Genomic DNA, 72,089 nt, shown 5'->3' with positions numbered 1-72,089 from the left:
ATATCCTGAAATTATAAGGTAATGTTATGCACAATTTCAAATTTAATACAAAATACTCATTTATTTACTTATTTTCTTTTTAATCGAATTAAGTAGCAAATCGCCGAATCCTGTACTTTAATTAACTGATTTAATTGATTTTTCAACTGAACTGAATGATATACTAAAATTGATTTGATTTCTGACTGAACCGAGTTGAATTGGCCGATTCAAACTGATTTCGATCTTAATTTTACAGTTGCATGTATCGATTGACAGAAAGATCATGAGTTAGATGAGATCAAATGAAAGGAGTTTAGCGACGAACTTAATCGGATCATCTAGGGAATTTAATTGGATGTATTTTTTTCCTCTCATTTTCCAATCTTTTCCTCTCTTCCAAACATAACCGTTTATTCAAAGAAATTCAAAATAAGTAGCAGAAATAATTAAAAAATGATAGTCCTTAACTTGAATCAATCGAGATATGTACTTCAACAATATCAATTAGGTTCTCCATTTTATGTATATGACTTATATTAATTATTATACCGGTGCAACCTAGTGGTTAAAAGGAGATTAAGCTGCAGACTCAGACATCTTGAGTTCTTAGGAATTGGGGCGTACGTAGAATTCCTAAAAAACTTTTATACCTAGAAATACTTTTATACCTTGTGACATGCCGTTTCAAGAGGAGAAGATTCAGGCTGCGGTTTTTTGAAGACTTAGTCAAATGGGAAAGACGGAAGGCTTAAGTAGAAAGAGTTACGGGTCAATGTATGTGGGCTTGGCCTAATGCAGATCGTTGGGCCTTAAGAAGGAAGATGGAATCAATGGACAGCAAAACGGGCCCAAGGCCTGGTCCAAGGATATTATTACGTTTTACTAATTTCTTTTTAATAGTTGCTCTAAAGGACACTTTAGTATTTTCTCATTTCTAGTATATCTAGCCTGGTAACAACCTAGAGAAGCATCTGGAACCTTGAATAATTTTTACTGTTTGATTGCTTGGAGGAGCTCCCTCGAAGAGAGCCTTTGCTATCATTCTACTAAATGAAATTTGCCACTGATTTGTTTGTTTCATTCCTTAGATCTCATCTTTCTTAGCTTACTCTATTACAAGTGGTATCCAGAGCCCCCTTCTTGTCCTAAATATGGTTGAAGGTACTCGTTTGAATGATTTACATGAAGGACTTACATCTCTTCAAAAAAATACAGAAAATCATATAAAAAACATTGAAAGTCAGTTCAGAACCATCGAGATGGAGATGTTGACCGTGCGATGCTAGATGGAAACGATGATGCAGCAGTTTTCCACCATGGCAATGGATCTGCACAATGTTAACAAAGTTCTGTCAGGAGGATCCTCGCATCAAGGTGACAATAACAGACAGCAAGTCATACCTCACAATGGAGAGATCCAACCAAGATCCATCATATTGTAGTTTCCTGTTTTCCAAAGGGATAATCCCCATGGGTGGCTTTACAAGGCAAGTTTTTCACATTTCATAATACTCTACCACAACACAGACTCCGTTTAATATCATTTTACATGGAAGGAAAGTCATTAGTGTGGTTTCAAGACCTAGATGTGTTTGGGGGTGTCTTAGGTTGGGAGGAATTTGTTAAAGCCTTACTAGTAAGATTTTGTCCTAATAACTATGATGATCCAATGAAACAACTGACTAAATTAATATAGTTGGGCAGTGAGGAATATAAAGCTAATTTTGAAGCCTTGTCCAATAGGCTGCGTGGGTTATCTGAGACTCACAAGCTCTCCTGTTTTCTCAGTGGCCTTAGGGATGATATAAGGTTGACAGTCAGAATGTTCAATCCACCAAATCTAATTACAACTTATGGGCTTGCAAAAATCCAAGAAGAAAATGTATCCCTCCACAAAAAACTACCATACAGACACCCATCTTCCCCTCACCCTGAACCTACATATCTAAAATTTTCCCAACTATCTCATACCATAGAAAACCAGAAAAACGATCCCAAAGCTATAATACCAGTCCAAAAAATTTCCCAAAGCCAAATGAAATAACGCAGAGATAAAGGTCTTTGCTATCACTGTGACTCCAAATGGGCCCCTGGCTGAGTACCAGGGTGTAGGGGAATATGGATCCACAGTGAATTTACAAGTGACAGTCCAGGAAACTAAATTCACTACGGATATGTATTTGTTGGTGTTGGCTGGTTGTGATGTAGTGCTTGGGGTGCAATGGTTACAAGGGCTAGGGTCTATTTTATGGAATTTTCACAAACTCACTATGCAGTTTACTTACAACCATAATGTTGTCATTCTAAGGGGGTTGAGAGGTAGAACATTAATGGGAGATGGGGCAATCAACAGAGCCAACCAACTGGAAAATAAAGGGGTCCTGCTTCAACTTATAGAACATAACCCTACACCCAATCCACAAGCCATTAACTCTAAATCCATACAAAACCTCCTTGATAAATACCCTGACATTTTTGCCATAACTTCTGGCCTTCCTCCAACCAAATCCCATGACCACCATATTCCCCTACACCCTGGTACTCAACCAGTTTCTGCTAGACCCTATCGTTACCCCTATTTATAAAAAGATGAAATAGAAAAAATTATAAAAGAGTTGCTGGAATCTAGTGTCATTAGGCCTAGTCAAAGCCCTTATTCCTCACTTGTTTTGTTGGTGAGAAAGGTTGATGGTATATGTCATTTATGTGTTGACTATCATGCCTTAAACAATGTCACAGTGAAAGACAAATATCTTATCCCTATGGTATAGGAGTTAATGGATGAGTTCCATGGAGCCAAGGTGTTTTCTAAACTCGACCTAAGGTCGGGATATCATCAAATTCAAGTCAAACCTAAAGATATCCCAAGACTGCGTTCAGAACACACGAGGGGTATATGAATTTTTGGTTATGCCTTTCGGCCTCACCAATGCCCCTTCAACATTTCAGAGTTTGATGAACCAGGTTTTTAAACCTCACTTAAGGAAATTTATTTTGGTTTTTTTTTAATGACATTTTAATTTATAGTAGGGATGAGGAGACACATGTGTTCAATCATACTATAAGACATCTTATCATTCATATTTCATCATAATCATACTTGCATATTTGTCATATTATAGATTTCAAAAGAAATCGCATGCATACTTGTTATATCTTCTCCTATCATATTATAGATTTCAAATGAAATCGCATTCTTTCATAAATTTCCGTGATACATGTTTCCTTACATAAAATCATGATTTTTTATAAATATTTTGATGCATAAATCTTCACATAAAATCGTGCATGACTTTTCATAAATATTTTAATGCATAACTCTCAATACAATCATGTCTTTTTATAAATCTTTTGATGCATAAATCCTTTATAAAATCCTGAATTTTCATAAACAATTTAATGCATAATTATTTACGAAAAATCATGGATTTTCATAATTTTATCATGACTTGAGTATGTAAAAAGGGGCTTCCAATGGAAGGCGTACATGCATAATATTTTTATAAAAAGCATGTCGTTTATCGTACATAAATGTAAGGGTATGATCATGCTACTTACCTTGCAGTACTAATCCACTATTTTCGACTCGTAATTGGTCACATATACAATGAGCGTGTAATTTCCGTAAAATTTTCAATCAAACACGTGTTTAACTATTTAACCCTAAAATGCTAAAATTAACCTATTTTAATTCATCAATACTTAAAATTCTCCTAATCCCTAAAATACCATCATTTTCCTAATTTCATTGGCATCCAACTGATATTTAGTAACCCTAATTTTAATTCAATACAAGTCTATTTAAGAAACAAGCTTATCCCACTTAAGTAACATAACTGTTGCTATAATAAAATATTACGAAGCCCAAAATGATTTATAACCCGAATACAGCCTAATAACATACGTGTTTATCCTCATGATAATTTAAAAATAACCCAACTATAATTAAGATCCTAATACACTTTCTTAGGCTCATTACATTACAAGCTAAACTAAAAGGGCAAAATTGTCATATTGTTACAAACTAGAATCTAATATTTACGCAGCTTGAAACTTCTTTCGTTTGAAACCGTGCAACTATGTGGAGGGACAACAGAGGCTTACCAAGAGTTAGGCAGTGCAACGTGAGACTGGACTGCACTAGTCTGTGGCAAGCACGGTGGCAACTCAGCCGAGCTGAGCGACTATGCAACGGAGAGTGATGAGATAGAGAGGCAATATGATGAGAGAGAGAGATTGCGGGAGGGAAGAAGTATGGCGTGAGGGAGAGAGAGGACCCACCGTGAAAACATGAGAGGCTTGCGACGGACTGGGGGTGTCGAACAGCCCTTGGCGGTGGTTTTTGTGGGGTCTCAACGTGGAGGAACTCTAGGTGAGGGTGGTGTGCAATGGCTCACGTTGGGGAGATACGTGCTCTGTTTTTGGTGTGAAGAACATGGCTTGTTCGTGTATCACGACTGGGCTTTGTCTCTGTGGTTCTCGGTGCAGTTGCGCAGCCGTGGTGTGGAAGAGGTGGCTAAAACAGAGGCTCTTGATGATGGCGACGTGGGTGCAGGAACTAGGTGCGTGGATATGGTTTATGTGGTGATTCACGATAGAGGGAGGAGCGGTTTGGACGTTTGTTAGTTTGAGGGGAGGAGGCGGTAGCAGCTGAGTGGGGGCCGTGAGCTGTGAGGGAGGAAGGGATGGTGGGTGGTTTCCAGCGTGCTATTGGGCTGAGTGGAGGTGGTTTGTGAAAGGGGTGCTGTGCGTGAGTGACTTGTTGTGCGTGCGTGAGTGAGGAGTTTAGGGAATTAAAGTGGACTTGAAGAAGAATGTGATGCACGTACTGTGCATGGAGTTCAGTATATATAGGGAATCGGTTTAGGAAATCTAGCGTGAAGAGATTTGTTAAGTTGCAACTCTGTTGGGGTAGACTTTTATTGGGGCTGAATTTTTGTAGAAAGAGGAGACTTGCGTGGTTTAGAATTATAGAGAAACCAATATTCTAACGGGTTTGGATTTGTTTTATTGGTTAAAATTCAGTAATTTCAATTAGATTTCTACATTATCAGTCTCTTAATTTCTTCTAAAATTCTCAAATTTTAAAACAAAAATTTTGGATCTTTGGGCCTAACTAAATCCCAAGAATTAATCATTCGCAGCTAATCCAGTCTGGCCCAAAAAAAAAATTCCAATGACTTACAAAAAAATCTTAATAGCCCGTGGGCTATTCCAAATTGGCCCATTAAACCTAATTTAAGCCCAATGAAATTATCCATAATTTATCCCTAATAATATTGGATCTGGTCGTTACACCCCTAGCATTTTTCAGTCAAGCCTTGAAGGAAAGGACCTTAAGACTTTCTACTTATGAAAAAGAATTTTTGGCCCTTGTGTTTGCAGTCCAAAAGTGGCGCCATTACTTCTTGGGCCAACCTTTTGTTATCAAAACAGATCACCAGAGCCTCAAGTTCTTACTAGACTAGAGGTCAGAAATTGTTATGCAACAAAAATGGATCTCCAAACTCATGGGCTATGACTTCATAGTCAAGTATAAAAGGGTAAAGAGAACCTAGTGGCTGATGCCCTATCTAGACCATGGTTGAATCTGAAGTGATGGTGTCTTTAATTTCTGTTCCAAGTTGGGATTGGATAACAGAAATCAAGGCATTGTATGACACAGATGACAAGATCAAGGAACTTTGGGAGAAGCACAAACAGGGACAATTACAGTCACCCTATGCTGTTAAGAGTGGGATACTCTTTTACAAAGTGAGAGTTTACATTTCTGCCAATCCTCCCTTCATTCAGAAATTGCGGGAATTACTGCATGGTAGTCCCCTAGGGAGCCACTTGGGTTTTGATAAGACCTTATATCGAATTAAAAGAGACTTTTATTGGCCTGACTAGAAGTCTGATGTGAGACATTTTCTTAAAGGATGTGACATTTATCAGATTGTTAAGGTGGATAACATCCTTCCTAGTTAGCTGCTCCAACCATTTCCAGTACCCTCAACACCATGGACTGACATAACCACGGACTTTGTTAAGGGCTTACCTAACTCTGGTGACTTTAATGCCTTGTGGGTAGTTGTGGGCAAGGTTACCAAATACTCCCACTTCATCCCTATAACTCACCCATACACTGCTAAAACCATGACCTAACTCTTCCTCAAACACATCTTTAAACTTCATGGCATGCCAAACTCCATCATATCTGACAGAGACCCCTACATTCACCAGCAAATTTTGGCAGGAACTCCTAACCCTACAAAGAGTCAAGCTAGCCTTCAATACAACCTACCATCCCTAGACAGATGGCCAAATCGAGGCTGTTAACAAATGGGTGTGGAACTATTTGAGATCTTGTGTCAGTGATAGGCCGAAGGAATGGTCTAAGTGAGTGGCCCTAGCTGAGTGGTGTTACAACTCAAGTCAACATGCCTCTAGTAAAATTACACCCTTTCAAGCTCTCTATGGCTACATGCCCCCTAAACTTTCTAGCTACACAGCAAGCACAACCATAATTGAGGAAGTAAAAAATACCTTGCGCGACAGAGATCATCTTTGGGCCCTATTGAAATACAACTTAGTCAGATCTCAAGAACGAATGAAATGTTATGCTGACAAAGGGAGAAAAGGAACAACAGTTTCAAGTGGGTGATTGAGCTTACCTAAAGCTCCAACCTTACAGACAGTCTTCACTCCGACACCACCAGAACATGAAGCGCTCACCACGATTTTAAGAACCTTTTCAAGTGGTCCAAAAAATTGGCGAGGTGGCATATCGCCTTCAATTGCTTGCAGCCACCCAGATTCATGACTTCTTCCACGTCTCATAGCTGAAAAAAAAGTTAGGACAAAACATCAGTACCATCCTTACACTCCCACTCATTGATAAAAATGGAATCTTGAAGCTTGAACTAGAGGAAATTCTTACCCGTCGACTGAGGAAAGTGAAGAACTTGCTTGTCATCGATCTTCTGGTTTGCTGGTCAGGGTAGGGTCCCGAGGAAGCCTCATGGGAGCCTTACACGCAACTTTGCCTACCCACACCTTATAAGCAAGGTGTTTTGATGGGGGGAGGGAGAGTTGTGACACGCCGTTTCAAGAGGAGAAGATTCAGGCGGCGGCATGGGAGAAGGAAGGAACACGACAACTCTTAAGGCATTCGGTTCTTTGAAGACTTAGTCAAATGGGGAAGACAAAAGGCTTAAGGAGAAAAAGTTACAGGGTCAATGCATGTGGGCTTGGCCTAATGCAAATCGTTGGGCCTTAAGAAGGAAGATGGAAGCAACGGACAACAAAACAGGCCCAAGGCTTGGTCCAAGGATATTATTATGCTTTACTAGTTTCTTTGTAATAGTTACTCTAAAGGACACTTTAGTCTTTCTCATTTCTAGCATATCTAGCCTGGTAACAACCTAGACCAGCATTTGAAACCTTGAATAATTTGAATAATTTTTACTGTTTGATTGTTTGGAGGAGCTCCCCTCGAAAAGAGCCTTTGCTATTGTTCTACTGAATGAAATTTGCCACTGGTTAGTCTATTTCATTCCTTAGATCTCATCTTTCTTAGCTTAGTCTATTACAAACTATGCCAAAGCAATTGCCTAATTCACATGCCTCCAACACCAGAAGAGGAGTTGCTGTTTTTTTACTAGGGGAGCACATGAGCGAGTAGGAATCCAACATCAGCTCATGGCCAACGATTGTTATTTTTCTATATATGTAATATATAAGTGGTGTAAAGATATAATATGTTGAGAATAATTATACAAAATATAGATATCTATTTTACAATCCTTTTTACAACCAGCCAATGTGTAGTGCCATTACATAAGAAGTACTAACCCTTTCTGAGTTTTCCATCTGATTTGAATATCAAATTTTCTCCATCAAAATAAAGTTGTAAAAAGAGTTGTATGTGTATCACAACTCATACGCGGAAGTCAAGCAATTTACAAGTGATCTTACTAAACAAAGCTAGTTTCAATAAAATCATGGGTTATTGAACATTTGCAACTCATTACTTGCTTGCTAACTAAACGCTTGCTGGCTACTTAAAAACATCTCCATGCTTTATGGAAAGAGAGGTTTACCTACGCTGGAAGTTCAGCCGTCCTACAAAATATGCAAACAAAGAAGCAAAAACAAGGGGGAAGGCAACGAGAACAACCGCCACAAGAGGCAAGTGATCATGGTGAAACCCATAGTAATCTTTTAGGAAGGCAGCCACTGTTTTGGTTTCACCAAATACCATGATTTCCTTATTTATATCTCCATATTGTGAAGTAAGCAAACCTTTCAGCGACCAAGATGTAGGAGTCAGATAATACAACCAGATCCACCACTTTGGGATTTTCTGCAAAAGATTAATATAATCCAGTCAGTTTAACTATATTGGTCACATCACAACTTCCATTTGAGGCCTTTAGCAGCTTACCTGTTCAGGCATCAGAAAACCAGAAAATAAGACGAACATTGAGAAAAACGATGAGCACAAAATTGCAGCTACGGGGAAGTTTGGTGTCAATGATACGAGTAGCATCCCCAGATAATTGAAGTACATCAATGAACAAAATATTGCATAGAAGTACCAGAAAACCTTATAAGCTGACCCATAATATCCAATCATCGGATATGTGATGATCACAAATATCATAGTTTGGAACAACAGATAAGGGACTTCCACAAGCACCTACAAAACCAAGATCCACAACTATATAAGCCGAATATGCGTGCCACATAGAGAACCCTAATCAAAACCTTAAGGTCCTATTTTGTTCTCTCTTTTTTATAGATCAAATAATAATAATAATTTTTTTTTTTTTTTTTTATATGAGTAAGAAGTAATTTTATTAGAAATGAATGTATAGGCGAAGCCCATGTACTATATAGATCAAATAATGACAGTGAAACAATCAAACCAAACAGGTAGAGAATTATACCTGTGCAAGTGAAAAAGCCCATGAAGAGTACATCCCTGCAAATCTTTCCCTGTACATAACAGTTCGCTCTGCTGCTACAGATGGTAGAACTTTCGTGCAGTTACTTATGCCCAAGTAGATCACGGCAGCATACATTGAACCAAATATGTTAAATAAGTTCTGTTGGTTATTCCTAGCAAACCAAAAAATAAAAAATAAAAGCAGAGGTTAGTTCTTTGCATTGCCTTGAATTAAGCATAGGATGGATCTACAGCTTTGAGAATTATGCTTATTGAACATGTACTTTTGTACTCTTTAACAAACAATGCATAGTAAAGTTAGCCAATTTATTCAAGCCTTGTAATTTCTCTGGTAATAAATATTCATTCAGCCAAAAGAGAGGGAAAAAAATGAAACTTAAGAAGCAGTAAAACTCACAAATTTTGTCCTTGGTTCCAATATAGTGCTCCAAAAATTAAACCAGATAAAAATGAGTAGATTATACGGAACAGGTTGTATCCAGGGTTCCTCCAATAAGCTAAATGCTGTTTCCATAGGCAAGCTTGGACTTGTGCCAAACCATTTTGTGAAAAGCAGGCATCAAAATGCAGATCTGTTGAACCAGGGGGTGGACTGCTCAACCGCCTTACAAGTTCTTTCTGGTTCCTGAAACACAGTTCATATGAAGATAATTAATTCTAGGGACCATAATTTTATTCCACACTATAGAGGCCTAAAAACAGATTAGAAAAACCTTAATACCTCATGACCAGCACGCACGCACACGCACAGAGAGAGAGAGAGAGAGCATGAGGGTCTTAGATGGGTGCTAATGTGATTTTTTTCCGAGTTACTCCAAGTATATTGAGATGTGGTAGTCTATTAATCAGTCCTGATAGGGACCTTGGCAAAATCTGGAACTAGTAATCCAATTAAAGACTTAATTGGTATAACATGCATTGATTGGAAATAAATATGTCAACTGAGGTTGTACTTGGACTTCAGAGAGAGGTTTGCTGGAATAGTTTAGCCAAATTAAAGCAGAGTTTCTGCACTGAGCAGCAAATTGTCATGATGGAGATAAAGCATTTCTCATACTAAAACCCCTGTAATTGATTGCAAATTTGGGTGCCCCTAGGTTTTGGAAACAAATAAATTTTCAAGATGCAAATACAACACTTCTCTTATACTTCCTGATCAATATTAAAAGCAAATTTTTGTTTTTTATGCTCTGTACTTGTAGGTCTCATATATAGAGTGCGTTTTTCTAATGACCCAGTAGAATCACTCATCAGTTTAATGAATTTGCCACCTTTTAAGTGCCCCTTGTGAGTTCCTTCCAAGGTCACCTAAACGTTAAACTGACCTAAAGGCAAACATGATACTAGTCCCTTCCCCCATTGTCTCCAGAAAAGTTCCCGAGCAAATGGTTCTTCTCTCTTGATTATACTAGTTAACCCCCATAATAAGCCAGTGCAGAGACTTCACTGCATCGACATCACTTTTTCCAAGTAGTAACACATTATTTGACATTTTAACATTACTTCCAATTACAGCTGTAATTGTGCAGAACAACTCACTCATATAAAGTAGATTCTTTGTATTTTTGGGCAAAGTTGACACCAAGTTCAGCTTCTGCTGATGTAGAAGTGACCTCTAACACCCATGTTGATGGATTATAATTATCCTTAATCTTTGGAACTCCAGGAATACCCTGTCAGAATGAAATTTAATCGTCAAGGATGAATTCCTAAAGCAAATGGTATTGCTAGTAACAAACGACGGCAGAAAGATGTCATGGATACGTGCATTGTAACAGAAACTGACCTCTAAATAATCAATAACACTACTTGAATGCTGTCCTACTGGTCCAGAGTATACCATTTGTCCACCAGTTTTTAGAAGGATTAGCTGCAACAGCAAAAGTGGTAAAATAAATAACTAGTTCTGATACCAAAAGTGGCAAAAGTGGGGGGGGGGGGGGGGGGGGGGGGGGGGGGGGGGGGGGGGGGGGGGGGGGTTGTTGGGGGGGAGGTGCTGGTGCCAAATATGTAATCTGCTTGCAACACAACAGAGTAACTTGTTTTGTCCATTGCAGCCAACATTCAAACCTTTACACTTCTGCTTTTTTCATCACTCGTCATGCATGTACAATTTGTTTTAAAATTAAAAATTGTTTTATACCTCGTTGAATGTCTCAAATATGTGAATACTAGGTTGATGGATGGTACAAACAATTGCTCTTCCCGTATCAGCAACATTCTTCACTGCTCGCATGACAATTGCAGCTGCTCTGGCATCCAAACTGGTTGTTGGCTCATCCATGAAGATAATAGAGGGATTAGCAACAAGCTCCACAGCTATTGTAAGCCGCTTACGCTGCTCCGTTGATAGACCAGTAGCACCAGGTATACCTACTAAGGCATCCTTTATCTCATCAAGCTCAATTGTCTCCAGGACTTCGTCCACAAATTCCTGTAAGACATAACAAAAATATTTTATTATCTTAACTAAAAATATAAAACCACCGCTTTTGACTTATTGTCAGGAGATTGTGATCTTACAGCTTTAATTCTTGGGTCTATATCAGGAGACAAACGCAACCAAGCAGAAAAGATGACTGATTCTTCTACAGTTATTTGAGGAGAATGTATATCAGTTTGCTCACAATAACCAGATATCCTAGCAAACGTTTCTTGAACCTTGGGATACCCTCCAATCTTTATTTCCCCTTCAATATAACCACTGGTCTTTCTTCCAGCTAGAACATCCAGAAGAGTTGTTTTCCCAGCTCCACTGACACCCATCAATGCTGTTAGAACACCAGGTCTCAATGCACCGGTAATATCAGAAAGAAGTTGAAGTTTCTTGCAATCGAATCCCCGCTCTCTCATTTCCTTGTAGCCGAAAAGAAAATAGAAAAAAAAATTACACGAATGAATATAATGTTATGATAATGGATACAATTAGGCAACCACAAGAACCATACATCAAGTTAAATAGTTATTACCAATGGGGTATCAACATAGTATTGCAGATCTTGAAACACTACTGTTAAGGGTGTAAAAGGCAAGACCATCCTAACTGAAAATTGAGGCAACTCATTAAAAGCTGGAAAATGTATGAAAGTAAATATAGAGAGGTTGATATGAAGACCAATCATAGAGCAAGAAAATTCATCTAACCTTTTTCTTGTTCTATATTAGCCTGTAGAGGAGACTTTCTAGAGTTTTCCTTCGCATGGGCACCATCATGTGAATCTTCACTCCCCAGTACTTTGGAGAGCTTTCCATGGGAAATAACAACGCGAGATGATCCAGGAGCTGAATGTTAATCAAATGAGGATTAATCAACATCTATTGATGCATTGCTGTTTATGTTCAAATATGATACCGGCAAAGAACTTACACTTTAAGAATCTTAGGGCCAAGATATATCCAATGTTGAAAACTATTGCAAACCCAAATAAAGCACCAAGTGATACCCAATAAAGATATTCATCAAAGTTTAGTCCACGGCTTTCAAGTGTTTGTCGCCCTATTGTAGTATTTGTGGGTAACATCTACATATAAGAAAGGAAGACAAAATTGTATGATAAGAACATCTATATAGTTTGGAATTAATGTCATATTTAATGAAAGAAATAGCATGACATTGTCAAGTTTATACCAGGAGTAGTGGAGTATGGGTCATACATCCAGAATTTAGAGTGTAGTAGCTACTTAAGCATGTAATTATTTAAACTAATAGTGTGATTGGAGAATTTAATACTTTAGTGCGTGATGTATAAAGCAAGATTTATTAAGCTGGAACATTGGCTATCAAAAGCAACAGATTGATCTGAGGTGACTACCAAGGAGCAAAAATAACAGGATACTTTACTGAAGTTCCAGTGCAAAAGAAGCAATATGGGACATCAAGAAATGCAGTAATTTAATGGTAGTAGTTTAGGAAATGGCAATGAAGCACCGGACATTAAACTTACTGGCTAAAACTCTTAACAGATTAGAAAGGCATAGGTAGATGACAGAGTAAGGAAGGGTTTGAAGTTGTATCATTTAGCAAAAACCTTTTTCTAAGATTGTGAAAGAAGAAGAAGAAGTTTGATGGAGATAGTAATAAGAGGATCTGAACTGCATCCTCTAAGGAAGATTTGGCCAGACAAGTTGATATTTTGTGACATAAACTGGATTCCCATTAAGATAACAAGAGGCGGAGATCCAAGAAAATAAGTTACATAGATGAAAAAAAAATAACAAGGGAACTTACTGAGAGTTACTTTGATTGAATTCAGTGTCAATCATATTTGAGGGGTCATCTATCAGTAGGTATGCCCCTTATTAGTGAGTAGTTGTCTCACCACTCGATAGATTTTTTTTTATCATCCCTATGGAAGCTACTTTAATTCGCATTAATTACAGGAACTAACAATTCATGCCATGAGAAAATCACCTTTTGCCATCTTGGGGCAAGAAACTCATTTAAAGAAAGGCCTATCGCTCCATATGTCAGGGGAGAAACCCAAAAGCCCCACTTCAACCAGACAGGCATAGAAGCTGCAACCAACAGAACAGTTCAGCTCCTCCTTTCAAATCGATTATCCTAGAATGATATTGAAGAAAAGAGTTCTTGAAACCTTACATTCAGAGATAATGAAGCCACCAAATAACATAATAAATATGATTGCAAAAGTAGCAGCTGCCAAAGAAGCATTATTTGTCCGAAAGACTGAGGCCAGGAAACAGAACATGGACAGTGAAGAAAAGTGTACTGCAAAAAGCAGAATGAACTGGCGAAAGAACCTAAACCCACAGCAGATGATCAAAGAGTCACAACTAAACAGAATTTGACACTGCTAGCACTTAACATTCTTGACATACTTAAAGTAAATTACGAATAATATAAAAAGGTGTTTGAGCAAAAGAAGGTGCCTTGTCGAGGCTCTAGCATATGAAAGGTTTTGGATATTAATTTTAAAAATTGACAGACCAAAAATAGGAGGGAATTTACTAATAAATACACATTATAATGTCAAACTCACCTCTGGGCCTCAGGACTATATCCTATAACATAGTATGTAAAAGAAGTCCAAATCAAAGATTTCAAAAATGAGTAAGGAATCTTTAATATACTAGCTGGAACTGCATAAGCCCAAGCTGGGTAAAAATATAATGCTTTCTGTTTGTAGAATACTTCAAGCCTCTGAATAGTCATCGATATTTCTGAAAACCCATCAACACAAAGCATGACAAGAGCATAAAACAGGGCACCCATATAGTAATTTGCATGAAGAACATCGATTTCCATGTGAGTCCGTAAGAATAGAGTCATAGTAATGCATGCGATGATCATAAGCTGCAGGTAGAAAAAACCAAAACATGCTTCAGATGCAGGATGTTGGACAAACTAAACAAAGAATATAGATGCAACAAGAAGAATGAGCATGGGTTTTAACGACCCCGCCCAGGAAAAATTGATAATATTAACGGATCAAGGAAAATATTCCAAAAAATATATAAAAGCTTAACCTGACTTGTTTTGAAAATATAGATAAAAGATTCCCTTTTCATGAGAAGAAGTTCCCTTGATGCACAAGCTCTAAAAAGTTCCCATTTAGAAACAGAGTATGGACTAAAGGAAAGAGAATTCTGGTGGCTTTGGGACTTATCATAAGGCTCTGAGAGCTCCTCATCCAGCTTCTTTCCATAAGGAGACTCCTTGAATTTCCTAGAGAACATATTAACTGAAACATAACTGTAAGGTACTTCTGTGCGAGACCAGTACTGTGCTTGATCTTTCCTAGAGATTACCTGCATAAACATAGAGCGAAGTTGATCTTTTGAACAGATAATTTTGCAAAATAAAACAACTATAAGCAGCTATGCACTTTTACCTCTTGGATAAAATCAGCAACCCCTTTCCTCTCAGGACACCTAAAACCACAATCCTCAAAATACTCTAGAACATGACCACGTGGACCATGATACACAATCTTTCCTTCTGCCATTAAAATGAGGTCATCAAAAAGATCAAAGGTTTCGGGTGCTGGCTGAAGAAGCGAAACCAGTAAAGTAGCATCTGTGACATGCACCAGCTGCTGAAGGCAAGTAACAACTTGGGAGGCAGTGGAACTGTCTAAGCCATTAGTTATTTCATCCATAAATAGAGCTTTTGTAGGACCTACAATAATCTCCCCTGAAAAACTTAAATCCAAATCATTATGGTCAAAATCTAACCTGGTATCAGGATTTAGTTATCTCATACTACAAGAAAACCGGCTACTGTTACATCCTGTTTTCATATTACCTGTAGTCAATCTCTTTTTCTGACCACCAGAGATGCCTCTTCTCATGGCATTTCCAACTAGAGTGTCAGTGCAGATATCAAGTCCAAGAATCTGAGAGGTCCACGCAGCAATAGGCATAAACTGGTAAATGCCCAGTACATACTACAGGGTACAGGTATGTTATCAGCATTTTTTGAAAGAGAATGACCTTTAGTATGTAGTCTGTTTGGAGCGTTCTTTTTAGTCCTTCCACAGAGATTGCCTGCCAGAATAAACAATAAGATAAATATTACCACCCAGAATCACACAAATACCATTTATAAGTACGAGAAAAGACGGATAACTTGACATGGTGGTAATGCAATATGCTTGATAGATATAAAGTATCACGCCATATTAGAGTTTTGTATCTAGAACTATCCAATTTCAATTAATAAGTCCACTAATTTAGCAAAACAGAAGTCCACTGTTGTAAAATGATAACTGGTGCTGCACATTGCTTAAAATTGACTCGCTTAGTTGAATGATAATGCACACATAAAGCCCATGGCTGCAAGTAATCTGAAAGGAAATTGAATTCTGGTTGTCTTATTATACTCCATAAGTAATAACAGTCAATAGTGTGATCAAGCTCTTATGTATTTCTGAGTCATCCGCAATGGCTATAACTGTTTCCACTTAAAGCAGAAAGTTTTTCAACAAGTCAGAGGATTCAGCTTCAAAGATTTAGTCTAGAATTTCTCACATTATCAGTAGTTCTTCATCATTTTATCAGAAAAACTTTTTCTCATAAGGTTTGATGCAATTCATTTCCAAGTTTTCTGTAAAACAGAAAAAAACAAAAAACAAAAGGAAGTGTTTCAACCACCGAAATTAATTTCATGTCTTCTCCATGTCGTACATAGGGAGAACATTTCAATCATAGTCTAGCAGTACATATTGGTTAGCAATCATGAAGGGAAAGACGAGTGGATATGAAACTGGCACCTTCATGTAAATGTCTATGTTTGGATCCGGAACGATTCCAGCCTCCTTCTCCCTTTTGCTGACTTCCATCATAACCTCTTAATTAGGCCAAAAACATATGTCATGTTATTATCATCCCTGTTTTGGGTTTATCGTCAACAAAATTATCTACAAGGTGAATTTCAAGGGAAAGTTACCTGCCCGGCTTCCAACACCCTGACAACGAGCTGAAAAGTCCAGGATTTCCCTCACGGTCATGTCATGAAAGTGCACGTCATTTTGGCTGATATAAGCTGAAGTCTTTTGGGGGACAAACTCTTCTAATTTGTATCCGTTATAAGAAATCTCCCCAGTAATCTATTAGACAAAACAGATATAGATAATACAAACCTCAGTAGCACTACAAACTAAGTAGCTCCCATCGAAAAACTTAATGACTCAATTGTTGCTAGTGTGCTTGACATAGCATAGCTGAATTCAGTATAAAAAACTATGAGATACTTTTAACTTTATATATTAAAAATTTCTGGATTTATATAGGTATTGCTTTGAGGTTTTTTTCTTTTTCTTTTTTTAATTTTCTACCATCATTCTGCTGATTTGCATCATTGGTAAAGTCAAGGCTTCAAAGTAGATCCCCATTAGTGACCACAAATGGCCCTCATCATGCTGATCTTAAAAGGATGGAAATATGGAACCTTGAGAGATTCGACAAGATTCCCGGACAGGGCCTTTAAAAGGGATGTCTTCCCACAACCTGGTGGGCCAAGCAGCAGAGTTAACCTGCACAAAGTTATGGCTATAAGAATACATTTCCAGCCTCATATCACCTACATGAGTCGAATTCTCTCCATAAAAGTTTTTGTGGAGAGATTATCAAACTTTGAGCAGATCATAAATTGTAGATCCTAGTATGCTTTGCAAATAGAAGGAAAATATACTTATTACAGAGCAAAAAAATTGTATTTGGAACAATGCATCATTCAAGATTTTGTAAAAAATAGGATACCACTAGATGATGAGAAATCACAGTATAATAACGTTCCCAAGTGAAGATTCTGCTTTGAATGAGCACTTCCATTGAATAAAGCATGCCAATCCAATTACATATCTTAAAAAGAAACCCTAAAACACTGACCTAAATCACTAAACGGATATAGGCTTCAATTGAGGTAGTTTTGTGAGAAATTTAATTTATAAGGTATCCTGCACACACCATCGTTCTATTAAAGTTATGATTTGTACTAGTCTAAATAAAAGACGATAAGAGTTATAATGGAATCCAACTAGAGTTTTCCTTGATGATCAGAAAAGCTATTCAAGAGGTTTCACACTTATAACATAATCTGTGCTTCTAGATATAAGGGGATGAAGTAAAAAGTTGTAAGGGTGACAAATCAATGTTTTCAACTTTCTAGCATGGAGACAGGCACGTTCATGATTTATCGATTATTTATTATATTCAATGCACGTTCATGCAATGCAACTGAAGATAGTCATTATACTGAATTTGCCAAAATTTAAATCAATAAAAGGCTTAGTAGAGGAAAAAGAAAAAATCTATACAACCTCCTACTATTCACACAACCTCCACACACCACAATTTTTTTAATTTTTATTATTTTTTTCTTTTATCAAATATTTAATATATGAATAATGAATAGAAGAATTGAATTAGTTCAAAAAAAATTTTAAAAAAATGTGGTGTGTGGAAGTTGGAGAAGTTGTGTAGCATTGCTCGAGGAAAAATAAGCACTGCTGACTTGAATAATGGAAGCTCTATAGCTACCTTCCAGGCTTTATGATACCACTAACGTCATTAAGAATGCTCATCTTGGCTTGACGCGACTTGGAACCTGGCAGCTTAGCGAAGTCCTGTTAAGAAGAAAACAAAATGGCCTTATAAATGACTAGTAAAAAAACTTGGCTGCCCAATTGGAGCATTTTCTGTAATAACAATGCTTGTTATAGAGAAAATAAAAACACTTTATTTTGAAAGTAATCATCAATGTAATTCAACAAGATCCATACGAACACTAAAAAAACAATATTCAGACAAGTCAGGTTAGTTCTTTCTGGTCCAGTTTACAACCAGGTGGGTACAGCATAATTGATTAATTGTCCCAATTCCAGAAGTGACCGCAGTCTGGATGATCAGGCAACTTACAGGAATGCCAACCAGGCAGCTGCGCACCAACAATTGGTTATAATATCCATATTCCTAACTTACACTAAAATGGTCAAGCATACAAATATGCATGCAGGTGCAAATTTATATACAGAATGATGCCGTTTTGTTCTACTTCCGCCTATGTTAAAAGTCCAGAAATCCATTGACATTGTCACATAGTCAACGACCAAGCTCTGCGTTACTCCCAAAAATGAAAGAGAAATACTGTTTTGGCATTTAAGTAATTGACACACAAAGTGATTTAAAATGGGTTAAATTAACAATTGTGATCGGAGATGACAAGGATGAAAGACTACCCTTTGCTCAAAATGAGAAAACTTACAGAGAGCGTGCTCTGAAGAGAATTCCATAGAGTTGGGACGGCCTTGCCGTGTACTACCTCACACTCTGCTTCCACATGCAGGTTCCTGTACCTCACCTCCACAGAGGGCAATTTTACACCAACTCTACAGGGAAAAAACAAAAAAAATCAGGTTCAGCCCTCAAATGGAAGATTCACTGTAATATGGGTGGACAATAAAGTAAAAGGCTTTCGTACTGGTCTATCCTGTTTCTAATTTTTTGCAACAAGCGAAGGTTGTCATCCTCAATGTGTTTGATGAGCTTCTCAATGAACACATGACGTTCTAGAGCTCCAAGCTTGGTCACATCAGCCACGACTCGTTTATCTTTGCTATCAACACCACCGGCATTATCATCATCCTTATCAAATAAAGATGATCTTATCCGCTCAAACGTTGGCAATCTCTCGATTTCAGCCCACTGTATAGCATATTCAGCGTTAGCATCACCATTCACAGAACTCGATCCTGAACCGCTTCGAAAACTCGAGGTATGACGCCGAAAAGATGATCTAATGCTTCTTCCTATCTCAGCCAACTCAACTCTCGGTTCATCTGTACCAAACATCTGAGCCATTTTTACTTAACTTGGAGAGCTTCATGAACTTGCAAGGAAAAAAAAAAAGTGGGGGGAGAAAAAGGCATATGGGCGCAGGAGGGAGGGTGGAGACGTTTCTGTTGCTGAAGAAATATTAGCAACTCTCATTTTTCGAGGCTCAGAATATTATACAGTTTGGTTACAAACGTCTCGTCATTGAAATTAGCTGGTTGGTTTCGATCTATATATATTAACAACATGCATTAATATTATATAAAGCACATGGAACGAGATACGAGGCCATCGTGAATCGCGGGAACTCTCATGCTCCTTCCTCAACTTCCTGTGTCTTGTTTTTGTTTTCTAGTCAACTTCTCCGCTCTTTAGGCTGCGTTTTGAGTTTAGCTATTTATAATAATATCGCCTTGAATAGTGAAGGAAATCATGTAATACTCGTATAAACTGAATTTAAAAACTTTTTTATGAAAAGTACAAAAAAAAATTATGGATTCCAATTATAAAAACGTATTAAGTTGAAAAAATGTTATAGATCTTACGTAAAAGAAAATTTTGAATTGATATGAGTTTATTAATTTGAGAATTAGATGTTTAGATGTTAGACTCAATTTAAAATTAAATTGAATTCAACGGAATCTTATAACCAAATGCTACGTTAGCCTCATTCTCACCCACATTGCATCATTTCGTGATCCTTTCTTTCCATTCCATAAGATCACAAGCAAATTATGCTTATCGGCTTCACGACAACTAGACAATCAGCCTACGAGACAGCATAAGCTCTCCAATGTTATCAACGGTACGTGAGAGAGAAAAAAAATGAAAAATAATATATATGTAACTAACTATACAAGCTTTATGTGATTCGATAGCGTGATTACGTTTACAGAGTTGCAAGGAAATTGTGATAAATATACAATATTTTACATAATATTTTTTACAACACATGTTATAAAATAAGGATATTTTTGTAAAATGATGTTAGCTTCATAAGGTATTTTATAAAAATACCACTCATTTTAAAATATTGTTATATAAAGTGTTGTGTGTTTATCATTTTTCTTATTTTTAATGATCAAAAGAGTACAGCTGCAGTACAAAAGTATAAAATAATATATATGTAAATCCAAATCAGCGGGTCAAGTTCGGCTCGGAGCTATCAGTCCAAGCCTTTCTTTATGGTCTAAGATTTAGGCCCGGTTTGGATAGAGAGATACTTCTATTTTATCTCATTTTATTTTATTTCATCTCATCTCATCTCAATATGTAAACATCACAAATATAAATATTTTTCAATTTCAAATATTTAATTTTTTCATTTAATCATTATCTAATTATTACAATTTTTTCAAACTTCCAAATCAAACGCAAAAAATAATTCAACTTTTTTAAATTCTAAAATAAAAATTATATTAAAAAATTATATTTTAACAATATTTTAATTTTATAATATCTTTAATCAATATTTGCTCTCTCCTTTCTCACCCCCATAGAATATTTAAATTCAAATCATTTCTAACTCATCATTTCATCTCATCTCAATTCAAATATCTCATTATTATTCATAAACTATCTCAACTCATCTCATCTTATATAAAAAAGAATTCATAAATTAATAAAATTTGATATGATGTGATAAATTGTAAAACTATTTTTACTTTAAAATATATCTAATATATCATATTAAATCACATCAATTTATAAATTTATTTTTATAAAATTTTCAATTTAAATTATAAACAATTCCCAATTTAGATTATAAAAAATTCAACAGTATGAATATTCACGAACTTAGAGTACTTGAATAAAGTATCATACAATATGGTAAACGTCGTGCATCATATCAAGTGAAGCACACGGACAAGATTCGGAGCAAGATTCAAGGCATAGGTTATTTATTAAGATTTACAGTTCCAACTTCCAACCCTTTTTTTATTTTCTAACAAGCACACTTCATATATTGAAATTAAATTGAGCAATGTTACGAACAGTCTCTAAATGAGGACTGTAATATAAGTTTATATAATTTTATTTTTAAAATTTTTTAAAATTATAAAAATATCCTTCTAAAAATGATAATTTTTCTCATTCAATAAAAAGTCTGCACATACAGTCTCTAAATAGAGACTACAAATAGAATTACTCATTAAAATTATAAGTAGCGTAATAAGTTATATTCTTTATTTATTCAATTTCTTTTTAAATAATGGGAGCACGATGTACATGCATTGACTTGGAAATAATTGAATACTCTCCGTGAGAAGAGGATATTGTTATTGGGATCCATTAGTTTTAAATTCGTACCGTATTTTCTATGCATCTTTGTTTATAGTATTAAGCTAGACAATTATGTTATACATACACTAGGGGCATAATAGTACATTTCAGAGTAGTTTTTATTTTTCCTTTTATTTCATACCATAACTGAAAAGATTATGTTACTTATGTATAAAATGGAACCTTCCCATGCAATACAATCAGGATGAAATTCATGAAAAGTGCCTCTGTCAACATGGTATCAGAGTTGCTCGATTAGCAGTCTCCTTGATCCATGGCCACGCACATATATACCTCTCCTTCTCCTCCTCCTCCAAGTTTCTTTGTCATCTCCTCTTTCTCACATGTCGTCACTACCAAGTTATCAGCAGATAACTTTCTCTTATGGAAAGTTCAAATTTCAACATATCTTAAAGGACAAGATTTCTATAGATATGTTTATGGCTCACTTCCATGCCCTCCCAAAACCCTATTTTCTTCTTATTATAGTTCATCCAAGCCAAACCCAGATTTTCTTGTCTAGACTCGTACTGACCAGTTGGTTCTTAGTATTCTTTTTTCGTCTTCGTCCGACCCTGTTCTGGGCCATGTCTTATCTGCTACAACTGCTCGAGAGTTATGGTTATCCCTTAGTTCCATGTTTGACTCACATTCCCAAGTTAAAGAGTTTCAAATTCGTTTTCAACTCACTAATCTTGCCCATGGAGACTAGTCTATTTCCAATTACTTTGGGAAGGTTCGATCTTTGGTTGATACACTAGCTTCCACTGGAAATCCTCTTCCAGATAAAAAAATTGTTACTTATCTGCTTACTGGCCTAGGCCCATCTTATGAGTCATTCGTCGCCTCAATTACCACCTAATTTGACCCAATTGCCACTCATGAGCTTTACCAACTTCTACTCATTCATGAAAACAAACTTGCCCATTTATTCAAAACTCTTATAGAACCATCTGTGCACTACAGTGCTATTGGAGATAAAGATCAACAAGGTCGCTCTACCTTTCAGGTGGAAGGCAAGGTAGAGGCCGAGGTCGCTTCTCAAGCCGAGGCCGATCCAATTTCACATCCTCGGGTGCATTTCAACAAACATATAGTGGCTCATGACCAACCTGCCAAGTTTACAATAAAACCGACCATGTGGCCCTCCAATGTCGACACCATTTTGACTATTCCTACCAAACTAAACCCCCCAGGTCCTTCACAGCCAACTATACCACACCAACCTCTTTTTCTGCAAACCATACCACCCCAACTTCCTTCACTGATTCCTCTTGGTACTCAGACTCCACCGCCACTCACCATATAACCAATGACTTGAATAATTTGAACTTTTCATCTGAATCTTACAGTGGCAGTGAAGCAATTCGTGTTGGCGATGGTACGTGCCTCCCGATTCAACATCATGGTAACTCTGCTCTCACCTGAAATTCTTCCTCTTTTTTACTTCATAATTTATTTCATATTCCCAACATCACCAAAAATCTCGTTTTTGTGCTTCAATTTTGTATTGACAACTCGTGATTTTTTTATTTCCATTCTACTCACTTCTCTGTGAAGGACAATCGGACCAAGACCACCCTCCAATGTCGACACCATTTTGACTACTCCTACCAAACTGAACCCCCAGGTCCTTCACAGCCAACTATACCACACCAACCTCTTTTTTTGCAAACTATACCACCCCAACTTCCTTCACTAATTCCTCTTGGTACTCAGACTCCACTGCCACTCACCATATAACCAATGACCTGAATAATTTGAACTTGTCATCTGAATCTTACAGTGGCAGTGAAGCAATTCGTGTTGGCGATGGTACGTGCCTCCCGATTCAACATCATGGTAACTCTGCTCTCACCTCAAATTCTTCCTCCTTTTTACCTCATAATTTATTTCATATTCCCAACATACCAAAAATCTCATTTTTGTGCTTCAATTTTGTATTGACAACTCGTGCTTTTTTTATTTCCATTCTACTCACTTCTCTATGAAGGACAATCGGACCAAGACCACCCTCCTCACCGGACCAACACGTAATGGTCTTTACGTGTTCCCTTCCTTGGCCCTTTCGACGTCGCCGCCATCTGCTCATCTCGGTGAACAGATCACTCTCTCTCAATGGCATCGTCAACTCGGTCATCCCTCTCAAGCTACTGTCACTCGTGTCTTGCATGTCAACTGCTTGCGTTTTTGCTCCAATAAAGTTCCTTTTGTTTGCTCATAGTGTCTGATGGCCAAGAGCCATAAGTTACCTTTTGTCTCAAGTCGGGCCATGGGCCGTGTATACTCGGCCCTTAAAAGTTGTTAGTGCTGATCTTTGGGGCCTAGTACCTGTAATGTCTCAAAATGGTACTAATATTACATCTCTTTTGTGGATCATTTTACTTGCTTCTCTTGGAGATATCCATTAAAACTTAAATATGATGCAATATCTACATTCTCAATTTTTTTGCCTTTTGTCGAGTGTTTATTTACTTCCATGTTAATTACCCTCCAAATTAATGGAGGTGGTGAATTTACACCTTTTTCTACCCTATGCCGACAACTCGGTATCAATCATAGATTTTCATGTCCTCATATGCATCAACAAAACGATATTGTTGAACGCAAGCATCGTCACATTGTCGAGACTGGGCTTGCCCTCTTAACTCATGCCTCGCTTCCTAATCAATTTTAGGCAACCTCTTTTGAAACCGTGGTCTACTTAATCAATTGTCTTCCATCCAAAACTTTACATAATAAATCTCCTTATTTTCTGGTTTACAATCTTCATCCTGATTTTAATTTTCTCAAAATCTTTGGGTGTGAGTGCTAGCCCAATCTTAGGCCCTATAATAAGTATAAACTTCTTCCTAGATCCATCTTTTACTTGTTTCTTGGCTACAACTCAGTCCACAAGGGCTACAAGTGTCTAGACCTAAAGTCCAATAGACTATACATCTCTAGAGACGTCCTCTTTAATTTCTCACCACGCGTACGGTTTTAGATGAACCTTCAAGTTACTCGGCTGCATCAAAATTTCCTAAATGGGTTGACGCCATGCACACCAAATATACTGCCCTTATCCAGAACAAAACTTGGAGCTTGGTACCCTCTAACCTTTTTCTTAATATACTTGATTGTCGTTGTCGTTGGATTTATCGTACAAAATTACATTCTAATGGCTCTTTTGAGCATCGAAAAGCCAGGTTGGTAGCCAAGGGCTACTACCAACAATCTGACTTAGACTACAATGAGACATTTAGTCTTGTAGTGAAGCCCTCCACTATTCGATTAATCATATCTATTGTTGTTAACTCTGGTTGACCTTTGCGTCAATTAGACATCCAAAATGCCTTTTTACATGACAAGTTATCTGACACTGTTTACATGCAACAACCACAATGATTTATTGAACCTAAATTTCCAAATCATGTGTGCAAATTGCACAAGGCAATATATGGTCTTAAACAGGCACCGAGGGCCTGGTTTGCTCAGTTAACCTCTTGGCTGAATGGGTATGGATTTTCGGCATCCCAATTTGATCACTCTCTATTTATTTTACATAGTGGTGATTTGCATATGTTTGTACTCATTTATGTTGATGATATGCCATAGCTTCCTCAAAACCGAATATGATTGATCAGTTTATTCATGATCTAGGCTTGGTTTTTACTATCAAAGACCTTGGCCGATTGTCTTATTTCTCAGGTCTTGAAATAGACTATTTTGCATTTGGATTATTCATGCCTCAATGTAAATATATTAAAGATTTTCTTACTCGAAGCAATATGTTGGGTGCCAAGCCCATGATCTCTCCCGTGGCAGCTTCCCTTAAACTCTCACAGTTTGATTCTCTTTCTTTTGATGATAGTACACTATTTAGAAGTATTGTTGATAGGTTACAATATATTTCCTTTACAAGACCAGGCATATCCTTTGCAGTAAATAAAGTATGCCAATTTATGCATTGCCCTAAATTAACACACTAGTCTGCTGTTAAAAGGACACTAAGGTATCTCAAATCAACTATTAAGCATGGTCTGTTTTTCAAGTTTTCATCTTCTTTAACACTACAAGCATACTCGGATGCAGATTGGGCCGGCTGTCCAGATGACAGACAGTCCACTAGCGGTTTCTGTGTATTTTTAGGCAACCATCTTATATCATGGAGCTCCAAAAAACAGAAAACAGTCGCTAGGTCCAATATAGAAGCCGAATACAAAGCTTTTGCCTCTACAGCTGCTGAATTAATTTGACTTCAAATCATGCTTCGAGAATTGGGCATTTTCTTACCCAACCCTCCTACACTCTGGTGTGACAATATTGGAGCTATCTACCTCTCGGCTAACCCTGTTTATCACTCAAGAACTAAGCACATGGATATAGACTATCACTTTGCTCGTGACAGAGTTGCTACCAAGACCTTGCAAGTTTCATTTTGTAACTCAAAAGATCAAATTGCTGATGTACTCACTAAACCTTTAGTTTTAGACAAATTTTCATTTTTTAGATTGAGTCTCACTGTTGTAAATACCCCACTAGACTCGAGGGGGCATATTAACCAAGACAATTATGTTATACATACACTAGGGTCATAATAGTACATTCTAGAATAGTTTTTATTTTTCCTTTTATTTCATACCATAACAGAAAAGATTTTGTTACTTGTGTATAAAAGGTAACCTTCCAATGCAATACAATCATGATGAAATTCATGAAAAGTGCCTCCGTCAACATATAGACGAACGTTAATCTATCATAATCCGAATATGCTACTATCAAGTTTGGAATTTTTTTTTTTTTTTTTTTTTAAAACCAATTTGGAGAAAGATAGAAATGAACATTAAATGTCAAAATTCTTTGGACCAATTGGCAACACTTTGGTTTCTCACTAAGAGAACCAATAATCGAATCTCTCCTCCCCCATGTATAAAAAAAATAATGAACAGTAAATAAAATGATGATAGATGGAGGAAGATAAATTAGAAAAAAAAACAGAAGTTAAAAAAAAAATCAGCTTAGAGATTAGTAGTAATAATAATAATAATAATAATAATAATAATAATAACAACAACAACAACAACAACAGGTGGATTCTCAATATCATTTTCTGTTAATCTGCCAAACTACATGGATATGCAAATCAACTTCGAAACCAACATATCCAAGGCTACAATCAATAGATCTACCACTAGATTAAGCAAAAACAAACACATATCCAATGAAAATAAAAAAAATTGGGTACCCTACCTTATCCACCCTTTTTTTTAATATAAGTATTCGCCTGCACGCCCGATACTAGGCGGGTGCGGACGGATGGGCCGAGCAGGCCAGATATGGCTGCTTGCCCAACATGCCTACAGTACCTTTTAGTTTAGAGTAATGCTAGATACAAGTCTCAAATAGACAAGTTTCAAATAGACAAGCCTCATATAAATCTTTTATAAAACAATGGGTCCCACTAATAAATAATAGATTTTTTTACACTTTTTTAAAGTGGGGTCCACCTTTTTACAAAGGCTTGTATGAGGCTTGTCTATTTAGGACTTGTACAAATTATTTCTCTTTAGTTTAATATCATATCTATCTTGCCAAAAAAAATCCAAATGTGTTGCAACTATAATTTTTCAACAGATTCAAGATATGATGTTTTTTGCATATTTTTTGTAGAATCTATATCAACTTCCATATTTTTTGCAAAATGTAAAGAATATCTTCCTCCTTTAATGAAGATGGAGCGGCCATCTTCTTTGGAGTATTACTCCACAAAAGTGCTTTTATAGTATAAAAATGGCTTGAAACGGGGAGGCAATTGCATAAGAATGGACCAACTGAAACTTCACTCAGGTCTCGCCCAACATTCAATGGAGTGAGGACGAACCAAAGAGTTTGCTGGATGTCTCGCTCGATCAGCATCAATTGAGCGAATATGGCTGAATTAGTTTAATTCTGTATTTTAGATAGATTTTAGTTGTAATAAATAAGAGAGATAATTGGGATTTTATGAATGATATAATTTGTATTAGAAGTTGGTTTGATTTTAGATAAATTATGCTTTTATGTAGAGTTTGATTAGGATTAGTTTTATAAAGTTGTATTTGATTTTAAATTCTTGGATTGTAAGCCTAAAAGGCAAGTCTATGGTCATATTCTCTCAACCCACTCTAATCTCTATCATACACTGCCACCAGACCAAAAATACATCTAGCGAGTGGAGCCCTCTCACCACCCAACAAACCGGCAGCTCTTGGGTTTTTCTCCCATCTCCAAGAGACAACCTTTTGTTCTCTTTTACTGAATTTTGACATTAGTTCTTACTTCCAATTCCAATAAGTTGGAACATAAAAATGTGAAAAGCTCTATCAAATAGAGTAACATCAATTTACATAAATACCTTCAATTTAACATATGGTTGTATAAAAAGTGTAAAAAAGAGTTATATAAGTGCATCATTTTCTGGGAGTTGTTTTAAGAAACGAAAAGGGAGAAGTATTGGCCTGTGCTTGTTACAAAAGACTCCCAGTTTCTGATTCTGTCATGGCAAAAACAGTAGCCTTGTGGTATGCTATGGATTTACGCAATAAATTGGACTTCAATAGAGTCATCTTTGAAGGGGATGCTCAACTTGTAGTGGAAGCTGTTAATAGTGAAGATGAGGATTTGTCTGTTAGAGGCCACATCATTGAGGATATAAAAACAGTGTTTAAAGGAAGAAGTGTTTGGAAGATGAAGTTTATAAGAAGAGAAGGCAATGAGGTAGCTCATTTGTTAGCAAAAAATGCTTTAGATATAGTACAAGAACAGATATGGATAGATGATTGTCCAGATTGTATTCTTTTACAAGTTTTAAAGGAGTCAAATTGTACTAGTTTCACTTGTGAATAATTTAATATACGAGGTACTTTGTTTCAAAAAAAAAAAAAAAAATAGTAAGTGCATCATTTTCTTTGTGGTTTTGTGTTCAAAATCACATTTTCGCAGTCATTTTCTTGATGTTTCTTAAATTTTTTTTATGTAATGTATCGATTGAAACGTGATATTTACTTTAGGCTCCCACCCCCTCATTTTGTATCTTATTTTTTAATTAATGAAAACTTAATAATAATAATAAAAAGGTATTTGACCTCACTTTTATTATTGTAAGCCGCATTTTCATACCCAAATTCAAGCACGGGGGTTGAAACCGTGTTAAAGATGGATCAGGTAATCATATCAAGGCCATTTAACTAAGAAAAATTCTAAACATAAGCTCTACACTCTTGGACACTATTTAAAAACATGTGATCTTACCTTTTTACTCATGAAATATGAAATACGAGATTAAAAAAGTACAATCATATATTTTTAAATAATGTACAGAGTGTGAATACAAACGCATCCATACAGTGATGCTACTCTGCAGCTTGCTTCTTTCTTTCTTTTGGCAATCTAGTAAACAGGCACTATGAGAGTAGTTACAAAAGGAAAAATATCATTGATCCTTCACATGGCCAAAGACGGCAGAAAACACATTACAAAAAAGGGGACAAAAAAAAAAAAACAAGATGACCACCAAACAATAGGCACCCTGAGATCAGTTACAGGAGAAGCTGCAAATGTCAAGCACATCATTAATCCCTTGCAAGCAACCAAATGGACCGCATAGCTTTACTCTAGGGGCTTTTCCCACTTGAGGGGCTTCACCACCTCCCATGTGAAGTCAGGGTCATCTCTTCCAAAGTGACCATATGCGGCTGTCTTCAAGAACCTTCCATTTCCACCTCTTTTAAGATCCAAATTAATTGCAATCATCCCAGGCCTAAAATCAAAGTTCTCTTTCACAATCTTGAGAATCTCCTTATCAGGAATCTTCCCAGTACAATAAGTATCAACAAATACCGACAGTGGCTCTGGAACACCAATGGCATATGACACCTGCACGATGCACCTTCGAGCAAGCCCATTGGCAACAATGCTCTTTGCTGCCTGCCTAACAATGTAGGCTCCACTCCTATCTACCTTGGTTGGGTCCTTTCCAGAGAAAGCACCACCACCATGGGCTCCCCATCCACCGTAGGTATCAATGATGATTTTACGCCCAGTTAGACCTGCATCTCCATGAGGCCCACCAATGACAAATCGCCCAGATGGATTGAGATGGAAGATGATCTTCTCATCAAGGTACTTCTCGGGAATCACGGGCTTGATAACATGCTCTTTGAGATCAGCAGCAATCTCATCATTGGTAACAGTTTCATCATGCTGCGTGGAAATGAGAACAGTGTGGACACGTATTGGGACCATAGCACCATGGTCATTGTAGTATTCAACAGTGACTTGGGTTTTGCCATCAGGTCTCAACCAGGGGCAAGTTCCACTCTTCCGAACATCCGTGAGGCGAGCACCAAGCTTGGTAGCCAGAACATGGCTGAGAGGCATAAGCTCAGGGGTCTCATCAGTAGCATATCCAAACATGTGACCCTGGTCACCAGCACCAATCTCCTCAGGCCGCTTGGTGAGATGGCCATGGACACCCTGGGCAATATCAGGGCTCTGCTGTTCGATGTTAACCAGAACCTTGCAGTTGTCAGCATCAAGTCCCACATCATTAGAAACAAATCCAATCGAACGGCATGTGTCACGTACAATCTTCTCATAGTCTACATCAGTTTTCGTAGTGATCTCTCCAAAGACCATAACCATGTTGGTCTTGGTGCAAGTCTCACAGGCGACCTTGCTCTCAGGGTCATGTTCAAGGCAGGCATCAAGCACTGCGTCAGATATCTGATCACAGAGCTTATCGGGATGCCCCTCATTTACAGACTCAGAGGTGAATAGGAAGGTATCCATTATGCCAAGGCTGCAAAGGAAATAGCACACGCAGATATGTCAACACATGAATGAGCACTACCCTGGCAAAATACAGGGATAATACAAAAGGGAAGAATAAATAAATGCATAATCAATGGTAATTCTGATACTCTTAGACAGAAATCCTTCCTTGACTTACAAGACAGTGCAAGTTATAAGTATCTGAGCAGTGTTATAAAGTTACGCAGCACCAACAAGACAAAGTAGTACACGCTATTATGGAACGTATTGAAGTAAAATGGAAGTATACTAGTCTGAGATATAATTCTGCAATTCAGAGATTGAGAAGAACGACTCTTGACAAGAGTTTAGAAAGCGTAAAGATAAAAGGTCCATTCTTCCAAATCAACCCAATAATAAAGGGTTAGAAAATCTTACATGTGCAAGAGGAAGAGCAAGTATATCCCAGAGTTGGGCTCATAACAAGGGAAACCAACGAAATAATGCCATTTTGAACCCAATAAATTGGTATAAAGAACTAAGGAACCATCGGAACCGTCAATTTCAATTGTAAACAAATCACAAATTTAGAACAAAGAAATATAACAAGATTGGGCGTAAAGCCTTAATTTTTCGCTCCTTTTCTGTAATTAAAAACATTAACTAGTTAAAAAAAACTTGCATACATTTACTCAAACCAGAATTGCATCATTTCACCAAAAAGAAGCAACAGATTCACAGTTCACTCCTCTGCTACAAGATATTCGAAGTTAACATTGATAAGAACCCTATTACATCGACTTAGTTAGCATAAATCACAATAAGTAACCAGACAAACCAAGCATTTATAACCCAGCAACCACAAACTCCAGACTATAAAAGATAAAGACCCATGAGTTCGATCAAAGATATTAAAGTTCCAATCAATGAATTAACACAAAACCAACTTGGATGAACCCCATGATCAAGATGGAAATTCTAAGGCCCAGATGTCTGGTTCTGGTTAGAGCGGAGGCAGACCTTAATCTGTCCTGGGCGTGTCCCGAGTCCTCTTGATTGGACTCCGCGACTCTTCTCCATGGTTAAGAGTTATGGTGTCGGTATTTATAAGCGGACAGTCATGGGAATACACTCTCATTAAAAAAACATTAAAAAAAAAAAGAAAATTGGAAAATGCTACCCTGATGAGTAGTCTTTCGTCAGTTACAAGCTTTTCCTTTCTTTACTCGATGCCATCTTCTCGATGCCATCACTTGGGAAAATCTTGAGGGCAGATAGTAAAAAGATATTCCGTAAAAATAATTTTATAAATTACTATGATTTAATACAGTTCGTTAAATTATAAAATTAATTTTATTATAAAATAGATGTAAGATGAAGATATGATAATTTATAAAATTATTTTTATATAATTTATTTTATAGATGAAGCAATACTTATTGTAAAAACATAAAAGCGGTAAAAATTTAGAAAAATCTTCAAAAAATAAAAATAGAACATTCCACCTAGGAAAATAATCTTAGGCATCTTTGCACATGTTTTAATACTCTTTATTTTCCTTTATTTATTTATTTATTATTTTTTTTTTTTTTGTGGATTCTCGAGCAGTATCAAATGTCAGCTCAATAAATAATATTGTAAAGCCCAATTCTATGCTAAAGATTCCAATAAGAGCTCTAAAAGTTATCATAATCCGATTGTGCCATCTTTGAAATGAGAGATTATATTCTCTCAAGTCGGTGTATATCTAAAAACATGGGTACATGACATAATTTAATTAAAAAGATAAATTTTATTAATTAAATCTTATCGTTTAAATGATATAGATTGTATAATTCACACACCGACTTGAGAATAAAATAATTAATTTAAAATATATAGTTGCCCTAAACAATGAACATACCAATATAAAATCTTTTGGCTCAATTATGCTAAAGGAAAAATAAAAAGTGTAGTGATATAAGTAGTATAACTTTACGCCCAGCATTATACTCAATGAGTGCCAGCCCTATTTCATCAGTTATTATTTTTTAATTCAAATTTTAAATTCTAAAAGTTTTACAATTTTCAATAATTGACATGTCAGTACATATGATTATGTGCGTAAAATTGTAAGTATAGATAACATTTTTCAAATAGATATTCATCTTCCTCTCACTCTCTTCCTCTTATGGCTATTGTAGACAAGGCTCGTGCTTTTCTTTTGTGAAAGAATAAAAAATTACTATGCCTCTCAATTTTGACCGCTCCATTTAACTGGTGATAAAAAAAAATTTTATTTAATAATTAAAGAGATGATTTTAAGTGTATTGGTATATTTTTTTATTTTTTAAAAATATTTAAATCTATTAAAAAATGTGAAAAAAAAAAAAAACCACTCTTACGACCAGGGTAAGGGTGGGCCACTCTTTGTGAAAACGTCCAAAGAAATTATTTTCCTCACTTTTGAGCCAAAGGGTATGCGAGAGAGGCAAAGTGCAATCAGCAACGAGCTTTGTGAGCTGACTGTTGTTATTGGAATTCCTTCCTGACAAGATGGTATGGAGGTAATAACGTGGTTGGTGAAGTGGTGGCGACATGTTGAAAGGGAAAGCTAGGCCTGGGTGGACAGAGTAGGTGAGTGACATCTCAGTTACGAATAAGAGAGACCTCATCATCTTCCACCACTTCTCACTTCCTACGATAACAGGCATGTCCGATGTTGGAGGCTCCAAGCACATACATTAATCTATGAGTTAGTCTACATTATCATCAATCTCATATAATTATATTTAAAAAAATTTTAAAATTATAATAATATCTTTTTTAAAATAATATTTTTTTTTTCTTTTACCCATATTCATTAATGGAATTGTACAGACAATCTCCTACTCAAAATTACAAATAAAATTTTTCTTAATCTACATTCGGGAATTGAGAACATGTATACCTAGTTTAAGGCCCCAAAATAATGAAGTATCGTAGTAGAAACGTGATAAATCATGAGATCCTACCGTATTTGAGAGGAATAAGTTTTTATTCTTTGTAATGATTTTAATGGTCTTGTAATAATATTGACTAATCATTTTAAAATATACGTCAAGAAATAGATCCAACCTTTATTATTATAGACCATTAAAAGCGTAAGACTTGAGCCTCAGTGCGAGACCAATGTTGACAAGCATCTCCTCGAATCATTTGATTTTCTTTTTCAATAGTAGATTTGGATGGAGATGTTGATTATAAATAAGATTGTGGACAACCCAATTGCACACGAGTTGTGTTGGAGTCCACCTTGTTAACCTGGCCATTACCAAAGTCGTGTCGTGTCACATACCTAACTCCTTTAAATCTTAACTCCTTTAAATGTAAAATCTATATTTTTGTAAAATTTAAAAGAAATAGTTTAATATAGCTCATCTAATAGATCATGTATTTATAATTAATATCTAGTTTGTTACAGTACCATCTCTACATCTATGGAATACTATTCACATTTATATAAATATTTAATTCAATTTTCTATCTATTTTTTACTCTTTATTCATTTATGTATCTATTTTATACTTTTTACCTTATTTAAAATAAATAAAATATATTAAAGTGTATAATATTTAAATAATATAAAAAAAATAGATAAATTGATACATGATATATTATAAAAATTAATATATAAAATAGAAAAAATATATTTTAATAATATATTTTAAAAGATAGAACCAATAATTCATATTGCTCTTAAATCCAAAAGTAATATAAAAAAATACGTCGTTTTGTGGTTCTAATCATACTATTTTAATCACATCCAAGCACTCGGGGATTCAATTCCTGATGACATCCCACCACTCAGGAGGTATCTGATATCCACTTTGTATTTCTTAGACTTCGTTTGTTTCTTTAATTCATTTCCACTCATATCAATTTATTATTATAATTTTTTAAAATTTCAATACAAAATATAATAAATAATTTAACTTTTTCAAATCTCAAAATAATAATAATATTAAAAAATAATATTCTAACAATATTTTATAATATCAACTCAATTCAATTTAACATACAAATGTAACCTAGAAGAAAACAAGACTATAATGTTTTTGTCCATTTGTGTCCATCAATCGTCTCTCTCTTCTTTTGCTTTTGAAAAAGAAAGGAAAATGTTACGAAGACATTTAAATTTGACATCTTTTTTATTTTAATTTTTTTTATTGACTAACTATTAGTATATTGACTTTTTTTTTAAATATTTTAAAATGATAAAAAAATAAAAAAATCAATTTGACGGGTCTGAGGAAAAAAAAAAAAAAAGATAGAGATGCGGTGAGCGTGGATCGAACACGCGACCTTCAGATCTTCAGTCTGACGCTCTCCCAACTGACCTATCCCCGCTTCATGTAATTGGATTGTTACCTTTTTATTAAACGTTAATCTAATTTCTGCAATTGAGTCAATTTGCTACAAACCTCCTCAGTTTGCAAATGGTTTCAAAACTGAAAAATAAATAAACTCAATTCACTTTATAGATATCCTCTCAAACTATTTGATTAAATTGGGATTTTGTAATTGTAAAGAAAGATACGCTGGCGTGGACTGTAGAATGCTTAATATTGTACGGATTACTAGATCCACATGATGAATATTTAGGAGTCGATTGATCGAGAAACATTCTCAATTCATTTTATCTTATCATTACAACTTTTTCAAATTTTCATACAAGATATAATAAACAATTCAACTTTTTTAAATCTCAAAATAATAATAATATTAAAAAATAATATTCTAATAATATTTTATTAAACTTTCAACTTTCATCTAAAATATATATATATATATTAATTTTGGAATTCCAGACAAGCTGTAAATATTCATTGATGGATATTGATGCTATATATATATATATATATATATATATATATAGAACATGCATGCATGCTTGAGTTCTGGATCAGCTATTCATGATGTATCTATTTCTTTTTAACTTTTAGCTAGCATTTTAAATATTATTAATATAATCTCATTATTAATATATATATATATATTAATATATAGATTTTTATAACATTTAATCTCAACATTCAACAAAGAAATCTATTTTTTTATTCTCTTAATTAATTTTATCCTCACTTGTTCATTATATATGGAGGATTTTTGAAACATTGTTGTGTTTTTTTATTAAATATTCGATCAACTTTAAATGAGTTCGATAATGATTTTTTATTTTATTTAAGGTTAATAAATCTGTAGTAATACTACTCGCATATTCATATATATAAAGAGAGATCAGATCACGTACGTGAATCTATATGCTCTTCTTGTGTTAATCTTTAAGTTGCATGTACAGATAAATTATTCCATATAAGAATTTCTAAATGGTGCTAATTACTGCTAAGACACTAATTAATTAAGAGGCATCTGGTTTTTCTAATTTTAAAGAGTAATTTAAAGCTATTTTTCACTTCATCAAGTTCTATATATAATGCTACGTACGTACCGTGCGGGCTTTAAATATTTTAGGCAATTCAAAGCTTAAAGATCGGGATATTGATAATTAATTAGTAATGTAAAATCCAAAAGGAAAACATTCAAGCTCAAATGTGACCGAATATTTCCTTTCCTACAAGATTTGGGTAACAGCAGGCAGCATGCAATGATCATCAGCCGAAAGCCTAAAACAAACGAAAAAGGAAAAAGAAAGAAATAAAGCACTCATGACACACAGCAACTAGGACGTACACCTAATTAAACAACTAGCTAAAACACGCGCGCGCCCGTCCCTAACTCTGAAAAACATCGAAGCCGAGCACCAGGCCAGACACCCATGAATGATGAATAATCATGTACCCATGCATGCAGCTCCTCAAATAAACCCTATGTAAATATCATGGTGGTGAGCCAACTCCAATGGAACCATGACCAGTACCAGGGGTAGTGGGCAGAGCTGGGACGCAGCTGCCCCCAGGGAAGATATAACAAAAGGCGCTTGAAGGTGACCCTGGCACTGATCCTGTCCCAGTTCTACTACTGCCAGGAGGGCTTGTAAAGAACCCTAGAGGGCTTCCAACCCCACTTCCAAAAAAGGTCTGGGGTTGCTCCACCTTCTCCTGGCTTTTCAGTTGCCTTCCTCCTTCAACCTGATCAGGTGAAAAAACCACTACTAGCAGCATGGTGATCAGGACCAGCAACATTGTAGTAGTAACTGATCTTTCCATCTTAGCACGCATCTTCTTCAGTTACCCTAGAAATGCCCTCACTTTCACAATCTGATGTCTACTAGTCTCTCCTTGTGATCTATCTGTTTGTTACAGTGAAGAGAAGGTTAGCCATGTCCAGCCTTTAAATAGAACAAATCCTTCAATTATGAACATCAGTACTGTTACTCTCTGCCTCTTGGATGGAAAAGTAGTTGACACTACTTCCTTGATCGAATTTATTTCATAGGAGTGTTAGGTCAAAGAGAGTTAATACATGTATATATATACATAAAAAAATGTTACTTTGTCTACTCAAGTAATTCCCCCTCATTTTCATACTTCATATATTTTAATTTTTTTTACTTAATAGATTAACTATTAATGTATTAATATTTTTTTATATTTTTTAAAAAATGTTTTAAAATGATAAAAAAATATAAATAAAAAAAAATAAAAAGACATTTTAACCTAACGATCACTCTGAGCGAGCTACTCTAAGCAGCAGAATAGCACCGCACTATATACATACATATATTGAGGTGTCTTTGATACATACTTCATATCTGTTTTACAATATTCTTTTAAAAAAACATATATTTTAATATAAAAGAAGTTTTACCATAATGGAATCGAAATAAAATAAAAATAATAATGGATTAGTGACTTAAGTACATGTAGCATCTTCAATGACATCATATCCTCTCACTAATATGTCGTATTTGATATATTATTAAGCCTATAAGCTAGGCTGTATTTATTTCTTTCTCATGAGTCATGAATACGCCCCCTAAGTACCAATTAATACAGTAATGGTAGAAGATCCTAATTCGTTTTAATTTATGGGGTTTGATCATCAGAGGGTAATCCCAGCTGCATGCTGAGCTGGCTGTTGCAAAAAATTAATGTCACTGTCAAAAATTGTAATAATATTGGGATCTTTTGGAAAGAGCGTTGGCGCCTTGTACATTTACAGTGATCATTCAATATTTCACCAAACTCACTGTTCAGTTGTTGGAATGGAATTAATATATATTACAGTAACTCATGTGAATATATATTACAGTAACTCATGTGAATATATATATATATATATATATATTTGAGAAATGCTTGATTTACACCATCAAGAACATGACGCATAATATACGTGGTTCAACAAATCTCTTCATCGAAAATTAAGTTTTTTTAAAAAAAAAAGTTTTTCTTAAATGTATAACATTTTCCATATATATATATATATATATAAAATGTTAGGTCTACACACGAATCTTACACAAAAAAAGTTTAAATACTAACGTGATTTAATGTAATATGTTAGATTTACCAATCTAGCAAAAATCTGTGTACTTCGCTCGCGCGGCACGTAGAGCAAACGGCCAAATCAACATTGGGTCGAGCGAACACTAGAGTTTGAGTCAAACTCACTGTCGAGCAATTTCGAACGAACTCTCTGACTTACATCTGCTTGAGTTCATTGTCGAGCAGTCTTGAATGAACTCTCTGACTTACCTCTGCTCGAGTGACTAATGACTCTGCTCAAGCAGTATGGACCAAACTCCACAGTGCTCAACAATATAGATTATCGATCGATATCCCTTGATCTTGATCTTATATAAGGTAATTTATATATATATATATATATATATATATATATATATGCATGGTTAATAATTCCCTTTGAGGGTGATCATGAGCAGCTAGCGTAGTTTCTATAGTAGCTAGCTTTACATGCATGCACGTACCAAACAATAAATTATAAGTTATTAGTAAATTAGCGTCCATAAAAAAATAAAAAATAGTAAAGAGTTAATATACATGAGGTTACTACGTACTATATACATAGCCGCTATAATAAGCTATTTTCATATTGAATAACGTTTACTCAAACATAGATATATTTTTAATTTCTTGCTCCGAGCAGATGGAGCTAATGGTCCCGTAGCTCAGTTGGTTAGAGCGTTGGTCTTATGAGCCGAAGGTCGCGGGTTCGAGCCCCGCCGGGACCAGCAGCCGCCATATTCTTCAATTTGTTTTTTTTTTTTAATTTCCAATTCAGTGATCATTCAATTCATACAGCCTAGATCAAATGCATAATTGTTTCTCTCTTTTTTGTTTCGACTTGAAAATGAATTCTTGAAACGTGCATAATTTATATCAAAAACCCAGCATTAAACTTGATTGTGATGAGAAAATCTTGAGCAAAAATCATGATAGATCAGTCATGTCACTTTCATGTATTTCAGGTCACATTACGCCATGCATTCTGCATTTTACATACTTCTTCGAAATACAAGTTTGTGGATAGCTGTCATATTGATAAACTTGAAGAGGTAGGCTAGAATGAACATTCAACATGATCTCCACCATCAGTTTCTAAATGGGGTGTTACCAAATGTATATGGCTTTTGCAGGAAAAAAATGCTGAGTTGCAGAGGGAAAAATGAGCTTTTTTTTGTTGTCATTTTAATGGGGAGTAAAGAGGAGCAGCAACAGCAATTAGTATACAGCTCAACAAAGCAATTAAAAAGTTGCAATGGGCACTCAAAAATGCAGTACAGGCTGGGAAAATAGTTGAGTGGGAGAGCCGCATTTAAACTCTACGTACGGGACTGGAAGGAGTCTGCTCCCTCACACTCCAGCTAGCTGGGGAGGCCGAACTTCCTCTTCGGCATTCGGCACGTTTACATGACCCTTGCAACCCGCAGAAGTAACGGGCAGGAGAGCAACAGGATGTATGTTTATTGTTTAAGAGACGAGAAATGATATTGGCACGTAAGAGTCGTGCACTCTTCTTGAAAAAAATAAATAAATATAAGATTCATTTAATAGCATTGAAATGAATAAACAGCATTTGTACAACTCATTATTGTGTCTATATAGCATTATTCTTAAATAAACATCAAGCGAGCATATATGGATGGAGGCCAGCTAGTTCATTCACCTTCCCGCCCCATTAATATAGTATTTATTTGTTCTGATTAAAAAACACTGTACAGCGTCATTTGTTAATTTTTAACATTGATCCTTAAAAGAGAAGATAAACACTTGATAAAGAGTACTTTCTTTTTTCTTTTCTTTTTTTGAATTGTATAGAGAATTAGAGTCTGTTTTCTTTTTAGCTAAATAATAATAATAATAATAAAGCAAATGAAAAATGGTTGTTGAAATTCAAAATTGTTACATGTTTAAACGACAAAGTTTACAAGGGAATATAGTGTGAACGCGTGATTCGAATAAAATTCATTCTTCAAAAATCATACATTAAGAGGTCATTGCTACATTGTATGGAACAACGGTATGCTTCTAACAATGAGTTCAAGCTGCCAGAAAATTCAACAACCCGATCAAGCACATTCCAAGCACTGAACCTGCATTCTCATATACATTAACTAGCCACAGATTCTAAAAATCCCAGAAGTAGAAAGGACAACTTCGGTTCGTTCAAGGCCACAAAGGGAAACTAGAACCATTTTAGAACATGTTGGAAACGAAACGGCCTCTTATACAAAGTTGTCCTGCTTCATCTACTGCTGGTGCTGATGATACTGTATAGCTTACCAAAGAGAGAGATCCTCTCTTCAATCCTCCACCAGGATTTCTTTTACAAAGACTGTCCAACAGAGCCCATACATTCACCTTAATTTTGGCCTCTTGGGAAGACTGCCACCACGATTCCTATTGTCAGGAGCCCGAGCCTTTCCAAAAGCCTTCATCTTCCTTCTTGTTCTCTCCTCCTCACTGTCTGAATCATCCCCTTTCTCCCTGTCTGCATAACTTGCTTCCCTTTCCAACTCTTCCCAAGTCTTACCTTTCTCCTCCTCCGACTCTTCTTCAGAGTCTTCTTCTTCATCATCTTCAGATTCGACCAATGACTCACTGTTATCATCCTCATCATCTGATACTGAGTCAGACTGTACATCAGAAGGTTCATATCCTTGGTCTGACTCCGAGTTCTCAGAATCTGAATCACTGATATCCATATTCAAAAATTCCCATCCACCATCCTCGATGAATTTTTCTGGATCATCCGTGATAGTTTTCAATATAGGACGCCAGTTGAGATTCAATCTGCTTTCATAATATTTCAGGTCAGTCGTGTCTAGCCACTCCTTGATGCCATCTAGCGAACTTGAAGGGATAGAATCGATACGGAAAACATCCCGCTTAAAGTCCTTGAACACAATAGTCATATCAAAATTCTTCTGCCCAAGACCAACCCTCTCCAGGTTAACAATCTCAATCTCATTAAGAGTTATTACCACAAATGGATTCTCAATCAGCTCAACAAGGCAGCTCGAAGTAGGGACAATGAAAGTAGAGGCCTTGTGGGGTACTCCATGGAAGCCAAGCTCTCTCAAGGGCTGATCAAACTCAAGGTCAAGTGCTTTGAATTGCGGTTGACCCCACAAATCATGTACTCGGTTCACAAAGTTCTGGAAGTCCATGTTGATTTTATTTTTTCGATCTCTCTCACGCTGCTCCTCCTCGATCTCATCTGGGTCATAGGCAGATCGCCTACTACCACCAAGCGTCTGGACCACATCCATCACCTCAACGTAAAATTGCACATCCTTCGTCTTCTTGTTTCCCACCATAATGTGATTGTGCAGATGAAAGTGTAGCACAGTTATCATCTCTTTCTCTGCCGGCTGGAAAAATGCATGTTTGATGTTTCTGTACATAACGTCCACACGTTCATCAGGCCTTGAAGTAGAATACCGGAATCCATTCGTGTGGGCTTCTAGTGAGCCAGTCAACTTCCTTCCACGACCACCAAATGGAGGACGAATCCACAGATCAGACAATCTCATCGGCTTGAATTTAGCTCCTGCAACTTGCAGCTTTTCTTGTGTCACTAAGGTGGCCCTTTCAGCTCTTTCAGACTCCCTGGAGGCAACCTGTCTGCGAAGGGTTTTGATCAGCTGTACAGCTTCACTGATATGTCTTGGGTCCTTGGAGCGGAATGAAACTTCCTTCAGATAGATTGACCCTTGAAACTTCACAGAGTTTGCGTCATGTGGACTGAAAGGGGTGCCAGGTACATTGAAGATTATACGGATGTAGCAGTTTCTGTTACTATCCTGCTGGCTCGACACACTCTTCAATGTGGCAACATGGAAAGGAACCATGCTTCCATAAATAGGCAATAAGATGGCTTCATTCTTCTGATCAATTTGAATCATCAAATCTCTCGGCGGGGGCAGATCATTGACATTCTTATAAGCAATCAAATCACCTATAGTCTTCCCAGCACCACGATTATCAGTCGCAGCAGAACCTCCGCCAGCAAGTCTCCTGGCAGTTTCTTCGTTTTTCTGGCGGGCAAGTTCTGCCTGGTGCTGCCTCCGAAGCTCTTCCTTTGACATCTCCTGGTTGTCTGACCTAAGTGTGGCCTTAGATAAGGTAGTCCCACCACCTTTAGCCTCAGCTTTAATTTTGGGCCCCTCATCTTCTTCCTCATCATCCTCATTAAATGAGTAAGCAACATCCTTCACAGCTTTAGAGCTTGATACAGTAACTACCTCTGGGACCTCTTCACCAACAATAACAGTATCAGCTAGCAACACAGAGAATTTCTGTGTCTTTGTGTTGTTGGTCTCCGCCTGCAAGTTATGGAATCCAAGAGACACATTAAAAACCATGCCAGGTTTTAGAACCCGATCATTCTTTGCATTAAGGCTAAGTCCCGACTCACGAAACTCAAGGCCAATTCCAGTTCCTGCAGTTTTTGTCAAGTTTGCAGCCAATTCCGGAGCATCCTTCTCAACTACTGAGAGCGCAGCTAGATATGGAGCACTGGCCTTGTTCCCAGATCTCAAAGCACTGATTGCTGCTTCTTGTGCCTTAAGAAGAACCTCATAGGCCTTGCTCTGTGATGTATTGGCATCGATCAGAAAAGTTCTAGCAACATTTGAGCAATAGCTGTTGTATCGAGATCCAATTGCACATATAATCACACTTGTTGAATCATAGTAGAGGTTCTCATCGTTGCTTGAAGCACTTGGTCTCAGATCAAAATCACCTCCGCTCTGAAAAATTGGAGGATAACAAATATCCACGTTCTCTGCCTTCAGCTTTACTTTAATTCTTGCTGGTTCCAATATGGCCTTCTCTGTGTCATCCATTAATGAAGAATGAGAAACCTTTTTTTCCTCATCAATAATCTTTTCAAGCTTTGGCACTACAAAACTCCTCATCACTGATGATGTCAAGAATGCAGCTTTCTTTATATTTGTAAGCTCAATGTTGTCTTTGACAGCAAACAAAAATGAGAAACCATTTGTTATATCGCTTAGCTCAAAATTAGCTTTCTTCAACTTTTCAGCCCAAGTCTCCAAAAGCTTTCCTTCGGGAATCTCTCTTGCTATGTGTCCAATGACAGGAGCATCATGCTGGTTGGAGTTCGACTGAGCATTGACAGCTTGAAATATACTATCCATTAGTCCAGCTCCATCATCATTCTTGGGCTTAACATGCACCACGACATCAGCACCAACAGCCTCTTTGGCAGACATTTTCACAACATCAAGGAGAGACGCCTTTTTCTGGCTACACAAGAAATGTATCTGTTTCTTCACGAAAACCATAATTGTTTCCGGGAACTCATAACCAAACAACCAGATGTTCAAAGCTGAGGATTTCAGGTACCGTAGATCCTCAGAAGTCGGAGGCGTTGCTATGGTTAGAGCATCTGAAGAACCCCATAAATCACTATTATGCTCATTCCAATGTGCATACAACATTTTTATCCGCTTACTGAAATTTTCCAAATTGATGGCATACGGATTGGTGGCACCCGACGACATGCCAGTTGCAATTTTGGCATTTCCATTCCGGTGTTGGGCCATTGAGAAAATCTTAGATATAGATCTCTAATTCTTACACGACAGCCCGTAGGTCATTCTGATCAACATAACTGTTAGAAACAATATATAATAAATTTCATAAGTAGAAATAATTAATAATTATCATTTTCTTCGTTCTCTCCATATATTGCAATGTTAACCTGTGAACTTATTAGCCTCATGCCATATATCTTATTAAAGAAACCAAGTGGCACATAACAAGATCAGCAAGAGTTAATATTTAAGTAACTGTTCTTGAGTAACTAGGCCTTAAATTATAGGACCTAGGCAGAAATTATAGTTAAGGAGCCGACATAAATTATATCACATTTACTCCTTTATACAAGAGAAATTAAGAACATAAACCCATACTTCGGATATCATGTCTCCGTCTTATTCTAATTCCCGAAGGATAAGCAACTCACACACATATAATTAATTAATCATCTTTTTCTAATAGTAACTTTAGATAAAAACAAGGGAAAACACACATATCCCCACAGACTACCACCTAATTTACAACCATCCCTCAAACTATCAGTTACTGCAGTCACCTCCCTCTCCACAAACTACCAAAAAATCTACTCCCTCCATAAAAAAAAAAATTATATTCATACCCTTGATATATATATAAAATTAATTAATTAATTAATTAAATTGAGGAATTAAAAATTATAAAAAATTATTTATTTAAAAATTATTTTGTAGAAATTAATCGTGGTATTTTGACTTTTTTATTATAGTTTTTGGTAGTTAGGGGGGATTTCCAAAATTAATAACTTGGGGTGATTACAAATTGAACTGCAGTTAGTTTGAGGGAGGTTTGTGTGTTGTCCAAAAAACAAAAAAACTTGGCCAAGAACGAATTAATCACAACATTTAAACATCCTTTTTATATATATATATATATATATATATAAGTACCAAATGAGTAAAGATATGTGCTCAAGACCTTTCTTAGATTTATCTACATGCAGAGAATATACAGATGCAAGAAAGGAATTGGAATTTTCTATATGCCCGCAACGGAACACAAGTGCCATTACACTTTCAAGGGCCACCCGGTTCTCTCAAAAGGCAACAACATTTAAACATTCAGTGCAGAATAATCACATAAAATTGAATCAGAGAATCTAAATATTTGAATGTAATTTATTCATAAATATACTGAAAAAAAATCAGAGCAAAAAAAAAAATCTAGGGTTTTCATTTAATCAGAGGATTATCACAAAAAATGTTCAAAAGAAAAAAAAAAAAATGCAAAGATCTTCATTTAATCTCCCAACCAAAGAAAAAAATTCTTAATCAGAGCACATCGGTTGGACCACTAGATTTTCAAACACTATCACTCAAATTTCAAATAGTTAGGATTTTAAGCTCATGGGTTTTTTTTTAATGCTTGCAATCAATTTAGGGTTGGAAATGGAGGCTTACCTGCAGTGTGAAGGGTTCCAAGTTCAGACTTCCGATGGTCCGATGGAGGCCTCAAACATCCCAAAAGAAAACACAAATTCTCCTTCAGGCTGCTTCCAAACGAGACAAGAAAGAGAATGTGAGGAATCCGGAAAAAATGAGGGTTTGCTGCCGGAATATTGAGGGTGCGATAAATCGACAAAGATACAGAACGAGAAAAACAGAGAAATGAATCGATAGAGGAGCGGCGGATTGAGAAGAAGAAACCGAACGAGGGATTGGGGAAAGAAAATGAATCGATACAAGGAGAAATTCCGATTAAACCATACAGACTAATTATTACTACTCCCTGTCAAGAAAAGTACTGCTCTCCTCCTATCATATCCTACAGTATTTATACAATTATTTTTTTCTGAAAAAAAAAATTATATTCTAGTGCTCCCACACACTCCTTGAATTTATTATATATTTAATTATCTTATAATTTAAAAATTCATTATTTAAAAAAAATAAGAGTTAATTATATAAAAAAATTTATTCATCATCTCTACACATCACACATTTTTTTTTTCTTATTAAATATGTGATATATAGATGATGAGTAGAAGAATTCAAGTAATTTAAGAAGAATAAAACTAAAAAAAATTAAAAAAATTATTATGTGTGGTGTGTGGGGATGATGAGAGCCAAAGCTCCTGTCATATACCTCATCATAAAATGCTATCACATCCTTCTTCGTAATAATCTAAGAGTCGTGCTAGCGTGTCGCTCAACTTTGACTGTTGGGCGTGCCTGCTAGCACAAAGTTATTTTTTTTTATTTTTATATTCTTTTTTTTATATATTTTTAATATATTTAAATATTTTTAAAAAATAAAAAAATATACCAATATATTAAAAATTATTTTCTTAATTATTAAGTAAAAAAATTAAATACATAAAAAGTCAAAATGAGGAGATAAACTCAGACAATGTAATAAAATTTTCCATAATCTAATGATTAGTTTTTCATCAAATCATACATTAATTAAACAAAACAAAACCTTTTTATTCAACTAATTGGTTTTTTTTCCTTTTAATTTTCAAACCGTAGTGTTTTTTTTTTTTTTCCCCCTCAAGCAAACCGTAGTGTTTTAAGTCGGGCGGACTATTTTTTGAGCTAATCTTAAAAATTAAAAATAGATGGGACTCCGCTTAAAATAAGATTAGATACAGATGAAGAGTGCTTAAAGTATTGCATAATTTTTTTTAAAAAGAGTAAAGTCTATTATTAAAAATTAATTTTTTTTTTACATGAATCTCGAATTTATCTACTTATTTTCAAAAAGATTACGCAACACTTACATATTTGACAACCTTAAATATCATTTCTTTATGAATCCTCCCAAGTCTGGCCGGGTGAGATTTGTCATGAAGACGTTGTAGTATTATAATCTTTCAACCCACATATTTGATGCTCTTGTCAAAGTCAATCCTATTACTATTAGGACAAAGACATAATTACAAGCAACATAGGAAAACAATTAGCAGGTCAATTAATTTAAGCACACGAGGTTAATTTTGACAACCTTCATATTATATATATAATTGTATGATCTCTGGTTCCTTTTTGTCTGACAAATCAACAAATGATAAGCCTAGTGAAATCTTTTTCTATACTAATATACTTTTGCTCATGAAACTCATCCTTCCAGACAATGTGAGAGATTTAATTATGAATACGGGGCATCACAATCTCTCAACTCACATCCTTGACGCTCCTTTCAACTTCATGGGTCACATTGTAGAGCTTCGAAGTCATATAATGTTACTAATCTTATTTGTGGTTATTACGATATATCCACGAAAGCGCCTATTCACATTTGCGTTATATTTCAAAAGAATTAATCAAAGTTATTGTTAACGTCGGTGTTTCGTACGCCTTTGGGTCAGATTCCAACAACTTGAGTCTTCAAAATTGGGCCTACGAAAACGAAATAAAAAGCAACTATGAGAGAGTGGCCTTGGGGCTGGGGAGTCTCCAATGCTAAAGTTAGTAAAGTATTTTGGAAGTTTGTAAATAATAAGAGAATTTAGAGACTAGAGAAATGAGAGCTAGATTTTTCATACCTGAAAATTGCTATTTATACCGGGAGTCTAGGGGCAGATCGTGCCTCTCCCGTGGGACCTACGTCTTCACTACTGTTCCCTTTGTTAAAGTCTTTTAATGCAGTATGCCTCTGCCACGACGTCATTAATGTGACGTGTTGCTTGGATAGTGGTGTCATTAATGCGGCGTGGCATCCTGATTGTTTTATTCTACTAGTGTCTTGGGTGGTCCATTGATATTACCATATCAGAAAATCAAAGATTTTCCGTCTTTCATGTCTTGCCATATACAACTCCCCATGAGTACGGTGTAGCCAAGCAGCGTCAGATCTGTCCATCCCATCAACCATCATTGTTTACTTTTCCTTGCAGGCAACTTGCTTCGTGGGTAAGTTTGGGCTTTGGGGCCGGGCATTGGGGCGAAACCCATTACTCTCAGCCGAGTGCCTAGTGGGCTTATAAGTGAAGGGGACATTCCCTTACAGTTGCGTTAATTGAAGCTCGTCTAAGCTTGGTTTCACATGATAAACATGAACTTGTGTGAAACTTAATTAACACGTATATAAGTACTCCTCCGTAATTCAAAGTATTATGTCGTTACAGGGATTGTCAACAGATTAATTTATGAATGGAATCATGTACGATTGTTTATCATAAGAGATCAGAGTCATGAATGAGTTCAGATATATCATTACAACAAAAACAATATGGGAAGAGTAATATTAAGGCATATATAAATTAGACATAAAAGATGTGCGCCGCGCGCCACAGATCACGCTGCTTCTGTAATCAAACTAATGTAATTAATTAAAGACATGCAAAACATGAGTACGTATACGTGGTGCTAGCTTGTGCATGCATATATGTTGCTTTGAAAGCTCGCAAATTAAAATTAACCTGACTTCACCATGGTTTATCCTGATTCGGCCATGCATGCATATATATGCAGTACTACTTAGCTTAGCTTGGAAGATAAAATATTCATTTCATGACATAGATATATAGAAAATACATGAGTACGTACTTGGTGAGAACTAAGATCGAAGACATGATAACCTAACAAAATCACGTACGAGAAGGCATGAGACTAGCTAGGTTAATATATATGAAACTTCATCGAGCTACCGAAATTTAGCTACTTAATTCTTTCTACTGAAATGAGTGATATATACGTCAGGTACTGTCAATATTATCAAAGCAAGCTGGCCGTGAACTTGTAAAATTATTGTTGATCATGTAATTTCTCCTATTTTTTAGTTAGATTGCATTGCCAGTTGACATCTTTGAAAAGATAAAACAAAACAAAAAAAAAAAAGCATAAATGTACTTTTTAGTCTTGCTGTCGGTAACGATTATCGGTATCAGTAGCAGGACTCTTATATGACATTATATAGAAGCCAGATAGCAGTACGTACCATCTTCACCTTTTCGATCCTTTAGTAACACCCAAATGTCAATCATTTAATTCTCTTCACCATCTTTATGATCAGTATCATGAGCTTATCATTTCTCTTTCTTAATCCGTCTCATACAATGATGGGAGAGGTTTGGGGTTGTAAAGTGATTTTCTTTCTTACCATGCATGCATCATTGCATATCCCCCGACGTACTGGTCTTTTCTACTGTATATAAGTACTTGTCCATGATCTGTTTGAAAAAAAAAACATGATTTTTTTAGAGTTAATCACAACATTACTTGTACAACAAATTATCTGTCTCCTACTGTGTCGATATCTCCTAGCAATTTTGTGTATGCATGTATAATATAATAGCAGGAGGATTCTGAGAATGGATTTAATTATTGGCGACATGCATGATTTCAAATATTGAAAGCGAGCAATCATTCATACATTGTTCTCAAGTGAACATATCACAGCATGAATCTCTTCCCAATAGACGATTTTTCCGAAGCAAATCCTCTTTCTTGTCCAGTTTATGGTAGGCGTTTGGACCTTGGAGAGAGAAACCTATGGCTTTTGCAGGAAATCTGCTAAATTACTACACTTGAATGGGGAGCATTAAAGAAGAGCAGCAAAATTTGGCTAGCAGTATAACAAACTAAAAAGTTGTATTTGCTGCTCAAATTGTGCTCTGCTGCCTGAGAGCAAAATTTAAACTCTCGATCGGGATTAAAGGTGAGAGTCTGTTCCATCACTACATGAGCAAGAGTCGACCAAAGAACGAAAAACACACGAGAAAGAATCATGTACCTAGCTAATTAGCATCAAGTTCTCGGCCACGATGCTTGCTACACTTGATACCCATAAGCAAAATGCGGAGTAATGATAGACACAAAGTACTCTTTGCACAACCAGTCCTGTGATTGAAACAAATATATATTTTAAGATGGAGACATTTTAGTAAAATAATGATATTTTTATCATCCCAGGAAATCATTCCTGTTAAGGCCCATGTGGAAGGATGCCAAATAAACAGTACGAGGTCCTTGGTGTGCATTGGTACGTTGTATGAAACGGTATGGTCGTAGGAATAAGTTGAGAAAGGAGCTTCTATCTGCCGGAAAATTCAGTAACCCAATCCAGCATATTCCAAGCAACTGAACCAGCATTCAAATAATTTATGGAGCCACAAATTCTATTAGTCTCAGAAGTAGAAAGGAGAATATGGATTCGTAAAGGGCACAAAGGAAAACTAGAGACTCCTTAAAACAGGTTGGAAACAAAAGTGACTGCTACAGAGTTGTCCTACTTCATCTACTAATGGTGCTGATGCAATTGTATAGCTTACAAATGAGAGATATCCTCTCTCCATTCCACCTGGGTTACATTAAAAAAGGCTCCCCTCATAGCCCCTTGCATTCACCTTAATTTTGCTCTCTTGGGAAGGCTGCCACCATGGTTCCTCTTCTCGGGAGCCCGAGCCTTTCCAAAAGTTTTCATCTTCCTTCTTGTCCTCTCCTCTTCACTGTCCGAGTCATCCCCTTTCTCCCTGTCGGCATAGGTTGCTTCCCTCTCCAACTCCTCCCATGTCTTTCCTTTCTCCTCCTCCGAGTCTTCTTCAGAGACTTCTTCCTCATCATCCTCAGATTCAACCAATGACTCAATGCTATCATCCTCCTCATCCGATACTGAGTCAGACTGTACATCAGAAGGTTCGTATCCTTGGTCTGACTCCGAGTTCTCAGAATCAGAATCACTGATATCCATATTCAAAAATTCCCATCCACCATCCTCGATGAATTTTTCCGGATCATCCGTGATAGTTTTCAATATAGGACGCCAGTTGAGATTCAATCTGCTTTCATAATATTTCAGGTCAGTCGTGTCTAGCCACTCCTTGATGCCATCTAGCGAGCTCGAAGGGATAGAATCGATACGAAAAACATCCCGCTTAAAGTCCTTGAACACAATAGTCATATCAAAATTCTTCTGCCCAAGACCAACCCTCTCCAGGTTAACAATCTCAATCTCATTAAGAGTTATTACCACAAATGGATTCTCAATCAGCTCAACAAGGCAGCTCGAAGTAGGGACAATGAAAGTAGAGGCCTTGTGGGGTACTCCATGGAAGCCAAGCTCTCTCAAGGGCTGATCAAACTCAAGGTCAAGTGCTTTGAATTGCGGTTGACCCCACAAATCATGTACTCGGTTCACAAAGTTCTGGAAGTCCATGTTGATTTTATTTTTTCGATCCCTCTCACGCTGCTCCTCCTCGATCTCATCTGGGTCATAGGCAGATCGCCTACTACCACCAAGCGTCTGGACCACATCCATCACCTCAACGTAAAATTGCACATCCTTCGTCTTCTTGTTTCCCACCATAATGTGATTGTGCAGATGAAAGTGTAGCACAGTTATCATCTCTTTCTCTGCCGGCTGGAAAAATGCATGTTTGATGTTTCTGTACATAACGTCCACACGTTCATCAGGCCTTGAAGTAGAATACCGGAATCCATTCGTGTGGGCTTCTAGTGAGCCAGTCAACTTTCTTCCACGACCACCAAATGGAGGACGGATCCACAGATCAGACAATCTAATCGGCTTGAATTTAGCTCCTGAAACTTGCAGCTTTTCTTGTGTCACTAAGGTGGCCCTTTCAGCTCTTTCAGACTCCCTGGAGGCAACCTGTCTGCGAAGGGTTTTGATCAGCTGTACTGCTTCACTGATATGCCTTGGGTCCTTGGAGCGGAATGAAACTTCCTTCAGATAGATTGACCCTTGAAACTTCACAGAGTTTGCGTCATGTGGACTAAAAGGGGTGCCAGGTACATTGAAGATTATACGGATGTAGCAATTTCTGTTACTATCCTGCTGGCTTGTCACACTCTTCAATGTCGCTACATGAAAAGGAACCATGCTTCCGTAAATTGGCAATAAGATGGCTTCATTCTTCTGATCAATTTGAATCATCAAATCTCTCGAAGGGGGCAAATCATTGACATTCTTATAAGCTATCAAATCACCTATTGTCCTCCCAGCTCCACGATTATCAGTTGCCACAGAACCTCCGCCAGCAAGCCTCCTGGCAGTTTCTTCATTTTTTTGGAGGGCAAGTTCGGCCTGGTGCTGCCTCCGAAGCTCCTCCTTTGACATCTCCTGGTTGTCTGACCTAAGTGTCGCTTTTGCCAGTGTTGCCGTACTACCTTTAGCCTCTGTTTTGATTTTTGGCCCCTCATCTTCTTCCTCATCATCCTCATTGAAAGAATACGCTACATCCTTCACAGCTTTGGAACTTGATATAGTAACAATCTCTGGGACCTCTTCACCAACAATAACTGTATCAGCTAGCAACACCGAGAATTTCTGAGTTTTTGGGTTGTTGGTCTCAGCCTGCAAGTTATGGAATCCAAGTGACACGTTAAAAACCATGCCTGGTTTTAGTATTCGATCATTCTTAGCATTAAGACTAAGACCCGACTCACGAAACTCGAGGCCAATTCCAGTCCCTGCAGTTTTAGTCATGCTCGCAGCCAATTCGGGAGCATCCTTCTCAACTACTGAGAGAGCAGCAAGATATGCAGCACTGGCCTTGCTTCCAGATTTCAAAGCACTAATTGCTGCTTCTTGTGCCTTGAGAAGAACCTCATAAGCCTTGCTCTGTGAGCCATTGGCATCGATCAGAAAAGTTCTAGCAATGTTTGAGCAATAGCTGTTATATCGAGATCCAACTGCACATATAATCACACTATTCGAATCATAGTAAAGGTTCTCATCGTTGCTTGAAGCACTCGGTTTCAGATCAAAATCTCCTCCGCTCTGAAAAATTGGAGGGTAACAAATGTCAACATTCTCTGCCTTCAACTTGACCTTAATTCTGGCTGGTTCCAATATGGCCTTCTCTGTGTCATCCATTAATGAAGAATGTGAAACCTTCTTTTCCTCATCAATAATCTTTTCAAGCTTTGGGACTACAAAACTCCTCATCACTGATGAAGTCAAGAATGCAGCTTTCTTTACATTTGTTAGCTCAACATTGTCTTTGACAGCAAACAAATTTGAGAACCCGTTAGTTATATCGCTTAGCTCTAAATTTGCATTCTTCAACTTTTCAGCCCATGTTTCCAAAAGCTTTCCTTCAGGAGCCTCTCTTGCAATGTGTCCAATGACAGGAGCATCATGACCATTGGAGTTCGACTGAGCATTGACAGCTTGAAATATTCTATCCATTAGTCCAGCTCCATCATCATTTTTGGACTTAACGTGTACCACTACCTCAGCACCAACAGCCTCTTTGGCAGACATTTTCACAACATCAAGAAGAGACGCCTTTTTCTGGCTACACAAGAAATGAATCTGCTTTTTCATGAAGACCATGATTGTTTCTGGGAACTCATAACCAAACAACCAGATGTTCAGAGCCGAGGATTTCAGGTACCGTAGATCTTCAGAAGTTGGAGGCGTTGCTACAGCCAGAGCATCTGAAGCACCCCATAAATCACTATTATGTTCATTCCAATGGGAATACAACATTTTTAACCGCTTACTGAAGTTTTCCAGATTGATGGAGTATGGATTTGTGGCTCCCGATGCCTTGCCAATGGGAATTTTGGCATTGCCATTCCGATGTTCAGCCATTGAGAACTTTTTAGATATGGACCTTGAGTTCTTGATGAGATAGCCAGTATAGCATTCTGATCAGCATAAACTGTAATAAATAATAAATAATTATCAGTTGTCTTCATTTTTTACAAGTAAGAAGATCTTTATTACTAATTGCAAGAGGCGCAACCCAACTACACAGGTTTTATCCATTTTATCCTTTCACAACATTTTTTTTTTTTTTATAAGTAAACACCTTTCCTTTCACAGGATATATTGTGGATTTTTCTTAATAAGTAAAAGTAAAACTTTATTAATAGAAAAAGGCATAGCCCAAGTACACAGGACGATACCCAGAATATGCCTAATTACCACTAAGCACAAATGATGGATACAAGGAAATTATGAAAGCTGTCCCCATTACAAATAATGACCCAAGCCCAGAGGCATATATTGCAGATTAACCTGAAAACTTGTCTAATTAGCTTCATGCCATATATCGCATGATCGCATCAAGTAAACTGAATGGTGGGTGGATAGATGAGCAAGAATTAATATTAAATTATTAACTTACTACCGTTGCAAGCACTTTAACCGATAAACATATGATAGGATCTAAATCTATAACTTTGACGGTTTAGATCAAGATGAAAGACTCTTCGTACACCCTAGACGTATTTATGGAGGGCACCCATCTAAAACGATTTCTAAATGTTTACTGCCTCATTTAGGACAGAAGTGATAATATTTGATAGGTGGCTATATATGGGCCACGAGGTGGGTGGTTCTCAGTCTCAGGCTCTTACTTCCACAGTCTTGGCTGTCACTCTAAAGTCCGAGCTACCATCCCAATTTCATAAAAGAAAGAAACAAAGGGCCATCCAAAAAAATCAGCAACTCAGCAATTTAGGGTTTCGTAAAAAAAAGCGGGTGTTTATTTTATTTAATCAGAGCATAATCACGAAAAAAATTGTTCGAAAGATGACACAAACATTTTTATTTCATCACGAAACCAAAGCACAAAATATTTTTCATCAGAGCATATCGTTGTGGCCAGTACAGTTTCAAACACTATCATCAAAAAACAAATACGCTTGTAAATCTAGGGTTTCGAAATGGAGAGTAATTTACAGAGTGCTAGGCAGAGAAAACGAGAGAAATCATATTACCTGGCGTCGACGACAGCGACGGCACAGCGTCGAGACGTAGAGAGAAGGGACTGAGTGCAGAGACGGATTGAGAGACGGAAAAGAGAGAGAGAGAGGAGGAAATAGGGGAACCATTCGAGAGGGCCAAACGGGTGGTTTAAAAACCTAACTAAATTAACCTAAACGATGCCGTTTGTTTAGTTATTTATATTCAAAGTTTACTTTTGAAAAAATTGTTAATTGTAAAAATATATTTAAATTTAATTAATGTTAAATATAGTTCTTGTGTGGACTTTTTTGAAAAAAAGTAAGATCTATTATTAAAGAATAATTTTATTCACATGAGTATTGAATTTATCTATTTTTTAAATGCGTAAGACTTACCAATCTTATGATATTTAAATATCATTTCTTTTTTAATTTTTATAATTTATAGAGAACACAGTTTTCAATTTTTGTAACATTAATATCTATAACTAAAAAAAAACTCAACTAAATACTTCCATCAATATTTTGTTAAAAAACTAATGAGAAGATTGACGTGTGGCATCTGAATGTGTCATATTATGCCATATGGCATACTAATTAGCCGCCCACGTGCCATCAATATGAAATTTCAACCAATAAAAAATTGGCACGTGAGTCCGGGACATGCTAATCACATGTGACAATCAACGGAAGAGTGTAGAACGAAAATACAGATTATGGAGTTTTTTCATTTTAGGTATCAATATTGTTACCTAATAAAATATAATAAAAATTAAAAATTAAATAAAATATTATTTATTATTATTATTATTATTATTTTGACATTTCAGAAAATTGATTTATTTATTATATTTTATGTAAAAATTTAAAAAAATTATAATGATGAGATAAAATATTTTCACTTAATGCTGATCTGCAGTTACCTAAAAAAGCAAGGGCATTGGCTTGAATAAAACTATTTGAGTTGGGCTTAAAAATTAATTAAATTTGAATATTTCTTACCTTCTCAATCTCTCTGGCTGCTTTACATATTCGACATCCATCATCCATGTCATGTACTGTGGAAGATACGAATGATTTGGTTATTTCGAACTTGAATAAATTATAGATGACAGCCTCGTACTTGTTATAGGGGGTAAGACATCGAAATTGATAATCAAAGATAACGTTGTAAAAACAGGTTGATACTTCGAAGTATCGAAGAAACGGGCGGCAAAAACTACATATGCATTGTACAACAACAGCTCGATGCAATTGTCATGCTCACTGGACCGCCAAAAAGTATCAGAGTTTCAAGATTTTGAAATGGGTATAAGAACTCTGATGTGTTTAGAGTTTCCATCAATCCAAACTGCTCCATCTTTTGCCTTTTCAATCAAGGAAGCCCCATGCTGAACTATTCACCACAGACCTCGCACCAAGTTAATTTTTGTGTCTTGTGCTGACACAAGAGCCAAAGGAATTGTTTGAATTCAGAAAGTGTTCGTCTCATCTCCTTTCATCTCATATCATCATTACAACTTTTTCAAATTCTCACACAAAATATAATAAGCAATTCAATTTTTTTAAATATCAATTCAACTTTTTCAAATCCCAAAACAATAATAATATTAACAAATAATATTCTAACAATATTTTTTCAACTTTTATCTTTTATCTAAAATCATCTCATCTCATTGAATCCAAACCAGCCCTTAATCACCTGTTTGCAGATTCTGGTCATTGTGTCTAGAGACCTGCAAGAAACATCGATACTGTTCAGTGCCATGGAAAACTAGAGAGATTTTTCATATTTTAATCCTTCAACACCATGGAAAAAAGAAGAGGGCCGGGGTAAAAAAAATAAAACCTGTTGAAAACTGTCTGCAACTTTATACAGCATAAGCTAAGGAGCATTTTCTACTCCCAAAGGAAACTTCTCACTGATGCCAAGATTTTTATTTGAAGGCCTTGAAGATTTGAGTTAGAACTAAGATGTGACTGAGTACTATCTTACACAAGACATCTAACATGAGATTTCAGCATAAATCATGCCACTTATGAGTACCTTTCACCTTATCTAATGCAAAATGCTTCCAAAACTGGTTCAATATGAGGCCAGCCTTAAGCAGACAGAACGATTGTTAAGAAATCTGAGGGCATTAAACTTACAGTATAATACTTGCACCACCACCAGCTAACATTGTCCAAATGCGTCCTTTTGGGTTCAACACGGTGAGTTTCAAAGACCTGCATTGTCAACAATAGAATATGATTTATTTTTTTATTTTCTTTATAAGTAAGGATATGATTTATTCTTTTATTTTATGTCTTGGAGTGGTAAATTCCAGTTTCCATGATTGAACTCAATGACAGACTGAGAAACCTGAACAAAATTAAATATCAAAAGGAGATATACACATGCAATTACCTTCTCATTCAATGAATGTAATTACCTGCATATTATAAAGAGATTTTTTTTCGTCAGTAATATCATAAAGCGATTTTAAACTATTCTTAAAAGCCATGTGTAATATTTTTTCTATTTTTTTAATCTGAAGAAATGCCTCCATTGATCTCCCTTTTGCATGAGTAACACCATAGTGGCTGAAGCATTTGAATAGCAGTTTAATTTCATCCATCAAGGGTCCTTAGACGAGAAAAGTTGGAAGGTTGTAAGATGAGTGTGGCAACAGTTACCAATTAATTGCATTCAAGAAGGATGGTTGATGTCCCCTACTGGCATATTATTTCCAGCTCGCATAAGGCTACTAGAGCCTCAATATCTTCCATATCCTCAACAGCATTTCTGTTCCCGCTCAATGCCATCATTGCATTGCCTTATTTCATCTCCAAGAACAGCCCCAATTCCAGCCCTTGAATATTAAAATTTATAGTCCCATCCACAAAATCTTGTCGTTATGCAATCAGAACTTTTGTTCAGTTGACCTTTCTATAGCTCTAAAGCATCATGGTAGCCCTATCTGTACCTTCCTTAGTATCCCAGGATCTTCCTCCACAAATACATGCATTCCGACTATGCAAAATACCCCAGCCACAGTGAAAACAAAAGTGGGCAATATGACTAGAAGATGAACTTTTCTGCACATCCCATATTAGTGACTACCACAAAGTCTGCGAAGCCAACTTTGCAATGTCACCATACATAGAGTTGCTGCGTGTACGCCTATCCTAAGCTATTGGTCATGTAAAGCCAAGGAGGCACGACAGGTTTCTATACACGGACATATTTATTGGTCATGCTTGTTTGAATCCTTACCTGGTCATAGTTCGCAGCATTTCTCCTCCAGTAAAAGCACAAATATGTTGGCAATACTAGAATCAGACCATAACACATCACCAATAATCCCCACAAGAGCATGTTCCTTTGTTAAAATGGTGGAATCTGTGAGCATCTCTCACTATGATATCCCTTCCCGTAACCTTAGATATATACTTTGTAGCAGTATGACAATCCCCACAAACCCTAAGATTCTTTCTAATTCTAATGGTACTAGATGACCCTGTATTCAGTAGCCCAAACACAATTGCCAACTTCTCACTATGCGCATACAATAGCTTCTCCTTCATCTCTTCCTCCACATCATGCAATACAAAGTTCAGATCAGGTGTATACCCAGCCTGTCGAATCCTATGCATCACTTTCTCCAATTCAGAATATATCAAATTAGTTTGTGGGTGTGACTGATCCCCAGCAACAAATGTATAGATCTTGTTCTTAATCTCTATAATTGTGTGGCCAGCAATTTTCCTCAACCCTCTTTGTTTCATCAGAGCTCTAATCATATTAGCTTTGTTCCTTTTGCCTGATGACACATAAATGTTGGACAATAGAACGTACCGACCAGGGTTATCTGAATCTAACTGAAATAAAGATTTTGCAGCAACTTCAGCGAGTTCTACATTTAAATGAATTCTACATGCTCCAAGCAATGCTCCCCAGACACCAGCATCTGGCCACGTAGGCATTCTTTCAATAAAATCATGAGCTTCATTCAGCCGACCAGCTCGACCCAACAGGTCAACCATACATGCATAATGCTCAGATCTTGGTGTAACGTTAAAATCTCTACTCATGGAATTGAAGCACTCCCATCCTTCCACAAGCAACCCACCATGACTGCAGGCAGACAACACCGATAGAAATGCAATATGGTCAGGCTTTATCGAGTCCTTCATCTGATCAAATAGGTAGAGCGCTTCTCTGCCATGGCCATGTACTCCATATCCTGAAATTAAGGTACTCCATGAGATTATATTTCTTTCCCGCATGTTATCAAAAATGTTCCTAGCATATAACAAATTTCCACATTTAACATAGAGGTCAACTAAAGCAGTTTCAACTGATATTTGGTTTTCAAGAAATCTCCGAGTAATGAACCCATGAATGAAGCGTGCTTGCTGGAAAGAAGCTAAATTTGAACAAGCATGAATCACACTCAAAAGGCTGACGGAATCAAGAGGGATTCTTTCCAATACCATCTGTTTAAAGAGCTCTAAGGCTGTAAGAGGCAAATCAGTTTGCACATAAGCTTCAATCATGGCTGCCCAAGACATCAAATCCTTCTCGAGGATTCCATCAAAGAATCTTCGAGCGATGTCAATTCTCCCACATCGCGCATACATCCCCATTGCTGCATTTTGGACAGGCCGATCCAAGTCAACTCCATGATCTATCACAATTCTACAGACATCATCAGCATCGTTTTCTCTGTGTACACAGGACATCACATTTAAGATAAGAGCCCTGTTTGGTCTGATTCCCTCATCCAACATTCGCGAGAACAACGATAGCCCTTCCTCGTATTGCCCATTCTGTGCACATGCACCAATCATTGAACTCCAAGAGACTATATTTCTTTCAGCAATTTTATCGAACACTAGCCGAGAAATATCAAGACGCTCACACTTACCGTACATGGTAACGAGTGAATTACCAACGACGACATCTGAATCATACCCAGATTCTATCAGGTTACCATGAACTATAACCCCAAACTCAAGATCCCTAACACATCCACATGCCTTGAGAATGAAAGGGTACGTAAAATTGTCGGGTTGAATGCCCCGTAGTAGCATTTTTCTGTACAGAAGCATGGAACGGTTATATAATCCATTGTCGACGAAGCCACGGAGCATTACATTCCAGAGGAAGACATCCGACGATTGGTTCGAAGAGAAGATGGAGTAGGCATGAGACATGGAGCCTAGAGAGGCGTATTGAGAAATGAGGTTGGTGGAGAAGAAGAGGTTTGAGTGAAGATGTGATCTGAGCATTGAAGCGTGGACGGATTTCAAAGATTGGATGGTTCTGCATTGCTTGATCAATGAAACGCATGTATCGGGCTCGATTGGTCCGAGAAGGAACTTGATTTGTGCTTCTGAGTGGTAGAGGAGGAGGAAACGCGGGGGTAAGGGCATAAGATTCAACGAACCCAGCTTCTGCATTAAGAATAAACCACGTGAATTGCCCACCAACTTCATAAGACGAGCCTCCATTAATAAAAGTGTGCAGCAAATGTTCCTTAAGAACACGTCCAACTCACACTCTAGGCTTGTTTGTAAAAAGTTTTCCTCTCAAAATTTCCATCTCATCTCATCTCATCTTATAGGCCTGTGCAGCCCAACCCGACCTGACCAAAAATGCAGATTGAAGGAACTTGCGGGTCGAATATACTGAAACCGATGTTTATAATGTATAAGAAAAAATTAAATACAAGCCCAAATGAGACAGTGAGAGATGGCTGAGATTTCGCAAAGATGGTTGAGAGATGGTCTAAAAACCCTAGTCTCCATTTGCTTGGTCATGTCGCTCATGCTCTTCATGGAGAGGCTTTACATGGGAGTGGTTATCATCCTCGTCAAGCTTTTCTGGAAGAAACCAGAAAACATATTGCATTACAAACATGAGCTCTTGCAGGAAGACTTGGAAATAGGCAGCTCCAATTTCCTTGTGGTGCTTATCCAAATCCCAATGTACAATGAAAAATAGGTGTGCTTTTTGTTTTTCTCTCTAGATTTGTGTAGTTTTTTTTTTTTTTTTTGGCTAGTTTCTTGTGTTTTTTACGATTGGGGTTCTCTTTTTTGTGCTATTTGTTCTTTTCTAGGTTCTATGAAGGTTCTATGAAAGTTCTAAAGATCAATGTTTTTCTTTTACCTTGTGCTTTTCTTTATTTTTACTACCAAAAGTTTAATATAGGATTGATCAGATTGTATAGGAATAATGGGATTTGTAAAGTTTTTTAGTTTTGATCGAACTACTTGAGTGCTGGAAAGTGGGGAATCATTGATGAAATAATGGTTGTACTTTAAAAAGAAAAAGAGTCAGGGCCCCATCTCCATGAATGGCCCCTACCCCGAGTTTTATTAGAAAACCCTCACGTGTGGCGGAGGAACATCTTGGTGGCAAAAAATCTCTCAAGAACAAAACATCATTTCTCTCTAATAAAAGGAATTCCCAAACGATCCATACAAATCAAACCTCGGAAACAGGTTTGTACTACTTCTGAACCAACAAAATCTGTGTTAACTCCATGCGAACCTTCCTTTGCCAAAAAACCCACTACCATATTTGCTTCCCTAAAAATGTGCCTAAACCGTGCATTAATCTCATTTGCAAGCTCTTTAATCTCCTCTCAAAAGTCCCAAAGAAACCAAAGTCGACAAATCCCAAATGCGATCTAATTCATGACAACCGCTAAATCTGATTCGACTAAAACATCTCACATCCTCAAACATTTACATATCCGAAGGCCATCGAGCAAAGCTCGACATTCAACAATAGTATTAGATGCAAAGCCATATGAATGCGCAAAACCTGCTATAACCTTGCCATTTGAATCTCAGATAACACCTCCACCCCCTGCCTCTCCTGGGTTGTTACAAGCACCACCATCAACATTTAGTTTCACCATTCCCATTTCCGGCAACTCCCATTTAATAAAAGCCGATCTTTTGGTATGAAGAGGGACAATCCGAAGATTTAAACTTTCAATCACCAAACTATCATTCTTCCTCATATGCTGGAATTTTTTCAGATTACAAGAGGCATCTTTAATTAAAAACTTCATAGTCCGTATAACCTCATCTATCTTAAACAAACTACCTTCCATTTTAGCCGCATATCGAGACTTCCATAAAGCCCAAGAAATAATAATAGGAAGGGCTCCACGTATCCACCCTACTTGAGAGTGTACCATCACTCGCTGCCACCAAAAAGACACCATACCCTTCCAGTTTCGAATCAACGGTAGCCTTATCTGACAAAGATTTGCAAAAAACTTCCATACCTTTTGAACACTTGGCCCCTCACACAAAATATGATGCATAGTTTCCACTTGAAGCATGGTACAGCAATGGCATTTAGAAACCAATCGAATGCCCATTCGTTGAATACAATCATCAGTCGGTACAGCCCCTCTCTTTGCCCTCCAACAGAAGAAAGACATTTTCTTGGAAATATTTGCTTGCCAAAGCCACTTCATCCATTCACACACTTGTCCACGTTGCCTAGAAATATCCCAAGCAAATTTAGTGGTAAAGTGACCATCCAAAGAATGTTGTCATATCAAGACATCCCTCCCTTGTCGAAGTCGCACACCTGATTCATGAATTTTCTGCAGCATTTCTGGTGTAACCAATTCCCGAATGACTTCAATTTTCGGGCCCCTGTCATCAATTACTTCAGCAACCGACAAATTGATGCTCCCTACCATTGGACAGAAATCTTGCGAAGGACCACACCCCACCTAATTATCCATCCAAAAATTGACTTGACCGTTCCCAACAATCCATTTAGAATTCAGGATCACTCTAGGCAATAACGTTGTAATGCCCTTCCAAAGTCGGAAACCTTTGTTCATCTGAATCACCTTATAGATGTGATCCCGTCCAATGTATTTTTTCTCGAAAAATTCCGCCCACATAGACTCCCCTGTTAACAATTTCCATCCAAATTTCATAAGTAGAGATTCTTGCACCACCATCAAATCTCTAATACCAAGTCCTCCCTCATACACTGGCTTACAAACAAGCTTCCATGATATCCAATTCCGCTTTCTAAACTCCATCGAGGAGCCCTAAAGAAAATCAGAAAAAAAAATTTAAAGAGTTGCAAACACAACTTTTGGCATCTTTAAAACTGATAACATATGGATTGGCATACTGTTTAACACATATTTAATAAGAACGATCTTCCCCCCAAAGGATAAAATCTTGCTTTTCCACCCCGCTAATTTTTTTCTGAATCCTCGCCACAAAATAATCAAAAAACTAATTTTCAATCGCCCCATATAGAGAGGAATCCCCATATACAAATAAGGCCATGAGCCTTCTTCAAACCCGAAAATCAATTTGAGGTTATCTTTCTAACCATAGAAATGGAAGAGGAGAAGAAAATAGTAGACTTACTCAAGCTAATCAACTGACCAGATATATCTTCATATTGATGCTATGTTGTCATGAGATTCCTGATGAACACCTTTCCACCATTTGCAAAAATCAAAATATCATCTGCGTACAGCAAATGAGAAATAAGGGTACCTCCACCCGGATGGTAAGGTTTTATACGACCCAAATTAAATTGTTGATGCAGCATACGAGAGAGAATTTCCTGAGACAAAATAAATAGGTAAGGCAATAATGGATCACCTTGTCGAAGGCCATGCAAAGCATGGAAGAGAAAAAAAAAACAAAAAAAAAAACCATTGTACAACCATTCAACATCACCAAGTAATGCAGAGAAGAAATAGCATTGTAAACTAAATTCATCCAATTATCAGAAAAATCCAATCTACGCAAAACTTCCAAGAGGAACCTCCAATTAACTCGATTGTACACCTTTGCCATATCAATCTTCATCATCACATTACCCCTTACACATTTCGATTAATACCTTGAGCCAATTGCTAAGCCAAAGCCATATTATCAAAAATACTTCGACTCGGGATGAACACTGCCTGCTCCTTCGAAATAATTCTTTCAAGTATAGGAGTAATCTAACAACCATAATCTTCGTCATAATTTTATACACCACGGAGCACAAACTAATAGGCCGGTGTCCAAATCCCACAGGTTCCTATACCTTCGAAATCAAGGCCAAATTTGTGGCCCTATAAAAAGTAGAAAAAGGTTGACCCGCAAAAAAATCCTTCGCCATCTCTACAAAGTCTTCTTTAACGATATCCCATGCCAAGGAAAAGAAAGAAGCTGAAAACCCATCAGGGTCAGGGTTGTTATCCCGAGGAATAAACTAAAGAGCATTCTTGACTTCATCAACCGAAGGAGTCACACACTGACTCATTTTCTTCCAGTGTTACAGAAGGAACGAGTAGGTCAAGTTCCGGTACACTAAAATTCATGTTAGTTGAGGAGAATAGCCTTTGAAAAAATTCCACAGCTTCCGTATGCATAGCATCAACCAAGTCCAATACTCGTCCATCATCAAGAACTATTTTCTCAATTTTTTTTTTCTTTTTCTTCACTCTCATAGCCACATGAAAAAAGGTTGTATTAGAGTCCCCTTTCGTAATCCATTTGAGTCTTGACTTTTGACAAGCCAAGGTTTTCTCCCTATGAATCCACTGCAAATGTTCTTGTTTACAATGCATTAATTCATTTTCGAACTGAACTAAAAAATTTCTTGTCACTTCCTCTTCCAGCCAAATAATTCAATCTTCCAGCCTTTTGATTTCCACCTCAACATGCCCAAAGACGTCTCTAGTTCATTTCAGCAACACACATTTTAGCCTCTTAATTTTATACTGATTCGCACCATGGCACAACCTTCCACATTTGCCTCCCAAGTCCGCCTCACCAATGGAAGAAATTCTTCATGGGAACCCCACATTTGTAGAAATCGAAAAGGCCGTGCGCAAATCTCACTGTTACTGAAAAATTGAATCAACATCGGAGAGTGATCTGACGATGTGCGCGAAAGGTAACTAATATTCGCACCCCCAAAACAATTAAGAAATTGCATATTAACCAAAATGTGATCCAATCGAGCCCAAATTCGCCTTCCACCAAGTCGTCCATTACACCAAGATAAACGATTACCTTTGAAAGGGAGATCAAGCAGTGCACAATCATGAATACACCCATTAAAATCAGCCTTAGCCCGAGAAGCCTGTAACAAACCCCTAACTTTTTCACTATCATTTCGGATAATATTAAAATCCCCCCCAATCAGCCATGGAGGCCCCTAAGAGTCTTGCAATCTGAGATATTCCCATAGTTCTATTCTTTATGCACGGAAACATCTACCATACACAAAAGATGTTACACACGCCTAGTACCATAAGAAAACCAACCGAAATAGCTTGGTCGAAAATTGAGATCATCTCAAACTCTAGTTCTTCCGCCCAAAACAACCAGATTTTACCACCCGCTTCTGCATTATTCACAAAAGACGGTAAATGTAACCATATTGCCCATCTACTACATTTATTAGCATTTAGAAAAGGTTCTAAAAGAGCCACCACCAACGGCCGGCTTTTTTTCAAAATACGCCAAAGCCTATGTTTCGACGAAATAACTCCCATAATATTCTAGATTAGTATTAGGGGTGATAAACGGTCCGGTCGGACCGAACGGACTGACCAGACCGACCGTTTCGGTCCGGACTAGACTGGACAGAGACTTAGACCGGTCCGGTCCGGTCCACATTTTAGAGGACTGAAAAGTTTCGGTCCGGTCCACGGTCCAGGGTTTTTTCAGACCAGACCGAACCGAATGAAAAAAAAATTATATATATTTTATATATAATAATTGTACAATTAATAATATACAGTTTTAAATATATTATTAATACTTGTTAATATTCTATAAATTAACAATATTTTATATATATCTTCATCTAACCTATCACTATTAAAAATATAAAATTTTAAATATTTTATTAACACTTGTTAATATTCTATGAATTAACTAATATATAATATCAATTAGTTAATTATATAAATTAATAATATAATTATTATCTAATTTATTGTCCTTGACCATATAAAATATTTTTTTATTGAGTTTGTTACATAATCCACATTAATAAGTCACTTAATTTAATTTAGTATTTTAAATAATTTTTTTTATTAATTATTTAAAAAAATAAAAAAATTAGGCCGGACCGACCGGACCGATAGCAATCGGTCCGGTCCCTTTGGGTGTTCAGTCCGGTCCGATCCGGAAAAATGATGGATAGAAAATATTCGGTCCATCGCCGGACCGGACCGGACCATTTGCAGCCCTAATTAGTATAGACATCAAAAAATCAAATAATGTTTTTGGAACACGTATAACACTCCAGAACTACAATAGATTTTTCTTTTTGCACCCCCTTTACCTTCTTCAAAGGAACATGCATTTTTGGATCAGAATCAAAAAATTTTGCAGCCAATTCATTCAGGTCACCTTCTTGTTCCCCATCAAAAACCGCCCGACAAGGAAATCTTCTCTTCCCGACCCACCTAGCTCAAACTCTAAAGCCTCATCAACCACCCTCAGCAAACTCTTAAGACCAGACTCAACAATATTATGCAGTACCTCATCATCTGAAACAGTCTCCAAATCACACCACTTTTCTGAATTTGCTGCTTGCGTCTGGGTAGGCAATACATTTTCCAACATTTCATCCTTCCCAAGCTCTTGATAACAATTTGTCACAGGTGTGGTAGAACTACATACATCAGAAGTGCGCATCTCAGAAAAGCCCTTCGTCAACCCCGCTTCTGCATCTTGAAGGACACCCTTACAATTTTCATGCACCACACCCATCTGTGAAATAAATAAAATTTATGTAGCCTTACGAGCTTGGATACTCTCCAGAATTGCTTGACGCCAAGACCTCGACGCCTCCCCAATCTCAAACTGCGTGATTGGCCTATTTTCTTGCCTTTCCTTATTTTCAACCTCTATCCGTATGGCCCTGTTTAAGACAAGAGCCGTAATAACTCAGTACTGCCTCATAAAAAACTTCCTGAAAATGGCTAGAACTTCCATGAGGAGGACCCAGCCATAAAGAGTGCCTCAAAGGAGAAGAAATATTCAACTCCACACAAATTCGAGCAGCCTCAGGTCGAGAAACACAAGCCGTGGCATTATCCCGTTTCAAATATTTATCAAATCCATCTCCAATACTACGCAACATAGATTCCTAAAAATAATTCAGAGGTAAACCCGGCAAAGTCATCCACACTAGAACCCAAGGCGAATCCTCATCTTCCACATAATTCGGGATCCAGTAAAAAACTCGAAAGGCCACACCAAGGATTTCTGAGTTCCCTCTCACCATCACAGAGATAAGATATTCTTCCTTAGCCATCCGCACCAACACATTACGTGGATTTCTCAATTGACCAATAACTTGTATCGCTTTCAACCCCCATCTATTATTAATAAATCCCCGAATATGGTCAAGCGAAGGTCTTCGACGTAGAAATTTCAAAACTACCGAGAAATGAAACGGTTTGGACGATAATTGCACTTCCGCTTTTGAGAAAACAAAAAACATTTCACCATCTTGGAATCTCGGATCACGATGTGGTATATGGATGTTCGGCAACAATTGAGGATTGGATGCCACCACATCTGCAAAAAGTCGCCCTGTAGGTTCTATCAAATCCTTCCCCTTCCTATTAGTCAATCTTGGCTCTGCATTTCGACTCAATTCCTCCCCTTCCCTCCAGAAACCAACCGATGGACGCACAGGGCCAACGCCAAGCGCCATGCACGATAACCCTAGGACGTTGCAAAGTTGAGAGAAAATCACCCTAGCGCCACATCAGCTTTTATCATTAGCTATAAAAAATTAATACCAACTTTGTACTCTGTAAGTCTTTGTTTTCGATTCAGGTACCAATTACCTACTTTCAATCTCGAGTCGAGTCGGCCCATATCGGATTTGTTTGTTCTTGAGCCGAGTCGGGTCGAGCCAAGCCCAGACATGGGCCAGGCTGGTTGGTTTACAGCCCTAACATCTCATTCCCAAACATTACTCAAACACAATTTTTTCAAAATAATCATTACAACTTTTCCAAACTTTTAAATAAAAAATAAAAAAAAATAATTCAATTTTTTCAAATCTCTAACAAAAATAATATTAAAAAACTAAATTATAACAATATTTTAACTTTATAATATTTTTTATTCAACTTTTTCTCTCTCATTTCCCAAAATCCCATAAAACATAACTCAAAATATCTCACTACTATTCACAAACTATCTTACTACAATTTACAAAATTCTCATATTATGTCACTCCTCAAGCTTGTCCTAAATAGGAATAATTTGCTTATTTATAACTTCAAAGCTTCATCCACAATTGATAAGTTGGGGTGATTACAAATTGAGCTGCAGTTAGTTCAAGGGAGGTTTGTGTGTGAAATTACCCATGTACCCTTGTATCGGAACGAAAATATCTAACAATTCACTCAAAAAATTGATTAGTCGTCAAGCATGTAATTAACTTAATAATTAAGCAATAACGTAGAATAAATAAATTGCGTAACACCAATTTTGGTTACGAAGGAAAACCCTTTGAAAAACTCCTCAAAGGTAAAATCCAATGGAGCAGCCAAATCCAGGAAACTCAATCTTATTATTTGAAAATCAATTACAAATAATTCTCAATTACAAAACTTTTGTAACTTGACTCTCTTACTTGACCAAACAAACGATTCGTCTTCAACTGTAATAGTAGTCAGAGCCTCTGGCGATTTTCAAACTATTAACTTCCCTCCTGGAACTCCAATGGTTGAATTACGATCACTCAATCTCCAACATGGAGCACAATCACACTTTTTGAGAGAAACAATATGAAAATTCTCCATGAAATTTTCTCACAAAAATATGCACTAGAAAGTGCTCTAAAAAATATCTAGAACTGAATCTCTGTAGATCCTAACCAGTAGGATCCCTTAAATAAACAATCTGATAGAAATTTGATCTACAATAGGACTTTACTAACGAAATGAGTTTGGTAGGAATTTGATCTGCAGTAAGACTCTGCTGATGGAATGAGTATGGTAGGAATTTGATCTGCAGTAAGACTCTACTGATAGAAGGACTATGCTGCGAAAAACTCTGCTGACGCCTCTGTTGACACCTGGAGCTAAGTCTTCTCAACATATATAGTTTCCATTCAAATTCTTCACAAAATAATTTCAGACTCCTTATAATTTGGATACATACACTCTTGACATATCTAAAACATTATCTAACAACCTCTAGATAAAATCAAAATAGTCATAGATAAAAATCAAAGTATTTTACATTCATCCAAATTACAAAACCAAGGAAAATATAAATTCTATCATCTTACTCAGTTATATCCAAACTTATCAACTTAGTCACCTAGTACTAACCAAACTTTTACATCTACAACCTCCCCCTTTGGTGGATTGGTGACAAAGCCAACTTGATGAATGTCTTGCATCTAAATATTGAATCAGAGAATCTAAATATTTGAATGTAATTTATTCATAAATATTCTGAAAAAACCAGAGCAAAAAAAATCTAGGATATTCATTTAATCAGAGGATTATCACAAAAAATGTTCAAAAAAAAAAATGCAAACATGTTCAAATTAACTTTCACAAAACTTCTCATCTCATCTAATCATTACAACTTTTACAAATTCTCACATAAAATAAAATAAACAATTCAACTTTATAAATTCCAAAACAAAAATAATATTAAAAATATATATTCTAACAACATTTTATTCAGTTTTGAACTTTTATCACAACTCATCTCATCTCATCTGCGAAAAAAAAGAGAGACTTGAGGTCATTTGGGGAGTGAGATAAGATGAGAATTTTGTTAATAGTAGTAACATAATTTATGAATAGTAGTAAGATAGTTTGAGTTGAATATTTTTTGAGTTTTGGAAAATGAGAGAAAAAATGTTGAATAAAAAATATTATAAAATTAAAATATTGTTATAATATAGTTTTATAATATTATTTTTGTTTGAGGATTTGAAAAAATTGAATTATTTTTATTTTTTGTTTGAAAGTTTCGGAAAGTTGTAATGATTAGTTTGAAAATTTTGTATTTGAATTATGTTTGGAAATGAGATGGGATGAAATGAGAATTTTGGGATGAAATCTATTTCTTAACAAATAGAGAAATCATCCCATCTCATCATTACAAATTTTTTAAATTTTCACATAAAATATAATGAACAATTCAACTTTTTCAAATATAAAAACGATAATAATATTAAAAAATAATATTCTAATAATATTTTATTCAACTCATCAAAAAAATTTCATCTCATCTCATCTCACTAACCAAACAAGCATCCGAACCAAAGTACAAAATTCTTAATCAGAGCACATCGGTTTGGCCAAACGATTTTCAAACACCATCACTCAAATCTTAAATAGTTAACATTTTAAGCTCATAGGTTTTTTTTAGTACTTAAAACTTAGGGTTCGAAATAAAGGCTTATTGTAACACGACAGTAAAAGAGGTATATGTAACAGCAGGATAAGAATGGATAGTGAAGTTAATAGCACTCTTCGAGGGGAGCGCCTCCAAGAACAAGAAAAAATAAGGGAAAACATAGGGCTTCAATATTCATCAAATAATTCTCCCAAGGGTTTCCAGTGTTCACAATATTGACCGACTCTACAATTGGACTTAACTCTGGCCACAGGCTAACTACAGACTCATTTAATAAAAGATCAGGCCTACGGCCCAAGATGCGAACTCTAATTGAAATAAAGCAAAAGGCTAGATGTCTGTTTACAGACTTTGAGTTAACTAATACGGGCATTTGTTACACATGTCAATCAACTACTTAGCCCATCACAGATCAGGATCTCCAGAACTCAACAAATCAACTCTTCACTTCAGAATTAAGCCTTTTCTTCTCCACGTTTGCTAAGGTTCACTTTGCCTTCCCTCTTAATATCTTCTCTTTCATCGTTTCTCGCGTTGCCAATCCCTGGTCTTGGCCATCACGTGTTACATATTCCCCTCGTTCAAAACACTTTTCCCGCAAGGTAGGGAAATCATCCTTCAATCTAGAGTGGATCTCCCATGTGGTGTCCTCAGGTCCTTGGCCTTACTAGCTGACTAGGAGCTCCACCCTTACCCTATTCTCTTCCTTCGTCATACGGCGGTTCAATACCTCTTCAGGCTCTGGGCAAACAACTCCTTGATCAATGACGGGCGGTAGAGTTGGAAGAGCAACCACCATGGAGCCGATCTTACGTTTGAGTTAGGACACATGAAAAACAGGGTGGATTCATTAGGATCTTGGAAGATCCAACTTGTAAGCCCTAACCCACTCTCTATAACATTTGGAATGGCCTGAAATAGCATGGTGAGAGCTGAGGCTACGCCGTAGTGCTACGGTGGTTTGCCTGCATGGCTGGAGCCGCAAGTACACATACTCCCCTACTTCGAACTCATGCTCTTCAAGTTTAAAATCAGAGTGTTTTTTTCATTCTCTCTTGTGCCTTATGTAAGTTTTGCTTGAGCAGTCTTGTGATCTGGTCTCGGGTCCTTAGAGTGTTGTCTACAGCCTCTCCTCGTGTTGTCCCAGGCACATAGTCCAGTAGCCTAGGAGGGGGTTTTTCCATAGAGCGCCTTATAAGGGTTATCTTGATGGATGAGTGCTAAGTAGAGCTGTACCACCACTCAGCCAATGGTGTCCACTTAGACCAATCCTTAAGCCTGTCGCCACCGAAACATCTGAGGTAGTTCTCCACGCTTTTGTTCATAGCCTCGGACTGCCCATCCGTTTGGGAGTGGTATGCCTTGCTTAAGGACAACTAGATTCCCTGCAAGGTGAAAAACTCTTGCCATAATTGGCTTGTAAACATGTTGTCCCAGTCAGAAACTATAGATTGTGGTAGTCCATGCAATTTGAAAATATGTTTGAGAAATAGCTTAGCAATTTCCCTAGCTGAATAGGGGTGTTTAAGAGGGACAAACTGGCTGTATTTAGTCAGCCGACCTACCACGACCGGAAGGTTGTTGAACCCGTGAGAGTTTGGAAGACCTTCCACAAAGTCCATAGTAATGTGGGCCCATAGTTGTGTCGGTATGGGTAGTGGCTGGAGTAGGCTACTAGGTAAGGTGTTATCTACTTTGACCCTTTGGCATAAGTCACAGTTTTCGATGAAACTCTTCAAGACCCTTTTTAGCCCTTCCCAGTAGAAGTCCCTCCTCATTCTATGAATGGTTTTTCGTATCCCGAATGACAACCCCAAGGGCTGATGTGTGACAACTCCAGCAACTTATTCTTGAATTCATCATGTTGTGAAATGTATAATTTGTTCTTGTACAGTAATAATCATTCTCTCATGGTATACTTAGGACCTAATTTCCCTTCAAAATACATTTTGAGAAGATTATGTAAGTGTACGTCAGTTTCACAGGCCTCCTTTAATTCATTAACCCACTGCACATTTGGAAAGGTGATTATTAGCATTAACTCTCCATCTTCTCCCTTACCCTTCCTTGATAAAGCATCGACAACTCTATTTTCTGAACCTTTTTTGTACTCCACAACAAGATCATACCCTAGCAACTTAGTTATCTAGCATTGTTGCATCAGAGTGCCCACCTTTTGATCCAAAAGGTGCTTAAAACTCTGCTGGTTGGTATGTACCACAAAGGTCTGCCATAATAGGTACGGTCTCCACTTAAGAACAATTGAATCTAGGGCAAATAATTCATTCTCGTAGGTGGACATCATGAGTGCCCGCCCTTACCTTCAAAGCTTGGCTGAAAAAAGCTAGAGGCCTGCCTCGTTGCATTAATACAGCCCCAACTGCATTTCTCGAGGTGTCACATTCAATCGTGAATGGCCTTGAAAAATCTGGGAGGCCTAAAAACGGGGGCTATGTAACAGCCTCTTTTAACTTGTGAAATGCAACCTTGGCCTCCTCACTCCATTTAAATCCATCCTTCTTCAACATGCGGGTAAAGGGTGAGGCAATCCCCCTAAAACTTCTTATAAACCTTCATTGCTGATAGCTTGTTCGTGTCAGCCCAAACACCTCAAGTTGAGATTAAGTGGCCTAAGTAGGCTATCTCACGACACCCAAAGTGGCATTTGGATTGCTTAACGTACAACTTTTGTTGTCTTAGTAATTCCAAGGTAGCTTGTAAGTACTTCACATGATCCTCAGTTTTACTGTACAC

The 72,089-nt window shown here is 36.8% G+C and overlaps 5 protein-coding genes, 1 long non-coding RNA gene and 2 other non-coding genes across 9 annotated transcripts; 2 read left to right on the top strand and 6 right to left on the bottom strand.

Annotated features, from left to right (window-relative positions):
* Positions 1–7,976: 7,976 nt before the first annotated feature.
* On the bottom strand, positions 7,977–19,255 carry LOC121261572 (pleiotropic drug resistance protein 3-like). The gene is made up of 24 exons (XM_041164003.1): positions 18,876–19,255; positions 18,660–18,783; positions 17,936–18,021; positions 16,845–16,929; positions 16,344–16,503; positions 16,168–16,244; positions 15,389–15,442; positions 15,201–15,291; positions 14,788–15,089; positions 14,423–14,704; positions 13,936–14,249; positions 13,536–13,696; positions 13,347–13,450; positions 12,303–12,456; positions 12,080–12,217; positions 11,905–11,978; positions 11,459–11,791; positions 11,079–11,369; positions 10,722–10,805; positions 10,475–10,608; positions 9,333–9,560; positions 8,916–9,087; positions 8,411–8,665; positions 7,977–8,329 (listed from the first exon to the last, which is right to left on the bottom strand). The coding sequence occupies exons 1-24, from the start codon at positions 19,253–19,255 to the stop codon at positions 8,063–8,065; spliced, it is 4,350 nt and encodes a 1,449-aa protein (XP_041019937.1). The 3' UTR covers positions 7,977–8,062.
* Positions 19,256–28,944: 9,689 nt separating this feature from the next.
* LOC121260761 (S-adenosylmethionine synthase 5-like) lies at positions 28,945–31,407 on the bottom strand. Its single transcript, XM_041162771.1, has 2 exons — positions 31,304–31,407; positions 28,945–30,332 (listed from the first exon to the last, which is right to left on the bottom strand). The coding sequence occupies exon 2, from the start codon at positions 30,320–30,322 to the stop codon at positions 29,141–29,143; it is 1,182 nt and encodes a 393-aa protein (XP_041018705.1). The 5' UTR covers positions 30,323–30,332; positions 31,304–31,407; the 3' UTR covers positions 28,945–29,140.
* Positions 31,408–34,578: 3,171 nt separating this feature from the next.
* On the bottom strand, positions 34,579–34,651 carry TRNAF-GAA. The gene has a single exon. It is a non-coding gene; the product is annotated as a tRNA-Phe (tRNA).
* A 3,734-nt stretch (positions 34,652–38,385) lies between these two features.
* Positions 38,386–38,459, top strand: TRNAI-UAU. Its single transcript has one exon. It is a non-coding gene; the product is annotated as a tRNA-Ile (tRNA).
* Positions 38,460–39,665: 1,206 nt separating this feature from the next.
* On the bottom strand, positions 39,666–44,852 carry LOC121259555 (FACT complex subunit SPT16-like). 2 transcript variants are annotated; one of them, XM_041161185.1, is made up of 2 exons: positions 44,733–44,852; positions 39,666–43,369 (listed from the first exon to the last, which is right to left on the bottom strand). In XM_041161185.1, the coding sequence occupies exon 2, from the start codon at positions 43,299–43,301 to the stop codon at positions 40,086–40,088; it is 3,216 nt and encodes a 1,071-aa protein (XP_041017119.1). In that variant the 5' UTR covers positions 43,302–43,369; positions 44,733–44,852; the 3' UTR covers positions 39,666–40,085. The 2 variants fall into 2 exon arrangements, with proteins under 2 accessions (XP_041017119.1, XP_041017118.1); XM_041161184.1 differs by having other exon boundaries at positions 39,666–43,356.
* Positions 44,853–49,366: 4,514 nt separating this feature from the next.
* On the bottom strand, positions 49,367–54,113 carry LOC121259143 (FACT complex subunit SPT16-like). The gene is made up of 2 exons (XM_041160639.1): positions 53,967–54,113; positions 49,367–52,903 (listed from the first exon to the last, which is right to left on the bottom strand). The coding sequence occupies exon 2, from the start codon at positions 52,831–52,833 to the stop codon at positions 49,618–49,620; it is 3,216 nt and encodes a 1,071-aa protein (XP_041016573.1). The 5' UTR covers positions 52,834–52,903; positions 53,967–54,113; the 3' UTR covers positions 49,367–49,617.
* Positions 54,114–56,043: 1,930 nt separating this feature from the next.
* LOC121260809 lies at positions 56,044–56,794 on the top strand. The gene is made up of 3 exons (XR_005939792.1): positions 56,044–56,169; positions 56,537–56,538; positions 56,670–56,794. It is a non-coding gene; the product is annotated as an uncharacterized LOC121260809 (long non-coding RNA).
* On the bottom strand, positions 56,692–59,460 carry LOC121260807 (pentatricopeptide repeat-containing protein At1g11290, chloroplastic-like). The gene is made up of 2 exons (XM_041162839.1): positions 57,193–59,460; positions 56,692–56,968 (listed from the first exon to the last, which is right to left on the bottom strand). Exon 1 carries the CDS (start codon positions 59,430–59,432, stop codon positions 57,270–57,272), a length of 2,163 nt encoding a protein of 720 aa, XP_041018773.1. The 5' UTR covers positions 59,433–59,460; the 3' UTR covers positions 56,692–56,968; positions 57,193–57,269.
* Between the last annotated feature and the right edge of the window lie 12,629 nt (positions 59,461–72,089).

The sequence above is a fragment of the Juglans microcarpa x Juglans regia genome, chromosome 4D (assembly GCF_004785595.1).
Source record: "Juglans microcarpa x Juglans regia isolate MS1-56 chromosome 4D, Jm3101_v1.0, whole genome shotgun sequence".
In the NCBI taxonomy this organism is placed as follows: domain Eukaryota; kingdom Viridiplantae; phylum Streptophyta; class Magnoliopsida; order Fagales; family Juglandaceae; genus Juglans; species Juglans microcarpa x Juglans regia.
Note: the sequence above shows the minus strand (reverse complement) of the source record. Positions and strands in the feature narration are given on the sequence as shown.

Excerpts from the sequence above, each read along its gene's own strand:
- LOC121261572 (XM_041164003.1), bottom strand. The coding sequence starts at position 19,255 with ATGGCTCAGATGTTTGGTACAGATGAACCGAGAGTTGAGTTGGCTGAG. Across the intron at positions 15,090-15,200 it reads GAAAAAGAGATTGACTACAG|GGGAGATTATTGTAGGTCCT; the intron begins GTAATATGAAAA and ends TAAGTTTTTCAG. Across the intron at positions 12,457-13,346 it reads TTGCCCCAAGATGGCAAAAG|ATGTTACCCACAAATACTAC; the intron begins GTGATTTTCTCA and ends TCTTATATGTAG.
- LOC121260761 (XM_041162771.1), bottom strand. The coding sequence starts at position 30,322 with ATGGATACCTTCCTATTCACCTCTGAGTCTGTAAATGAGGGGCATCCC.
- LOC121259555 (XM_041161185.1), bottom strand. The coding sequence starts at position 43,301 with ATGGCCCAACACCGGAATGGAAATGCCAAAATTGCAACTGGCATGTCG.
- LOC121259143 (XM_041160639.1), bottom strand. The coding sequence starts at position 52,833 with ATGGCTGAACATCGGAATGGCAATGCCAAAATTCCCATTGGCAAGGCA.
- LOC121260807 (XM_041162839.1), bottom strand. The coding sequence starts at position 59,432 with ATGGAGGCTCGTCTTATGAAGTTGGTGGGCAATTCACGTGGTTTATTC.